The 72,089-nt window shown below is 44.9% G+C and overlaps 2 protein-coding genes across 2 annotated transcripts; both read right to left on the bottom strand.

The window, feature by feature from the left end:
• Positions 1–10,632: 10,632 nt before the first annotated feature.
• Positions 10,633–11,578, bottom strand: LOC780571 (CBFIa-A11). Its single transcript, XM_044597643.1, has one exon. The coding sequence runs from the start codon at positions 11,530–11,532 to the stop codon at positions 10,876–10,878; it is 657 nt and encodes a 218-aa protein (XP_044453578.1). The 5' UTR covers positions 11,533–11,578; the 3' UTR covers positions 10,633–10,875.
• Positions 11,579–34,204: 22,626 nt separating this feature from the next.
• LOC123185816 (ethylene-responsive transcription factor ERF025-like) lies at positions 34,205–36,073 on the bottom strand. The gene has a single exon (XM_044597644.1). It carries the CDS (start codon positions 35,301–35,303, stop codon positions 34,707–34,709), a length of 597 nt encoding a protein of 198 aa, XP_044453579.1. The 5' UTR covers positions 35,304–36,073; the 3' UTR covers positions 34,205–34,706.
• Positions 36,074–72,089: the final 36,016 nt, after the last annotated feature.

A 72,089-nucleotide genomic window follows, 5' to 3' on the forward strand; every position in this document is an offset into this window, starting at 1 on the left:
AAGTGCACGGCTGCTCTGAGGATGCTTGCACTTGGTACTGCTGCAGACGCCATTGGTGAGATGGTCAGGATGGGGTAGAGCACGTGCCTCAAGACTACTGTCAAATTTGCTCGCGTCGTGGTTGAGGTGTTTGGACCAGAGTATCACAGAGAACCAAATGCGCAGGACACAAAGAAGTTGTTGGCTATTGCAGAGGCAAGGGGGTTTCCAGGAATGTTCAGATCAATTGATTGCATGCATTGGCAATGGAAAAACTGCCCCAAAGGTCTGCAGGGAATGAATTAAGGTCACACTAGAGAGGCCACCATCATACTAGAAGCGATGGCATCACATGACTTATGGGTTTTGCATGCTTTCTTTGCAATGCTCGGTTCTCACAACGACATCAATGTGCTTCAACAATCTCCGGCATTGCAATGGGGAATCACAGTCGTGCAACTACACCGTCAATGGTCAGAACTACAACATGGGGCATTATGTTGCCAATGGTATTTATCCTCAGTAGACGGCGCTTGTGAAGACCATATCCGAGCCTCGTGGCAATAAACAGAGCCACTTTGCAACAATGCATGAAGTGGCTAGGAAGGACGTGGAGAGGGCATTTGGTGTGCTTCAAGCTTGTTGGGGTATTGTGCGAAGCGCTGCAATGATATGGGAATCGGAAACTTTATGGCAAGTGATGACATGTTGTGTTATTCTGCACAATATGATTGTCGGGGATGAGGGTGATGGTGTAGCCTAAACCCGTGATTTTGAAGCACCCGAAGAACAAGTTGAAATCCTGGAAGATCAAGATGCAGCTTAGCTTATGAACTTTCTGTAGATGCATTAGAATCTTCGAAATCAGCAAGTGCACACGCAACTACTCAATGATCTTGTGAAGCACATGTGGATCCACAATGGCAACCAATGAGGCAATGCTTGAGTTTGGCACTTTAAATAAATTTTATGTAAACGCTGTGTATGCTTGATACCAACAATTGCTATTACGTGTGAAATTGTGTTGCATGATCGACGTGCATGTATTTGCATGGATTTGAGAGTTCGAATTTAAGATATGTGGATGCACGGAAGAAAATATGAGGGTCCATCCAGATGCGCCCGCGGGCATGCCCGGACGCCTGATAACCCACAAGTATAGGGATCGCAACAATTTTCGAGGGTAGAGTATTCAACCCAAATTTATTGATTCGACACAAGGGGAGCCAAAGAATATTCGCATGTATTAGCAGCTGAGTTGTCAATTCAACCACACATGGAAACTTAATATCTGCAGCAAAGTGTTTAGTAGCAAAGTAATATGATAGTAGTGGTAACGATAACAAAGGGTAATGGTAGCAAAAGTAATGTTTTTGGTATTTTGTAGCAATGATAGCAATAGCAACGGAAAAGTAAATAAGCGAAGAACAATATATAGAAAGCTTGTAGGCAATGGATCAGTGATGGAGAATTATGCTGGATGCGGTTCATCATGTAACAATCATAACCTAGGGTGACACATAACTAGCTCCAATTTATCAATGTAATGTAGGCATGTATTCCGAATATAGTCATACGTGCTTATGGAAAAGAACTTGCATGCCATCTTTTGTCCTACCCTCCCGTGGCAGCGGGGTCCTAATGGAAACTAAGGGATATTAAGGCCTCCTTTTAATAGAGACCGGAATAAAGCATTAGCACATAGTGAATACATGAACTCCTCAAACTATGGTCATCACCGGTAAGTATCCCGATTATTGTCACTTCGGGGTTAACGGATCATAACACATAATAGGTGACTATAGACTTGCAAGATAGGATCAAGAACTCTTATATATTGATGAAAACATAATAGGTTCAGATCTGAAATCATGGCACTCGAGCCCTAGTGACAAGCATTAAGCATAGCAAAGTCATAGCAACATCAATCTCAGAACATAGTGGATACTAGGGATCAAACCCTAACAAAACTAACTCGATTACATGATAAATCTCATCCAACCCATCACTGTCCAGCAAGCCTACGATGGAATTACTCACGCACGGCGGTGAGCATCATGAAATTGGTGATGAAGAATGGTCGATGATGACGATGGCGACGAATTCCCCTCTCCGGAGCCCTGAACGGACTCGAGATCAGCCCTTCCGAGAGGTTTTAGGGCTTGGCGGCGGCTCCGTATCGTAAAACACGATGAATCCTTCTTCTTTATTTTTTCTCCCCAAAAGCAAATATATAGAGTTGGAGTCGAGGTCGGAGGAGCTCCTGGGGCCCCATGAGGTAGGGGGGCGCGCCCTAGGGGGGCAGGCGCGCCCCCCACCCTCGTGGCTAGGGTGTGGGCCCCCTGGTCTTCATCTTTTGCAAGGATTTTTTATTATTTCTGAAAAGATGTTTCGTGAAGTTTCAGGTCATTCCGAGAACTTTTGTTTCTGCACATAAATAACACCATGGCAATTCTGCTGAAAACAGCGTCAGTCCGGATTAGTTCCATTCAAATCATGCAAGTTAGAGTCAAAAATAAGGGCAAAAGTGTTTGGAAAAGTAGATACGACGGAGAAGTATCAACGCCTCCACGGACGTTTGAGGGGCCGGATTTGTCAAGTCCGGCTGTAGATGCTCTTATATGCCTTTGATTGCCACACACACAAAATGAAAGACATAAGTATTTTTTGAACAAAAGAAGGGTCCAAAAGGACCCTGATGCTTATATTAAACATAAAGTAGCAATGCACATCTTACAACAGGACCCTTAACAACCAGGAAATAACAAACTCATCCCTGTTTGTGACAAAGAGGACCTCCAAGAGCTAATGAAGATTGCAATCGAATCCCTAGCTGCTCCCGTACTAACCCATCCTTGTTGTCACCTGGGATGGCAGAACTAATGAAAGATTGCAATCAAATCCCTAGCTGCTCCTATACGAACCCTACCTCGTCGTCACCTGGGATGGCACCACTTGGGACGGGGAAACCTCCATGACACCTCGCCATGAACTTCGTATTGAAGCCGCATTGCCCCCCTTTAAACATCATGGCCGGGAGGAAGAAGTAAACCCGTCATTCGGCTAGAAGATTTGATGCGAGGAAGACAGTCGGCAATTAACCGCATCTGTAGGCGCTAAGGTCTCTCGTGGGAGCCACCGACGATGAGCGTGAACCTAGCTTGGATCTCCATCTCCCCGTAGCTCCTTCTCCACCACCATGGTGACCTTGCAACCATGGAACATGGAGGCCCTCCTCGAATCCAGTGAACTAAACGACCTTATTCTCGGAGTCGCCAGTGACGTGAATCCCACCAGCGGCTGGCAGCCAACCAGCATAGGCAGGACCACCATCACCGAGAGCCATCAGTCGTTCCGCCACAGCATAACGCCTTTCGCCATGGAGGCAAAACTCGTCCTAAAGTTAGACCAGAACCTAGTAGTATATACAGGACTAGTTCACGCATCTCTCCCACCTTGCTCCGGTCAGCATCGCCGTTGAAGGAGATTAGGGATCGGGCGGGATATTCATGGCTACGGCTGACTCTCGTGTTTGCCTAAGGGAATCGAGTCACACCTTTTGTGTGTACGTAATGTGAGGCACTAGTGTGCTGGCCTAAGGTGTGGCTTGAACAAAACACCCACTTAAGTTGGTCAAACTTATCCAACCTTAGATGTGGCAATCTTAGGCAAATTTAGTCTCAAACCAAACAACCCCCGTAACGAAGAAGGGACGGCGACAAGGCTCGTCGAGATTTGGAAGCAGCCTTTGTATTTTGCTGAAAAAAGCAGCCCCTGTATTTGGGAGTTTTCACGATCGCACTACACAATTTATTGTGTAGTAATATTAATTTGATTCAATGGTTGATATAATTCAATAATTCGGCCTGTAGTTGGGCTTGAGGTTAATTTGGGAATTTCCTTGTTAGCCCAGTATGGGCAGATCTGTACATTTTCATGTCATCGATCCTAATTAATCTATGATCTACGCTAAAAAAAATCTACGGTAGCATTCTAATAATTGCAGTCACTGATGCAATTAACTCTTCGGGCGCCGCGTTGCCAGCGACCGCACACCGGGGTGTCTTCTTCGTCATCCCCATGTTCTTGTGTACCTTTGCCGCCTGCCCGCCACGGCCAGCCATCCGGCTGCCGATTTGTATTATGGTGCTCCCTCCAATCCATAATAAGTATAATAGTTTTGAACTAAGATAGAACTAACCTTAGCTCAAAAACGCGATATCTATTTTGGATCGGTGGGAGACTTGATTTGTAGTATTGTCTCATGATTTGCCTAGGCTGGTTTTGGAAGTACTAGCAACGATGTGGTACGATTTTGCTAGCTTGATCTCTGATTGTCTCAGGACATTCACGATTAGCCGCCTTCGATTGGGATTTTATAATTACGGAAGCGAATCACGATGATAATATGAAATCCGTTATCTACTTTTAGTTCACTTTTGGTGTAACTTGGAATTTTTCTTTATGACTAGTCAATGTGTATGTGCAATGCACGTTAATTTGGAAGTATATTAAGTGGATGTAGATATTAAGTAGGATATTATTTATGTGTTATTATATGATTATCACTATTTTTAGTATGAAATTAACTGCACGCCAAACGTGTTGAGCGCTCGACATTGAAGCAGTCTAAGTCGTTGGATTGACATGATTTGATGACCGAGATTAATTGGATTTGCCAATTTAAGTCTTTTTATATTGCTATAGATATATAACAGTGAATTGCCTAAAGTGCCCTTGCTGTCTAAATATACTACAGTACAATACTAGAATTTTGTTGTGGTATTGTCTAATTTAGGCCTCTAGATTACAAAAATAAACAGTCCAAAATAATTTGACGTACTATAAAAGGACTCCTATATTTGGTTACGTTTATTTTGCCAGCACTGATTGTCATTAGTGGCAGAGAAAGGGGGGCCAATCAGGCCCTGGCGGCCCTAACAATGGAGATATAGTGCTAATTTGCTGATGAACAGTGCAAACACTAGTGATTATTTTCTGTTAAAAGCCTATTATTTAATGGCTTGGCCCTCCCAACCTGTTTTAACACTATCCGGCCCCACTATAATTTGTTGGCTCCGCCACTGCTTGTCAATACCAGTAGCCGTTAACCCCACAAATCAGAAGACATTTTTTTTCGCAACTGACAAAAGTACATCCACCACTAGAAAAAAAATACATCCTGATAATGTTAGAAGTTCCAAAAGTGTCTCATTCAGTCATTACCCTTTTTTCCAAGTTAGTCAGCAATTGTTGTTAGTTGTTGATATCTGTACTCGAGTACAGCGACTGAGGAGCCAGAGGACGGAGTTAGTGAAGCCAGATGTTATTATGATACTAGTTGAATGTCCGTGCGTTGCTACGGAGACACAATTATCTATCTGTTAACACCAAGGATATCAAGCCAATACCAAATCATCACCTTAATCTTGAATACCAGACACCGTGTCATGCATACATATTTCCCAAGGATATCAAACCAATATGAAATCATCGCCTTAGTTTTGAATACCAGACACCATGTCATGCATACATATTCTTACATATAAGCCTTTTTAGAGATTTCAATATTGACTACATATGTAACAAAATGAGTGAATCTATATTTTAAAATATGTCTATATACATCCGTATGTAGTTCGTATTGAAATCTCTAAAAGGGCTTATATTTAGAAACAGAGGGAGCATTTTCCAAGGATATCAAGCCAATATCAAATCATCACCCTAGTTTTGAATACCACACAGGGTGTTATGCATACATATTCCAGCTTGACTCGAATAATTACCCATATAAAACAGACAAGATAAATGGTTTTTATAGATAAACAATAATGGTTATGTCAGCATAAAGCAGATCCATACATGGAGTTATAAGAGAGAAAAATGATACATGTAGTAGCTACTTGTGAGCGAAGAGTAATTTGACTATTTTTTTGTTCAGCTTTGTATTTTGGTATTGTACTCCTTGACTACATAGGTTTGCCCTTGCTCCTTGGGATTCCAGCCATACCTTATCCTTTTGTGAACTAAAAAATAAAAATTATCAGAGATCATCCATACGAGTCTAACAACTATTACGAAAACCAGGCACTACATACATAGAACTAAATTATTCTCAAACAATGCCGAGCCATTAATTGCATGAGAGATTTTATATCCCTCCAAATAGTCCGTCCAACCTGCAATTTCCATTGACCATAGAGAAAATAGATGCAAAGAGCCAGCCTTTTTTCCTCCTCCATCCAGCACTGAGATGACAAAGTAAACACTATAAACTACAGGAAGGATCAGCTACTTTGATCCAAAATTCTGACTATCCATGTTAAAGAAATGGATTTATGAGCTTATTTGACAGAATATAGGTTAGGTGAATACAGCTATTGCCAAGAGTAAATCTTCCGGAATTAGATGTAGAAAATATGAACACCTTCCTGTCAATGAGGAGGAACCTAAACAAGCCTGCAGTTGTGTTCTTTTTAGGGCATCATCATATATATAACAGAACCTAAATCAAGTCAGATGTGTTCTTTTTAGGGCATCTACTTGCTAAATCAAGTTGTAGGATATATATAAGAGGAAGGGCCAGAATGATTTTGAATGCCTACAACTCACGTCTATAGCAAGACATTCCAAAGTGAAGCGTGGATCCAGCTCGTAATATATATATATATATATATATATATATATATATATATATATATATATATATATATATATATATATATATATATATATATATTACAAAGAAGAATGGATGGAAGACGAAATTGTGTATTATACTACTTTCATTAGTACTTTATACCAGAACACGGCAAAACAAAAAATTACTGCAGATTTCAGTGGCATAAAAAATCTTCTATTTTACTGCTTTCCTCGGAATTTTGCAGTGGTACACATTTCTGATCAGACTATCCATCACCTGGGTCTCCAAATAAAAAACTACTCCATCCGTCCCAAATTAAGTGTCTCAACTTTGTACTAATTTTAGTAGTAAGTTGTACTAAAGTTGAGACACTTACTTTGGGACGGGGAGAGTACCGTTTACTGCCGGTCTACAACCATACCACTTGTTAGAGTTAAAAACATGAACAAACAATGCAATTCTTATTCAAGCAAAACAGACAATAAAAGTTAGCACAATATGTATATCTCCATTCATGATGAAACAAATCAAAGAGAGGCAATATTGACCTTCCATTTGATGTATTAGATGGAGTGAAGCATGTCGATGTCGCAATAGCGTCGACTTAATTAGGCATATATCTACACATTCAGATGTTGGCAGAGAAGTTTTTAACCTCACTGAGTCGTTATTAGCATTGAGTAGGGCAGCCAGAACGCAATATGTAGAAAACTGCATCGAGTTAGTCATGAGAAAGAACTACAGGTTTAAGTGTTTTTCATCACATTCGCCTGAAAGGTAGCTAAAAGTTTCAAGTATATAGAACCATTGACTCATGTTTTAGATGTCTATAACGTTAAGCATGCAACCAAAAGTATATAGCAGCCTTTTGGAACTGTACTATAACATTCACGAATCAAGATTTAGTGGCTGAAGAGTGGGGCAGAAAAATGTTTAATACCTAGTTCTTGACAGCCTTGGCCATCTAGCAGAACTCCTTGTGCATGACAGTATTCTGGTGGAACGTGATAGACTTGTCCTTCTTCCGTGTCTTGGTTGTCAAGAGACGAAAGAAGGACAAGCGTGGAGCGTGGATTCGATTGGACCATGGATCCACTCAATGCCATCTCCTTATCAGTAGTTAGCTATGTGCCGTCAGTCTTCTTGTTTACCAGGACTGAAAAACACACCAACCACCAAACAGATCTGCCAATGGCGAGACATCCATAATTCAACTGATCAAGAGATAGCAACAACTACTAACCAGAGTGCTTGTCAGAGTGGACAATGTAAAACTTGTTAGGCTTCGTGACTGAACAGAACCTTGGCAGTACTCATGCTGAACTGCTACATTAGGAAACAAATGTTCCTCTTGACAAGTTCCCAGGCCAGATTGTCCGGAACCGTCACCATTTATCTGTTCCTAAAAAATCATATCAACCAATGAATATGAAACCCATCAGAAAAAAGTGTAAGGATTCTCAAGTTTCTATCTCACATAGCCGATAGCTTCTGCATAGTGGTAACGACTGGTGTTCCTGCTCGTGGCTGCCCTGAAGTGCGCGTTGAAGGCAGACGGTTCTGCTGACGCTCTTTGTTATGAGATAGCCGCAAGAGGCTGCAGACCATCATGGGCGACATCAGGTTGAGATGCATCAACGGCTGGAAGCATGCAAGGAAGTGGACGGGCCATACCTCTTTGGAAGGAAGCACCACAGTCCTAGCAGCAGCAGCGCGACCCCACCACGGCACCACGCGCAGGAACCATGGCCTTCTCTTTCCCTGTGGGCATTAGGCCAGCACCGCCCGCTGCGCTCTTCTGCCGCTTGCTAGATTTCCACCGGCGATTACATGTGTCCACCTGCTCCTCCCACGATCCCACCGCCTCCCACCGTCCGTTGCCACAAACTGATCTTCCGCCGGCTGTTTCACTGCCACTCAGACGGCCCCTGCCATGGGAGAGAAAACGTAGGGGTCAGACAGTACAGGCTACGGGGAGAAGATGGGTCGGAGGGAGGGTGAGATAGCGTAACCTGGGCCTCATTCATCGCGGCCATGGGCGCGGCGCTCTTGCTCGGCTCCCTCCCCACGTCAAGCTCCTCCTCAAGTCGGTGAAGAACAGATGAGATTGGAAGGGCTTGGATCCACCGTTCCAGTCTAATTCGGCTGCAGTGTGGAACCGCTCGAGGTCGCCATAAGCGTGAGGAGGTCGGCGGCGGTGATTCCTCTAGGGAGAGCAACGGGATTGAGAGGGAGGGATTTGGGGGAAGGGGAGTAGGAGGTGGGACGTGCGCTGCGCTGTTTTATTTGCCTTTTCTTTTCTTCCTTCGTGCGACGGGTGGAGAGGAGCGAGGAGGTCCGGTTTTTTCGCATGCTGGGAGAAGTTTACATGCGAGGGGAGGCCTGGTTGAACCATCACGACGACGGCAAATTTCCCTTTAACAGTAGAAATATACACATATATTGGTTGGTTCGTGGATGCACAAGATACGACGTCTTGGTCATAATAATATGTTACTCCGTCCGTAAAGAAATATAAGAGTGTTTTGATTACTAAAGTAATAATTTAAATACTTTTATATTTATTTACAGAGGAAGTATATCATAAGACAGAGATAGTACTTCCTCCGTCCAAAAATATTTGTCATCAAAATGGATAGAAAAAGATGTATTTAGAACTAAAATATATCTAGATACATCCTCTTTTATTCATTTTAATAACAAGTATTTTCAGACGGAAAGAGTAACATTTAAGCGTGATGCTGGTATATGCTGCCTGTATACTGAAAATATGAAAATGGAAGGTTCCGTAGTTAGTGCTTGCTACTGGGCAAAAACCTCCATTTCCGACGGACACACCATCAGACTCAAACAGACTCAGTAAAAATGCTTGCGTTTGACAAGCAATCAGACCATCCAATTTTGTTCCTGAAATTTGGTTCTCAAGTTGGAACAAGTCTTTTTTCCGCTGTTTTTCCATTGCCCCTGTCTTTTTCCGCTGGTTAATCTGCATCAGGGCATCCTTCTGGCGCTCCCTGTGGCTCGGACATGGAAGTCTCTCGCAACGCTTCCCCATGCTCTTCATCCACTCTCGACGAAAGCACAGATCAGTCCACGACGCACTCAGCAACGACACCTGGATCCGCGATCTCGCCCACGGACAAAACCAGCACCTCCTCGAGGACGTCATGGCTTTGCACCGCGAACTGCAGTGATCGGCGCCGCCCCTCCGGCAAGGTGTGCCGGACGATCTCACCTGGAAGCATTCGAGTTCGGGGACGTACTCGGCCAGGTCTGCATACCAGGCTCAGTTTCAGAGCAGGACGGCGACCGACTTCGATCAATTGATCTGGAAAGCCTGGGCACCGGGGAAGATCAAAATCTTTTTATGGCTGCTGCTGCGGGACAAGCTCTGGTGCAATGACAGATTGCAGAGGCGGGGTTGGCCGAACGGCTATTTCTGCCAACTCTGCGTCAGAAGCCTCGAGTCCTCGAGCCACCTGTTCTGGAACTGCCTGGAGTCTAGGCAAGTGTGGAGCGCGATCGGGCAATGGCACGGCTGCTCCACCCTCTCCCCTGCGGACTGCTGGAGCCACGGAAACTCCAGCATGATCATCCACTACATCTTGCCGCGCACTGATCCATCACGGCGACACGGTGCGCGGTCAATCCTGCTGCTGGCATGCTGGGAGATTTGGCAAGAAAGAAACAACTGCACCTTTCGACGCAGCCTTCCGAGCGTGCGAGAAATCATCAGGCGCATCCGAGACAGCATCGAGCTCTGGAGGATCACAGGAGCAACGTGCATCGAGAGCCCCTTCGGGGAACCAGCTTGAGAAAAAAAAAATCCTGTACTAGGGTTTTCGGCCGCATGTGGCCATCCCTACGCACTTGATCCTCGGATCTTCACTTCCCCTTTGTTTTCGCGCTGCTTCCTGCTATAATCAATGAAAAGCCAGCATTTGCTAGATCTTTCAAAAAAAAACTTCTGCGACAGCGCAAGAGCCTGTAAGTCTGACCAAGTTATCTCAAAGCAGGAAATATATGAATCGGACGAGTAAAGGCTTGAATTTTAGCGTGCCAAGATCGCCCGTGCGAGTGCTATCTCTGGCACTAATTGTTTGTTGACCCACATTGCCATGACATTTTCGTCAGAATAGCAGGGAAACATTACACACCACAAGTACAGGGCATCCTGGATGGCGATATTAAGCTGTATGTACAGTGACAGTGAGCCATGAAGGCCAGGCCCGAGCCGGCTCAGGTGCGCGGCATCAGTAGTTCCACAGGCTGACCTCGCAGTCGTAGTCCTCCTCGATCCACGTCGACGGCCCCGCCATTGGCGGTGGCTCGATCAGCATGCCGTGCGCCATGTCAAGATAGCCCTGCATTTCGAATTCTAAACCATCCATGAGGTGGTAAGGAGAGTTTGCAACGAGCTCCGCGTTCCCCGCGTCTGCCGGTGAAGCAGCCGGCGCCTCGGTAGTAGCTGCATTGCGCTGCCCAGGCTCCGGGCGGAACAGCTCGGCCGCCTCGACCGCGGCGCGGCGTATCTCCTCGTGGCCGGCCCCCTGCGGCGGCACCCGGAGCGTGCGCGGCGAGTCCGCGAAGTTGAGGCACGCGGCGCGGCCGCGGAGCGCGAGGGCGGCGACGTCGTGCGCGCGCGCCGCCATCTCGGCGGTGTCGAAGGTGCCGAGCCACAGCCGCTGCTTCCCGTGCGGCTCGCGCACCTCGCAGACCCACCGGCCGGGGTTCCTGCTGCGCACCCCCTTGTACACCGGGTGCCTCGTCTCCCTGACCTTGGTCCTCCCCGCCCGCCGCTTGGGCGGCGCCGACGACACCGTCATGTACGAGCCCTCCTCCCGGCCGCCGGCCGCCGGAGATTTCGTTCCCGACGACGAGTGGCCGCCGCCGCTGTACGCCCACTCCATCAGTGATCAGTCCGTTCGAGGTGGACTTGTGTGCCTGGCTTGGTTTGAGTTTGGGTTTGGGAGGGAAAGATCCGGCGGCGCTTTATATATAGCTAAGCATGTGATGGATGGATGGATGGATGGGATGGGAGGGAGCGCGTGCGGAGCGCTGCTGCAAACGCGGGGTGACACGAGGAGCCAGCCGGAGTGAAGTGAAGTTCGATGTGCCATGTGCGGGAGGGGATGGTGACATCAATGGTAGAGTGGTCAGGCAAGATAGAAGTTTCAATATAATCTGAAAACGAATTTGTGGAAGATGGCGGCGACGATACGCGAGTGCGTCTGACCAGATTATGCCCCAGACACGGTATGTGGCTTAGCTGAGGCTTCCGGCTTTTGATGTTAAGCTTAGGTGAGTGGTTTGGGTAGTGACCCAGCTAGCATCCCTTCATCATTTGGATAAGAATAGCGGTATATGTTGTCAAGATGGTGGATTCAGGTATATTGTTTGTAATATTTTATAAGGTCCTCAACAATAATCAATAAAGTAACCGTATGCATTTTCTAGATGTAGAGGCAGGGGCCATCCTCCTTTTTTGAAAAAAAAATGAATGGACCGGGAGTAGGCTCTCGCGGTGTTTTTGGTTAGGTGGGACGCTTCAGTTGGTTGTCAAACCAGCTGTAGGCTGCACGGAAGGCGATGGTGACGCCCGCGACGCGCTGCCATGGGCCACTTTGGGTCTCGACGGCGCGCGCGCGATCGAGCGTTGTGGGCTGCTGGGCTTTGCTTCCGTTCGTTTCGGGGGGTTTGGAGTTGCTACTATTTTTTGAGAGGTTGTGAAGTGGACGCGTCGCGTGTGCTGAAAGAAACCTCACGGTGAGGGGCTGCGGTTCTTTCTCAAAACCTGAGCTGGCCTTAAAGTGGGTTGATGCGGACTTGCGCAAGTTGGAGAGTGCGCGTGGCCCTCTGTCTGTGGAATTTGAGGTTTTCAGTTGAGGACGACAACGACGGTCGCCATGACGCCAATTTCAGCTGGTTACAAAATATCCTGGACAATCGTATGCCCCGCTTTATCGTGACAGAGCAGGTGGGCGTGGACTGGGTCGCACGCGCACGTACCTGCCAAGTGAAAATGGACACTGACCACAGTCCAGACACGGCTGAGCTTGCTGCTCGGGGAAATAGACGGTGGCTTTGGGGAGTTTCACGTCGCACCTCGCGACGCATGCTGGTTGCTCGGAGTATTTCGGGACATCACATGGGATGGGACCCGTATTAGTTGTAGTACTAGTACTGTACTAGTATCATTGGCCTCCTTCTGTTTTTCTCCAGACATGACGGCCTTTGATTACAGTGCTCCTACGTTTTCAGAGGCCTGAACCTGTCGGCCTCGATTTGGAATTGAGGCCATGCACCTCTTTGGCTTCTGCTTGGAACTGCGCATGTGAGTGTACGACGTGTCTGATCCACTCATCACCTGCGGTCCTCCTCTCCTCCTCCTTCGACCTCCAATACACAGGACCGATCGTAAGGACGCGTTTGCTTGTCTGCATAAGGACTAACCAGGTCCGCGCGGAAAGAGAACGGATTGTTTGGACGTCTGGTTTTACTATTGAACCTGCACAACACGAAACTTAAAGTACCTCTGGGCCTGGCTCGCTGGGAATGCACTAATCTGCAGTTTCTCCAGGGCCAGGCCTGAGCGGTGCACGTGGGCGGCGGCGGCTGCACGCGCGCGGCCACGCTCGAGAAGCCGCGTTGCTTCCCGAGACACCGGCAGTTATTAGCCTCACCGCCCCTCATCGCTCCCTCTCCCCACTCTCCCAACTCTCACCGGCGGCGGCGGATCGGAGCAGAGGAAGAAGACCACCAGACTCCATCGCCGGCGAGCGGATCAGCAGTTGGCCCACGGCAATTGCGGTAAGCGCTTCTCTCTCTTCGACATGCACGCTAGATTCGATCCACGACGATAGATTCGATCCACGGCGGAGGGGAATGGGGAATAGAGGTAGATAACCATAGGGGGTAGTTCATACTAGTTCATAGCAGTTCATGCGAGTTCATAGATGCAAGATCGAAATGCAGAAGGGGGATTGGGGGATAGGGGGTACACAAGGGACATCGGCTGACCGCGGCGGCCGTCATCGGCGTGCGGAGCGGCTGGTCGAGCCGCTGGCCTTCATCTTCTTTTTCATCGTCGTGCGGGCTGGCGGGTCGTCGTCGTCCTTGGCGGAGTCGAGGTCGATCTGCCAGGTACGACGGCCTGGCTCCGGCTCCCTCGCTGGCATCTGCACCTCTTCTTCTTCCTCCTCCTTAGGCTCCCCACTGATGACCGTCGGCGGCGCGATAGCCGTCTCCCAGTACACTGCGGCACGACGGTCATTAGGAGCCCAGTAGGTCTTGTACTTGCACCACTTCTTCCTCTGTTTAGCGTCGTCGTAGACGACCTGATTCATGGCCCAGCGAATGATGTCAACTGCCATCGCGCCCTTCGCTGGGTCAGGAATCATCGTCTTCAGCTCTTCTTTACTGGCCTTCATGAGCACTGCATTAGATTCGTTCCGCATGTCATGCATGGAGCCGAAGTTCGAGCACACCTCCATGGTGTTCTCGAACTTGGTGCGGTCACAAGCCGATCACCAGAGGAAGAAGGCCCTCCAGCCAATACCCCAAGGGAAGGGGTTGGCGTTGGAGCTGGAGCTAGAGCTCATGGCGATGGGGAGGAGGAAGGTTGACAGTGAGAGAAGAGAGGAGGTGGGTAAGTAGTGGTGGGCAGGGTGAGTAAATATAGGGGGGATGGAGAGGAGGAGAAGAGTGACAGTCATGCCGTTTTAACTACATGCTCTTCAATTAGCCATGAACTTTGTGATGTGCTTGACTCCATGAATTGTGTGCAGATCGAGGAGAGCAATGAGATGGGCACGGAGGTTGACAACAAGGGCAAGCATCCCCTTCATCCAATGCTCGACGAGGTTGTGCTGCCGCCCACCGCCGAGGAAGACCCGAAGACGCCTGAGGGTGGCGACGAGGGCATGGAGGAGCCCCCCAGCAACAAGCGCCACAACTACGGCCACTACCATCAAGAGGATGGCCCGACTCACTTCTGCAAGGTCATCCTTACACCGAAGCTTGAGTGCATCCCCATGCCCCTGGACTTCACCAAGCACTTCGTCACAGTGCCAACGGAGTTCAAGCTCAGGAACAACACCGGCTGCTCCTGGAAGGTTACAGTGAAGCTGATGAACGGCATGGTAACCCTGAATTAGGGTTGGGCCACCTACACAGCCGTTCATCAGATCAAGATCGGCTACATGGTGACGTTCAAGCTCCTCACTCCCGACACCCTCAAGGTCATCATCTTCGACGACGATGGCATTGAGGTCGTCAACAAGTGCGGGAAGCACAACGAAGCCTTCGCCGCCAAGGAGTAGGCCGGGGCCTCCCTAAGTACTATCGAGTCTGCTTTGAACTGTTTATGTTTATGGTTTATGCGTAGAACTGTTATGAAGTGTGGTACTGCTTATCTGAAATATGTTCTTAAGTAGTTGATCCTCTGTTTATACTCTGCTCTGCTTATGATGTGTGCTACTGGTTGTGCCGAAGTGTGCTGGTAACCTCACCAACTAGCCAAAGAGGTTACCACACACCACATGTTGCATACAAGCAAACACCATGCCTTGGGTTTGTCCACTAACATGCGGGGAACCATACACCAGGCAGTGTGGTTCTGCCCATGCAGGCAAGAGGGCATGCAGGCAACCACACAACATGCAGATGGTGCATTTGAGGCTGCATTTGCATAGCTAGGTTGGCTGGAGAAGTGTATGTAATGCGGGTACTGTAGCGCACGACAAGCAAACACGCCCTAAGATGCAAGCCGCATCCCGTTTCGTCCCACGAAACTCATCAAAACTTGTAATTAGTTCATTATAACTTGTCTGAATTGGCAATACATTGCCAAGTTTTTGTGGATTCTACGGATTGTAGTTGGGCGGTAGTTGTTACATGAAATTTATTCATGATATTCATTCTAGGAAAGAGCGAAGCTGTTATTCTTAAACTTGACTTCGAGAAAGCTTATGATTGTGTTTGGTGGTTCTTTCTTTGCAATGTGCTTTTGGCCGAAGGTTTTGATGGTGGGTACGTGCATCGTATCATGCAGTTAGTTTGTGGCATATATATTGCGGTGTCTGTCAATGGGGTGGTGGGTCCTTTCTTCTCCAATGGAAGAGATCCCAGGCAAGAAAATCCGATCTCTCCTCTTTTGTTAAAATTTCATTGTCGATTCTCTCTCCTGTATTTGGATTCGCGCTATCGTGGATGGTCATATCACTCCCGTCAGCTCTAATCATATATCATCTGTCCTTTCTCACCTCCAATATGCAGATGATACGATCATCCTTGTCAAAAACGATGGTTTGTGTATCGTCAATTTGAAGTTCCTACTCCTTTGCTTAGAAGCCTTATCCGGTCTTAAAACTAATTTGTCTAAAAGCGAAGTCCTCATTTCTGGTAGCTCGACCGTTGAGGCAGAGCGGGTTGCCAATCTCCTGAATTGTCAGCTTGGATCGTTCGCTTTTAAATACTTAGGGATTCTGATGTTCTCTCTCATGCTGCGTTGTAGAGATTTTGCTGCTATTATGTTAAAGGTTGGCAATAGGGTCATGCCCCGACGTAGCAGATATAATTCATCTGCTCGTAAGGTTTGTCTCATTAATGCTGGTCTTTCTTCCTGCCCCATGTTTTTGATATCTGGTCATAAAATGGTGGTAGAGGATTCTTAACTCTTCCCCTAGGGTGTTGTGGTTTGGTATTCTTAAAGCTAAATATTTTCCCTCTTCTAGCCCTATGCTTGCCTCTGCTGTTGGAGGCTCTCTGTGTTGGCGTGATTTGGCTAAAGTGTTGATGAATTTTGTGCTCACGTCAAGTTTGTCGTCCATGATGGCAAGTCTATTCGTTTTAGGCTTGATTGGTGGCACAATGATGCTCCGCTTTGTTCGTCTTTTCCTATTCTTTTTTCTTATTTGTTCTAATCCTGAGATTTCCATTATGGATTTCTCTTGCAATAACTGGGATTTGGGGTTTCATCAGGTATTGTCTCCTGTAGAGTTGGAGGAATGGCACAATCTCGGTGCTATCTTCCTTGTGCTTTTGGAGGCTAAGGACTCCGTGATCTGGTCCTGTTCTCCTTACAAGGTTTCTCGGCTAAGTCTCTTTATAATAGGCTGATTTCTGGTTTCGCTACTTCCGAGTTTCAGGACATTTGGTATGCTAGGCTTTTTTCTTTGGCAAGCAATCACATGAATATGCGCATACCAAATTCATTCTTCCTGAGATGGCTGGCTGCAGACCAAATTCGTAAACGTAAGCGGCTTTAGAATTTTGTGCCTTGCATGCTGGGTGTGAGGACTCTGATCATATTCTTTTCAGGTGTGACTTAGCTACTCTGCTCTGGAGTTGCACCCAGTCATGGTTGGGTGTTAACTGGGCTCCCAATTCTTTTGTTGAGCTGTTTGATCTTGCTAGGTCTTTGTCTGGTCAAAAATTGCAGATAACTTTATACTGAAATTGCACCTTTTGTTATATGCTAAAAATAAATATAAATAGTGAAATTTTTGCAGTCTAGTATAGCTTACACACATATTATATAGTACTTGTGTGTTTACTTACACATAAAAATTAAAAATGAAGTTTTCCAAGAAAGAATGGATTAGTGGCATTGATATTAACCTTTAAGATGAAAGAAAATAAATAAAATAGAATAAATAATGACAAAATTTGCACACAATTTACACATAAATTATGTTTTTAATAATATGCAAGATTAAGCATATAATGGTGGATTGCCAAAAAGAAGGTTTCTAAGAATGAATAGAATGAATAATTAGTGGCATTGGTATTGACCGTAAAGAAGAAAGAAATAGAAATAGAAATAAAACAATAAAAAAGAGTTTTCTAAGGAAGAATGAATTAGGGCATTTTCAACGCTGACCCGCAAACCGGACACCGCATCCGCCCGCGGACCAGGGGGCAGTCAGCGGACACTGATGTGGGAGCGAGCCATCCAAAGTTATCTGCATACATTTCAAACCGGGTTTCATCAAACACGACAAAATTCATCAAAGTTCAGATAGAAAATAGCATACTCATCCATACATAGCATGCAAACAAGTCTAGTACAAGAATAGCTCAATCAACAAGAAATAGTTCAAATCAATGACATTAATCGGATGTTCAACAAGTTTTTCATGGATGGATCATATTGTCCCACACATCTAATGATGTATGTGCATGAATGATCTGCCTCTACCCTATGGTACATCACGGCAATGCGTACATGATGCACAACTTGTAGAGCGGCATTGAGTGAATGAACGAATCAACTAGCAAATTGAGCAAGAAGAAGCAAAACTTACGTTGCTGCAAGAAATGGCCACATTGCCTCCAGCCGATCAACCGTGACAGAAAACTTTGAAACGGAGTTCTGGATGGTGTACCATCGATACGCTAATGACGTTATATTGTGTGCATGGATGATGTGCATGTCATAGGGCGCAGTGTGCTTTCGCGCATGAAACAAACCATGCACGCGCTGCCAAAACAACCCCTTTCTACTCCACCCTACAAAGTCTGCAGATACGGTCAATCACGCATCGCACAACAACTCATCGTCTCTTACTCTAAAAAAACGACATGAAGTTTAAAAATAAGTTCACCGGCGTTTTATCGGACACCTGCTGAGCGTGGTGTCCTCCATGGACCTTGTGGACAGGATGACGGAGGGTACTTGGCTACGGACGGGTCCTGGGTGGACAGCGCAATAGTACAAGGCGTGCGGGTGCGTGGGTAGTGGCTACGAATGTCTGACAATGTCTGGGTGGTGATACGTCTCCGTCGTATCTACTTTTCCAAACACTTTTGCCCTTGTTTTCGACTCTAACTTGCATGATTTGAATGGAACAAACCCGGACTGACGCTGTTTTCAGCAGAATTGCTATGGTGTTATTTATGTGCAGAAACAAAAGTTCTCGGAATGACCTGAAACTTCACGGAACATCTATTCGGAAATAAGAAAAAATCCTTGCAAAAGATGAAGACCAGGGTGCCCACCACCTGTCCACGAGGGTTGGGGGCGCGCTTGCCCCCCTAGGGTGTGCCCCCTACCTCATGGGCCCCCTGGAGCTCCTCCAACCTCAACTCCAACTCTATATATCTGGAGTCCGTTCGGGGCTCCGGAGAGGGGAATCCGTCGCCATCGTCATCATCAACCATCCCCCATCATCAATTTCATGATGTTCATCGCTGTGCGTGAGTAATTCCATCGTAGGCTTGCTGGACGGTGATGGGTTGGATGAGATCTATCATGTAATCGAGTTAGTTTTGTTAGGGTTTGATTTCTAGTATCCATTATGTTCTGAGATTGATGTTGCTATGACTTTGCTATTCTTAATGCTTGTCACTAGGGCCCGAGTGCCATGATTTCAGATCTGAATCTATTATGTTTTCATCAACATATGAGAGCTCTTGATCCTATCTTGCAAGTCTATAGTCACCTATTATGTGTTATGATCCGTTAACCCCGAAGTGACAATAATCGGGATACTTACCGGTGATGACCATAGTTTGAGGAGTTCATGTATTCACTATGTGCTAATGCTTTGTTCCGGTCTCTATTAAAAGGAGGCCTTAATATCCCTTAGTTTCCATTAGGACCCCGCTGCCACGGGAGGGTAGGACAAAAGATGGCATGCAAGTTCTTTTCCATAAGCATGTATGACTATATTCGGAATACATGCCTACATTACATTGATGAATTGGAGCTAGTTCTGTGTCACCCTAGGTTATGACTGTTACATGATGAACCGTATCCGGCATAATTCTCCATCACTGATCCATTGCCCATGAGCTTTCCATATACTGTTCTTCGCTTATTTACTTTTCTGTTGCTATTGCTATCATCATTACAAAATACCAAAAACATTACTTTTGCTACTGTTACCTTTTGCTACCATTACCACTACTATCATATTACATTGCTACTAAATACTTTGCTGTAGATATTAAGTTTCCAGGTGTGGTTGAATTGTCAACTCAGCAGCTAATACTTGAGAATATTCTTTGGCTCCCCTTGTGTCGAATCAATAAATTTGGGTTGAATACTCTATCCTCGAAAACTGTTGCGACCCCCTATACTTGTGGTTTATCAAGACTATTTTCTGGCGCCGTTGCCGAGGAGCATAACTCTATTCTTTGAGTCACTTGGGATTTATATCTGTTTATCATTATGAAGAACTTGAGAGATCCAAAAACCAAGATTTATCCCTCAACTACGAGGGGAGGTAAGGAACTGCCATCTAGCTCTGCACTTGATTCACCTTCTGTTTTGAGTAAGCTTGCGACACCTAAACCTGCTTCTGCTATTCGTTCTGATATGTCACATGTTATTGATGATGCCACTTCTGCTATGCATGATAATTATGATGAAACTACTTCTATGCTTGATACTACTGTGCCACTTGGTGAATTTCTTGATGAACAACTTGCTAGGGTTAGAGAGAATGAAAATATTGAATCTGATAATATTGATGAAAGTGATGATGAAGACTTGCCCGTTATTCCTAAGGGTTATGTTTTTGATAAAGAAGCTTCTTTAGCTATTTTAGCTTGCAAAGATAGTTATGAACTTAAGAGGTTATTAGCTAAATGGAATAAGCAATCTCTAAATGCTAGGATGAAACCTGACCCTGCTTTTGCTACTTCACCTATCTTTGTTACCGATAAGGATTATGAATTCTCTGTTGATCCTGATATAATTACTTTGGTTGAATCTGATCCTTTTCATGGCTATAAATCTAAAACTATTGTGGCACATCTTACTAAATTAAATGATATAGTCACCCTGTTCACTAATGATGAGATAACTCGCTACTTTTATATCCTTAAAATATTTCCGTTCTCATTAAAGGGTGATGCTAAGATATGGTTTAATTCTCTTGATCCTGGTTGTGTGCGTAGTCCCCAGGCTATGATTTATTACTTCTCTGCTAAATATTTCCCTGCTCATAAGAAACAAGCTGCTTTAAGGGATATATATAATTTTGTGCAAATTGAAGAAGAGAGTCTCCCACAAGCTTGGGGGGCTTCTCCAATTACTTAATGCTTTGCCTGATCATCCTCTTAAGAAAAATGAAATATTGGATATATTTTATAATGGATTAACTGATGCTTCCAGAGATTACCTGGATAGTTGTGCTGGTTCTGTTTTCAGGGAAAGAACACTGGATGAAGCTGAAATTCTATTGAATAATATGTTGACAAATGAAAATAATTGGACACTTCCTGAGCCAACTCTTGAGCCTATTCCTAAACCAACTCCGAAGAAAAGAGGTGTTCTATTTCTCAGTCCTGGAGATATGCAAGAGGCAAAGAAATACACTGGATAAAAGAAAAAGGTATTAAAGCTGAAGATGTTAATAATTTACCTCCTATTGAAGAAATACACGGTCTTAATTTACCGCCTGTTGAAGAAACATATGATCTTAATCCATTACCTATTGAAAAAGTACATGGTCTTGATAACCCGACACAGGTAGTAAAGGTAAATTCTCTCTATAGATATGATAAAGCTGAAATCCCATTTACTAAGTTTGCTAGCCCATGCTTAGATGAGTTTGATAAATTTATGGTTAAGCAAGAAGACTTCAATGCTTATTTTGGTAGACAATTGAAATACAATTCAAATATGCTTGAAAACTTGGGTGATTATATGGCTAATGTTAAAGGTGAACTTAAACTTATTAGTAAACATGCTTCTATGGTTACCACTCAAGTAGAACAAGTACTTAAAGCTCAAAATGATTTGCTCAATGAATTGAATAGTAAGAATAATGATAACGCTATTAGAGTTATGACTAGAGGTGGTAGAATGACTCAGGAACCTTTGTATCCTGAAGGCCACCCTAAGAGAATTGAGCAAGATTCTCAGAGAAATAATGTAGATGCACCTAGTCCTTCTAATAGGAAGAAAAAGAAAAATGATAGGACTTTGCATGCTTCTAGTGAACCTATTACTGAAACACGTGAGAATCCAAATGATATTTTTATATCTGATGCTGAAACACAATCTGGTAATGAATCTGAAACTAGTGATAATGTTAATGATAATGTTCATGATGATGCTCAACCTAGTAATGATAATGATATAGAAATTGAACCTGCAGTTGATCTTGATAACCTACAATCAAAGAATCAACGTTATGATAAGAAAGACTTTGTTGCTAGGAAACACGGTAAGGAAAGAGAGCCTTGGGTTCAGAAACCCATGCCTTTTCCTCCAAACCATCCAAGAGAAAGGATGATGAGGATTTTGAGCGCTTTGTTGAAATGATTAGACCTATCTTTTTGCGTATGCGATTAACTGATATGCTCAAAATGAATCCTTATGCTAAGTATATGAAAGATATTGTTACAAATAAAAGAAAGATACCAGAAGCTGAAATTTCCACCATACTTGCTAATTATACTTTTAAGGGTGGAATACCAATGAAACTTGGAGATCTGGGAGTACCCACTATACCATGCTCCATGAAAAGAAATTATTTTAAAACTGCTTTATGTGATCTTGGAGCCGGTGTTAGTGTTATGCCTCTCTCTTTATATCATAGACTTGATTTGAATAAGTTGACACCTACTGAAATATCTTTGCAAATGGCTGATAAATCAACTGCTATACCTGTCGGTATTTGTGAGGATGTGCCTGTTGTGGTTGCAAACGTTACTATTTTAACAGACTTTGTTATTCTTGATATTCCCGAGGACGATAGTATGTCTATTATTCTTGGAAGACCTTTTTTGAACATTGCAGGGGCTGTTATTGATTACACTAAAGGAAATGTCACTTTTCATGTTAATGATAATGAGTATACGATACACTTTCCGAGGAAACAACCTCAAGTTCATAGTGTCAACTCTACTGGAAAAATTCCATCGATTATATTTGGAGGTTTTGAATTTCCTCTTCCTACTGTCAAGGAGAAATATGATAGTCTTATTATTGGGGATGTGCATATCCCCGTTGAGGTAACATAGTGTTATTCGAAATTTCTCCGGTTCCATGTTATTTGGAATGAGTTCGTTAACAAGACTTGATCAACCTTATTAGTGGATTCCTTTTGATGAGCATGAGATGGATGAAACTAGAAGCCACAACCTTTTGTACCCTACTTTTACTTTCTGTTATTTATTTTAAATAAAATAAAAATAGTATTTTTTTGTCTGTTATCTGATTTATCCGTGCAATATAAAAATATCCCGAAAATAAAAGTTCTCCAAATGCCCTAAAATTTAAATATAATTTTTTCTGAAATATTTGAGAATATTTGGCACTGAGAACACAGCAGGAGGAGCTGGCACCTGGCCACGAGGGTTAGGGGCGCGCCCTACCCCTTGGGCACGCCCCCTGCCTCGTGGGCCCATGGTGGTCCTCCTCCACTTATTCCTGCACCCACACACTCATTCTTCCTCCCACAAACACGAATATCCAGTTCATACCCGAGTCCTAGCTCATTTTGCTGCTATTTTCGATCTTCTTGCTCAAAGCATCTCTCACAAAACTGCTTGGGGGATTGCTCCTTGGTATGTGACTCCTCCATTGGTCCAATTAGTTTTTGTTCTAGTACTTTATTCATTGCAAATTTATGCTGCCTAGGTGACCATGTTCTTGAGCTTGCATGTCAAATTTATATGGTTTCAAGTAGTTTTGATGCATGATATAGGCTCTAGGCACCTGTAGGAGTAGTTGCTATCAATATTATTGAGCTTTGTTCACTTTTATTTTGAAGTTACTAAAAATTTCAGAATTTTTTAGAAAATAATGAAGAGATTTTTGAGGGGCTCATCGAGCCAAAGCTCGAAGGAAATGGCACAGAAGCCCAAATATAATCTGCCTCGCACCGCGAAGGTTCGGACGTGTGAATGGCCTTCCGATGATTTCTTGAGAGCAGCCGGGATTTATGAAGATTTTTATGAATTGGCTGAGAATGCAGGCCTCACCGCTTTCCTCCTCGACCAACGCGACCAGTATCTCTTACTCACAAATATCTTTGTGCAAAGCTTTTATTTCCATTCTAGGAGCTCACCACCTACGGTGGAGTTTTATTTATATGATGAGCATAAAGAGATGTCGCTTTATGATTTTTGTCGGGTTTGTTTGGTCCCTTTCGAGGGCACGACAAAGGAACCACATCGCGGCGATGTGGATGGGTTTATTGATACCATCACTATAGGGGAAACAAGGAAGGTTTCCGATGCACGAATCACTAGCATACATTTTCTTGTTTTACGCTACTTTGCAATATTTGCTAGTTGTTGCTTAGTTGGTCGCAAAAACTATGGAAACCTTAGTGTTCCTGATATTATTATTTTGTTTCATGGTTTATTCAGTGATAACTCTGTTAGTATGGGCGGTATTATTGCTAAACGGTTAAGTCTGAACCGTACAAAGGGCCCCATCTTTGGAGGCATCTATGCTTCATGCCTAGCTGCACATTTTAACATACCTATTAGGCATTATGAGAAGGAAGAAAAATTGCTGCCTCGTGTTTATTTAGATTATAAGAGTATGGTGGCACATGATTTTATTGTTAAAAATAGGGAAGGGGGGCTTAAATACAAATTGTTCTTTCATAAACATCATCCTGAGACTATTACCCTGCCTGCTCCTTCCTTATTTGATTTATCTTCAGGCTAGTACCTTGTTCCGTTAGAGGCTATTCACGCCTACCGGAACCCTACATCAGCCACAGAGCCAGAGTCGGAACCACAAGTTGATCCTCCACGACAGTCTAATTACTATTGGGATCCAGAGATGATTGCCAACCAGTGGCAACCAGAGTCTTCTTCATCGCAGTACGACCCCAACTATTATTATGGATATCCGCCAGACCAACCGTGGCCATAGACCAACTTAGGCCAAAAGCCTAAGCTTGGGGGAGTACGTATTTCTCACCGATATTATATTCATGTTCACACACTCATTGCTAGATGTCGATGCTCATACTTTTTCATTGTATCATCCATGCTAGTTTATTTTCCTTTTTATGCTTTCTTCTTGTGTGTTTAATAAAACCTTAAGAAAAACCAAAAAATTAGTTGTAGTTTTTAATTAGTTTACTTTCCACGCTTGTAGTAGTAATTAAAAAGAAAACCCAAAAATATTTCTTGTTCTTCTTTTACTTGTTGGGAGCTTTCCCGTGTAAATAGTTTTATTTCTTTTCTTTTCTTTGGGGGTTGATAGGAGAAGACCATGATTAAATTGTTGAAGTGGCTCTTATATGCATTATTGTTGAACTGACAAAAGAGCCTATATCACCTTGTCTTCTCTCTTGAATTGAATGCTTGCAGATTCCAGCTTAGTCTAATGCACGTGCACTATTATTATTATTCACACTATTCGGTCGTGCAAGTGAAAGGCAATTATGACGATATATGATGGACTGACTAAGATGAGAAAAACTGGTATGAACTTGACCTCTCTTGTTTTTGTAAATATGATTAGTTCATCATTCCTGATTCACCCTATTATGAATAAACATGTTTGCAATGACAACTAGAGATCATAGTTTTTTGTGCCATGCTTGATTAGCTAGGAGCTTATAATGGTTTACCTTGCGTGCCAACATGCTATTAAAATGGTTGTGATGTGGTATGATAGGGTGGCATCCTCCTCTGAATGATTTAAGTGACTTGACTTGGCGCATGTTCACGCATGTAGTTGAAACAAAATCAACATAGCCTTCACGATATTTATATTCATGGTGGATTACATCCTACTCATGATTGCATTTGGTGCTGATTAATTTTAATGCATGTTCATGACTGTTGTCGCTCTCTAGATGGTCGCTTCCCAGTCTTTTGCTAGCCTTCACCTGTACTAAGCGGGAATACTGCTTATGCATCCAATCCCATAAACCCCAATGTTATTCCACATGAGTCCACTATACCTTCCTATATGCGGTATCTACCTGCCGTTCCAAGTAAATTTGTATGTGCCAAACTCTAAACCTTCAAATAAATATCATGTTTTGTATGCTCGAATAGCTCATGTATCAACTAGGGCTGTCCGTATCTTCCATGTTAGGCGGGTTATTCTCAAGAGGAGTGGACTCCGCTCCTCACTCACGAGAAAGTGGCTGGTCACCGGGATGCCCAGTCCCATGCTTTATGCAAATCAAATCAAAATAATTGCAAACAAAACTCCCCCTAGGACTCTTGTTAGTTGGAGGCACTCGTTGTTTCGAGCAAGCCATGGATTGATGCTTGTTGGTGGAGGGGGAGTATAAACTTTACCATTCTGTTTGGGAACCACCTATAATGTGTGTAGCATGGAAGATATTGCCATCTCTTGGTTGCTATGTTGACAATGAAAGTATATCGCTCAAAATATTATTCATCTCTATTTCAAAACCGAGCTCTGGCACCTCTACAAATCCCTGCTTCCCTCTGCGAAGGGCCTATCTATTTACTTTCATGTTGAGTCATCATCTTCTTATTAAAAAGCACTAGTTGGAGAGCACCACTGTCAGAAAGGGCTAACGAGATACCATCTTGTTATATCATATTATGATTATTTTGAGAAAGTGCTGTCATCCGAGATTTATTATTATTGCTCGCTAGTTGATTATGCCATCGATATGAGTAAACTTGAGACCTAAGCATTATTATGAATGTGGTTAGTCATAATCTTTGCTGAAAACTTGAATGTTGGCTTTACATATTTACAACAACAAGAGCAAATAGAGTTTGTAAAAGTTTTTCTTTATCACTTTCAGTTTATCAACTGAATTGCATGAGGACAAGCAAAGGTTTAAGCTTGGGGGAAGTTGATACGTCTCCGTTGTATCTACTTTCTCAAACACTTTTGCCCTTGTTTTGGACTCTAACTTGCATGATTTAAATGGAACTAACCCGGACTGACGTTGTTTTCAGCAGAATTGCTATGGTGTTATTTATGTGCAGAAACAAAAGTTCTCGGAATGACCTGAAACTTCACGGAACATCTATTCGGAAATAATAAAAAATCCTTGCAAAAGATGAAGACCAGGGGGCCCACCACTGTCCACGAGGGTGGGGGCGCGCCTGCCCCCCTAGGGCACACCCCCTACCTCATGGGCCACATGGAGCTCCTCCGACCTCAACTCCAACTCTATATATTTGCTTTCGAGGAGAAAAAACCAGAGATAAGGATTCATCGCGTTTTATGATACGGAGCCGCCGCCAAGCCCTAAAACCTCTCGGGAGGGCTGATCTGGAGTCCGTTCGGGGCTCCGGAGAGGGGAATCCATCGCCATCGTCATCATCAACCATCCTTCATCACCAATTTTATGATGCTCACCACCGCGCGTGAATAATTCCATCGTAGGCTTGCTGGATGATGATGGGTTGGATGAGATCTATCATGTAATCGAGTTAGTTTTGTTAGGGTTTGATCTCTAGTATCCACTATGTTCTGAGATTGATGTTGCTATGACTTTGCTATGCTTAATGCTTGTCACTAGGGCCCGAGTGCCATGATTTCAGATCTGAACCTATTATGTTTTCATCAATATATGAGAGTTCTTGATCCTATCTTGCAAGTCTATAGTCACCTATTATGTGTTATGATCTGTTAACCCCGAAGTGATAATAATCGGGATACTTACCGGTGATGACCATAGTTTGAGGAGTTCATGTATTCACTATGTGCTAATGCTTTGTTTCGGTACTCTATTAAAAGGAGGCCTTAATATCCCTTAGTTTTTATTAGGACCCCGCTGCCACGGGAGGGTAGGACAAAAGATGTCATGTAAGTTCTTTTCCATAAGCACGTATGACTATATTCGGAATACATGCCTACATTACATTGATGAATTTGAGCTAGTTATGTGTCACCCTAGGTTATGACTGTTACAAGATGAACCGCATCCGGCATAATTCTCCATCACTGATCCATTGCCTACGAGCTTTCCATATACTGTTCTTCGCTTATTTACTTTTCCGTTGCTATTGCTATCATCATTACAAAATACCAAAAACATTACTTTTGCTACTGTTACCTTTTGCTGCCGTTACCACTACTATCATATTACTTTGCTACTAAATACTTTGCTGCAGATATTAAGTTTCCAGGTGTGGTTGAATTGACAACTCAGCTGCTAATACTTGAGAATATTCTTTGGCTCCCCCTGTGTCGAATCAATAAATTTGGATTGAATACTCTACCCTTGAAAACTATTGTGATCCCCTATACTTGTGGCTTATCAGGTGGCGGCCAAAGAGGTACAACAACGGTGTCGGAGGAGAAGAGTGCGAATGAAAAGAATGGGGAGCAGTGATGGAGTGGAAGAGAATGGGACCGTGAAGGGGATTTGAGTGGGCCGGGGGTGTCGGAGTCCTATGTGGTGGCGGTCCAGACTCTCGCAAAGCCCCCATCCCTAGTTTTCTTTCAATTTGCATGAAAAACACGTCTAGACCGGCCAGCGGATCGATAGAGAACCGCGTTGGATGAAGAAACATGTCTAGAGCGTGTAGTCCAGATGGTTACAGGTGATTTCAGGGTCGGTGTTGAAGATTTCTTAGAGGCATTGGCATTATCTTTAAGAAGAAAGAATATGAAAAAACTGGCACACAACTTTGCACAAAATTTATAATATACAAAAGAATAATTATATAATAGTGTAATTTTCGCAGTCTAGTATGATATACAAACATGTGTATATTACTTGCGTGTATACATTTACCTCGCCCAACATTTCAAAAATACAGCCATAGAAGAAATAGAAACATAGAAAAGCGACTAAAAATGATAAAAACAAAAGCAAAAACTCAGAAAAATAACAACAAAATGTCCGTCTATACTGCTTGAATTGGACACCGTGGAGATATTTGTCACAGTTGCATGGCAGTTTTTGCTGGAGATGTTGAATGTTTTTGGCTTTGGGTCTGCTTGCTGCAATTGGATCTCCACACTTCTTAGAACGGCTTCCTCTCGAATCCTTCTAAATAGCATACCAGGTTGCGGTTTTGCACATGGTCATGGTATAGGCATGGTGATGCTCTCTGGCCCATACTCTTCATACTCACCACAGACGCTATGTGTAAGCTTTTCGAAAAGGCCGAGGAGAGTGGGATTTTGGACCCATTTAGAAACAAGCACTCCATTCTGCAACGCTTGTCAGTTTATGCAGATGATGTGATTATCTTCCTAAAGGCCACACATTAAGATGTTGTTGCTGCTTAAACTTATATTGGGGACTTTTTTGTTGTTCCTCGGACTTGAGGTGCAACCTAGATAAAAGCTCTATTTCACCAATTTTTTAGAGGAGGATCTAATAAGAGAGTTTGGTAGTATGTTGAACTGTAAAACTATTCATCTCCCAATAAAATACTCATTCAAAGCCATAGACAAGATTAGAAGGGCTTTTCTTCGGAGAGGTACATATGCGGTTAGTGGCGGACATTGCTTAGTAAGTTGGAAACAAGTGTGCAGACCAAGAGAAAGTGGAGGGCTAGGAATTTTAAAATCTTGAGATCATGAACACCGCCCTTCATTTGCGTTGGGAATGGAAAGTGCGATCCTCTAAAAACATGGCTTGGGATATACTTATGATCCCTTTGGAGTTTTATGAGAGGAAGTTATTTAACGCCGCAACACGAGTTGAATTGGGAAACAGGCAAAGAACATTATTGTCGACAGATAGATGGTTGCAAGGGAAGCGGTGTATGATATTGCATCGATGTGGTGGGTGTTGTTCCTCAAATCATGAAGGCTAGGAGAGCAGCGTAGGCTTTGTCAAATGGAGTTTGGATCAAGGACATGAAGTGACACATCAATATTCGAATTTTCCACCAAGTTTTGCTGCTGTGGGAGGCTATCACTGGGGCTCACATTGAACCCAATGTGTAGGACAAGTAATCATGGGCTTGGGGCCCCAAAAGTGAGTTCAATGCCAAATCTGTCTAATGCACATTTCGTCGCCACGACTATCCCTGTGAGCCCTAACCCGCACCGAGCTCCGGTCACTCATCAAACTATTGCGGCTCAACTGCCAACCTGGAAGGCCTCACTTCTTTGCCGAGCCGGACGGCTGCCCCTAGTGAATTGCAAGCTCACGGCCATGCTGATCTTCCACATGATAGCGCTTGATTTACCACTGTGGTTCTTCAAATGCATTGACAAGTTAAGGAGGTGTTTCTTCTAGAAAGGGGTTGACAAGGCCAAGGGCGGATGTTGTCTAGTTGTGTGGAACATTGTCTGCACCCCCAAACCATATGGTTGATTGGGCGTCCTAAAGCTCCCCCTATTGAACTAGGCCCTTCGCCTTCGCTGGCTATGGCTCGAGAAGATAGTGCTAGACAAGCCATGACAGGGACTGAAGGTGGCTCCCACAACCAAGAGCGACGGACTTGGTCTCGCGGCCCTTCATTGCCATATTGGAGACGTCCTCAGGACCAATTTCTTGCTTGACACATGGCTTGGTGGACGCAACATCGCCCAAAGGGCGCCTAATCTTCTCACTTTCATCTACCCTGCTAGCAAGCACTTGTTGGTGGTCGACGCCTTGCCGGGACACACATGGGTGGATGGAATCTATCGAACCCCATCGGTTCTGGCCATCACGGAGTTCCTCACGATTTGGGATGAGCTGCGTCATGTCTCTCTTTCCAATGTGCCCGATTCCTTCTTCTGGCGGCTTGGAGCGGCAGGCAAGTACTTTTCACAGGACACCTACGCGCGCGTTCTTCCTTGGTCGCGAGTTCACCCCATGCACCGTTAATATTTGGAGGTCATTGGCTCCCCTTGAGATAAAAATCTTCACCTGGTTGGCGGTGCGTGCAAGACTATGGACGGCGGATAGGCTGGTGCGCCGGAACCTACCACATACTCGACAATGCTATAGCTCTGCAGCTAGGTCGGCGAGAACACCACACATTTGTTCCTCGGCTGCCCCTTTAAGCGCGAGGTGTGGTACCATATGCTGTTGTCGCTGAGACTTCATAGATTCACATTGGATGGAACGTTGGTCCTTACGGTGCGGTGGCCCAATCTATCGGCTGCGGCGCCATCGGAAGACGATGAATACCATCATTCCCGCCACGCTGCGATACATCTGGTTGGAGCGTCGCTACCTTAGCTGTCGACTTCGTTTCCTTAATCCGAGTAGAGCTTCGCTTGTGGAATGCTGCTAGGGTAGATGGTGGGCACTCGTTTCAAATTCACTAAGCGGCGCCTCGGGCATTGCGTATGAAAGGTGGCCTATGACCCTTGTAATGAACTATTGTCGAAATCTCATCTTCTTAATGGAAAAGACATGCAATGTGTTTTGAAAAATCGCCATGACAATCTGCAGCACGACCTGAACCATCTGGAGATACTGGCTCCTACGAAGCGCAATTTTTTCTTTGGTTGGTCGTTAGAGGAAGGATGTGCACGGCGGATAGACTTACCAAGTGTGGTCTTCCACATAACACTATTTGTAGTTTTTGTAACTTGACCCAAGAATCGGCACACCAAATCTTTATGGACTGCAGCGTTGTTTCAACTCTTTGGAACTCGGTGCTCCATTGAGCAGGGCTGAGTGAGGCCGCTCATCATAAGGGGTCGTCTCTCAGTGACCAGTGAAAGGAGGCTAGGTCGAATATATAATGCTCTAGGAGGAACGCTGTGAATACATTGGTTCCTCCCATCATTTGGAGCATTTGGCGCAAGAGAAATGCAAGGGTGTTTTTTTGCGGGGTTAAAGGAAGTTTTATTTCATTATTATAGGGTTACAATCACGAGACAACTGCTCCTCACAACACGGCGGGCATGAGTTCAACCATACCGCAGTACAAGCTTCGATACGACTATAGTTTGCCAATTGACATGCTACCCTATTTTGATCTCTGCTAATTTTTAGAGGAACAAACTCTCTAACTACCATATGATCCTTAATCTCATAAGCGAGATGGCCATAGGACGACCTAGAAAGAGTATCGCCCGAGAGGATGGCCAAAGCATTTGAAGAATCTGATTGTACAATCACAGGCCTATTCGAGTGTTGAATGACGAGTGCAATGCCTTGCATAAGTGCATGAATTTTCGTTTCCAAGGCATCATTACAGTGGAAGATATATCTGTATGCCGCAGATATCAACGAACCGTTCTCCCTGCGCAATACCATGCCAGCCGCGGCGCGACCACCCTGACTTGAAAACGATCCGTCGACCGACAGCGCCACCCATCCCACAGGCGGAGGAGGCCAGGGCATAGGGGACCGTGTTGTAACACATGTTGTCCGGTCATCATCATACATCGGCATCTTCCCTTTGATGATTTCCTCCATGCTATAGTTCCCAACCAGATTTAGCGACTTATAAAAACTATCAAGATAATCCATAGTTAGCTCTACCGGGGTCTCATTCTTCCCGTGCGTAATATCATTTCGGATCTGCCAAATACGCCAGATGGTCATTATTACTAAATCTCTGGCCTGGCCAGAAGCTAGTCAGTGGGAAGTTTGATAATACCTTCAAGCCACTTCAAGGAATCATCAAACTAATTAAAGGAGACGCTAGGCAGTGGGAAGTTACAAGCTAGGGTCGCTTCTCGTTGCACTAATTTGTTGTAGAACTTGTCTTTATGTTCGGACATTTTTGTTGTTTCCCTTGTTTTGCCGCAGGGGTCACTGGTCTTGTATTATACTCTGTCATATGGAGGGAGTACAAATTACATATGGTTAAAGTGTAAAGAAAAATATCCTTGTTCTTCACCTTCTGCACACCTTGTGATCCTGGCGCTTCAACCAAACAGTTCTTAACGTTCACTTAGTTATTTCTCTCTTTTTTCACGTAAAAAGAAAGTGGAAAACCGTAGATTTTCGCCGGATGACGGCTGCCTCGGGCCAGCGTGGGCAGGCAACGACTAGTCTCGCGGTGCTGGGAAGGAGACGAAGGATCCCAGATTGGTAAAAAAAAATCAGATTCGCAGCTCAGCAAAGGCAATGGCAAATGCAGGGTGGGGGCACGCGAATCGTACGGCCGGTCCAGATGCGCCCGTGACTCCATGATTTGGACGGGCTCCGCTCCGCTCCGCGTCCAACCAGCAGCGCCGCCGTGCGGTGGCGCGCTCGCGTCCCTGTTCGATCGAAACCGACGCGCCAGGCGGTCCGTACGAGCCGAGGAGCCCCGCCGGTTGGGCTTTGTCGATCTGGCCGGAGTCGGGCCGGGCCCCAGCCTGAGCTGCCGCGTCGCCAACTGATGATACCCCGCTTTTGCTCGTTTTCGGCAGCGTGCGCGCAGAGGCAGAGGCTCCTCAGATGAGAGAGAGCTTGGACCACCGGCGAGCGCCCGTACCTGCCGAAGAACCCATGCTGCCGCCGGGCCGCGCGCAGCGTAGAGGTGGGGCGCGCCGGAGGCCTTGGTCTGTCGTCCCGTTAGTGTTCCACTCATGTTTGCCTCAGGTGGAGGTGGACACGTGTTGCTCGCGGAGGTGGGCAGCTCGGTGTTTGCTAGCCCGTATGTGATTGATTGAATGTTCATCACTTCTTCTTCTTCTTCTTCTTCTTCTTCTGCTTCTGATGAAATTTCACTCATTTCTGTAAGCATTTGAATTGACTTCCAATCCTCCTCCTCACCACCTCAGTTTCTATGTAACTCACAACCTGAAAGATTATGTAGAGTAATAATTTTTCCACAATCCCATACCCACAAACTAAAAGTTGTGGTAACATGTGTAATTTTATATGCCTGTGACTTGAAAACGTTTCAAGCAACCAATAATGAGCATCAAATAGAAAAAAGGTAGCCAATGAAATTTCCATCCACGTGCTTATAAATAAAAGAAGGTGGTTTTGTCATGAATAGTAGCCAAAGAACTGTTCCCTAAAAATGCTACTATTCACTTCTTTTTGATATTTTTACTAGTCAGTTTTTCTATGTAATATGTCAACTGAAACTGAATATAAAGTTTGTTTAGTAGTACATCTTTGGTCCCACTTCTTAGGCAAACTATAGTAAAATCAACTGATTTTCCTGTTATACACACAGGAGGATAGTTGCCAAAGTGGTGATGTTGTCATAGTTGTGGGTCAGCGGTTTTGTCTCCAAGAAAGCCTATTTTTTAGCTTGCTCTCCATGAAATTCTTGAATCTTGAAGATAATTTTATTTTGTAGGAAAATCTTATAGATAGCCGGGTTTTGAAATATTACCTACCAGTACAAGTTTATGATCGTCTCTTGTTACGCCTTTTACCACCTTAATGATAGCCTTAACAAAGGTACCGTTTCCGCTAAGACGTACTCCCTTTGTAAACAAATATAAGATGTTTTAGAGACTTGAGATGGAGCATTTTATGTCCCAAAGAGCTTGTAGTAAGAATTCTCCAACTCATTTACAGGCAGGAGACAAGCAACACGTTTTTATATATAGCAACCGGCAAGCTAAATTACATGCAGGAGACAAGCTGATCGCGAAAACACCAAAAGGCCACATGTACCAAACCGTGGTTGGCTCTTTTGATCCTTTTCAACGGCCAACTACCCCGAGTCAAAAGGCTCACACACCGGCACACACTTGACCACAAACTGGAAATCAGCAACAAGGGTTTCAAAAAGGGGGAAAGGTGGAGCTAGCGATGTGCTGTGCGCACATCTTATAGCCAATCCGCACCCACAGAATAGTTACAGTACAAACTTGATTCCACGACTAAGTACTTACGTGGTACATCCACATAAACAGTGCGTACAGGCCTCCTCGTGACCCGCTCGACATTTTAGCGAAGTATCTCGCTGCTGCAGCTTTATATACTGCCAAGCTCGGATGCTTCAAACAGAGCCAGAGCTGGTGAAACGGGAGACCTTCTCCCCCTCTGGCTTTCATCAAACCAGAAGGTCCAAAACACTTCAAACAGCAAGGGGAAAAATAGTCTAGATAGATAGGGAGAAGAAGGAGAGAAGAGGTAGAAGGAGATCAGGCGGACGATAAACCCAACCCACATCTGCATGCGTTACCGGAGAGAAAAATGGGATCTCCAACACCGGTTCGCGCCTCCTTACCTATCCTCGTTATTTCAGGCTCCAAGTTCAGTAGTGGTGCTGTAGCTGCAATAGTAGTGGTACTAGTAGCAAGTCGCGACGCCATGGCATGTAGGCCATGGTCGATCGATCGATCGAGCTATGGCTACGGGTCGCGGTAGCTCCAGAGGCTCTCCCCGGCCTCGGAAGGGTCCGGCGATTCGTCGGAGGAGTCGGGGCTGAGCCTTGGGGGGCTCATCATCATCCCGGCGGCCATGCTGCGCAGGAACTGCGGCGTCTCGAAGAGCGCCTCCTCGTCCAGGAAGAACTGGTTGAACCCAATGCCGGCTTGATCCTGCTGGGCCGCGCCGCTCGCCGAGGCAGCGGCGGCACTGCCCCCGCTCAGCTGCTGCTGCAGCTGCAGTGCGGATCCAGCAGCCGCGGGGGCAATGCCGCCGCCGGCGCGATCGTGCTGGACGGAGACAGCTGCGGCGGCCGCCGCCGCGCGGATGTCGTCCGCGGAGGCGGACGCCGGGGCGCGGCGCGTGGCGGCCAAGGCGGGGAAGTTGAGCGCCGCGTCGGGCCCGCGCAGCGCCTGGGCGGCCACGTCGTAGGCCACGGCGGCCATCTCGGCCGTCGGGAAGGTACCGAGCCAGATGCGGCGGGCCTTCCGCGGCTCCCGGATCTCCGAGACCCACTTCCCGCACCGGCTCCGGATGCCGCGGTAGAAGGGGTGCTTGCCCGACGACCCATGCCCAGACATTGAGTGATCAGCTAGGGCAATGGCAGCACTACACTGCACTTCTAGTCTATGGCGTATGGAGTATCAGTCGATGAGTGCGTAGGTGAGAGTGGGAGCGTGCGCGTGCATGGAGTTCGCCGTCGGATAAATTAATGCACGCGGCGGAACTCGGTTTATATAAGGGGGCCGCCGGGCGAAGAAGCGCGCGGGCGGGAAGCGTGAGGGACGCCATGACGCTCGCTCTCGATGAGCTGTTGCCCCGGAAGCAAACAACTAAGGTAAGCATAATCGCAGCCACAGCCGCTAGCAGTTCCTTTCGGGCGTGTGGGGAAGAATCACGTCGCTTTCAGGCCTCTCTAATCATGGAGATTTAATTTGCTCGCCTTTTTTTTTCTATCAGGGCGTAATTATTTGGCCTTTCAGTTTTCTTCTGTTTTCTTCCATATTTTTCAACAACCAACGGTAATGTTTTTTTCCGTGGGCATACGGTAATGTTTTTGGACTACCTTTGTTTTTCTGAGGGAATGGGTTAGCTTTGTGGACCCACATCTTAAACAAAACTTTTAGATAAATTTCTTGCTTCTTATTGAGATGTGTGCAATAATTAACTTCTTATGAGATAGCCTCGGCAAGAGGCAGCTCATCAGTGACATGGCTTGTATTTTCTGCACTGGCATATTCTTTGATTGTGACATTGCTAAAGTACTCTTTGTCGGGGTTTATTAGGCCCTCTTGTATTTGGGATCAAATTTTGACTATAGATTTGACTAGCAAAATATAATTTACTACATGTCACATAAAATACATTTTGACTCGTATTCTATTTGCTATTTGAAAGAAGATTCCAATGATACTATTTTGCTAAATATAGATCATCACTACTGGAATTTTCATATACACCGGGTGCCAGACTCTTTGCTAAGATCCAAAACACGGGCACTCGGCCAAGAAGAGACGTCGAGAGGGCCTCTCAGCAAAAGAAGCATCTTGACAAACACAGGATATCGTCGAGAGTAGACCTCGGCAAAAAGGCAACACTTGGCGAAGGCGCTATTTGCCGAGAGACACGCAGTGCCGCACGGCAACATTTTGCCACGTGGCACATCCGGCGGCGGTTAACGGCATGACCACGGTTTGACTTCTTTACTAAAGCAGCTCTCGAAACAATAACAGTTGCCTATTTGGTTCCACGTCGCCTACCCGTTTAAATAGTTCGATAGTCCAACAATTGAATTAAACTTTGCTGTTCATAATTAAGAATATGTATTAACTTTATGATCCAACCGTACCTGTATCGAGACTGGCGCTCGAAACAACAACAGTTGCCGAGAATAGCTCTCGGTAAAGATAAGGCTCCCATCAAATTTTAGTCCCACCTCGCCCAGAGACAAGCAATAGAACATGTTTAAATAGTGGGATAGTTCAGATGTAGTAAGTTTCGGTCTTCATTACACTCTTGTTAAGGAGATGGCCCATCACTTTGAATGTTTACCTGTTTCGGGCAGAGAAGATTCTAAGTGATATGCCATCTTCTTAATGGTGGATGTCGTCGCTTTTTATTAATTCAACTATTATTATTTTTGAGTCATTTATTGCTCTACTAGGGTTTCATCGCCGGAAATTGCAGATCAGCAAGGCGGCACATGAAATCATGCCTGGTAGCGGCATGTGAAATCCTTTGTGATGTCCTTGCAGCATGCCTAGGTCCTGCATAGACGAGGGAGGGGCATGCCCTGCCACCGGGTTACCGAAAGTACCTCGATGGCATGCGTGATGCAACCGTTGAAATCCTCAGAAAATCGTACGATGCTGGAATTCCTCGAGAGCTGGCACAGTGCCATCACATGGCCCTTGTAAGGTGTGGTAGATTGGGCGCGTTTTAAATAAGCCTCCTCTGAGGCCGCTCGTAAACCGCATCGTCTCTGAGCTAGTCCCTGGCTATCGAGAAGGAACGTGTTCGGTTTGTGCAGGAAGTGTTGGTCCTGTTGCTCCGTTGGCCTCGAAACTTCTCGTCCTCTCAAAGGAGGCAATCACATGACATGAGCTTCTCTCCCATAGGAAGCAAGCTCTCCTACCAGGTAGCTGCTTTCTTCTCACATTTCTCCTCGGCAGGTTTTCAATCACTACTACTAAGTTTTTTGTAGTGCAGGTGCATACCTAGCAGGTAAGTAAAGGAAAGTTTCCAATTGCGCAAGTAAAGATCTGAGCATGATTCTTTTGTTTTATTTCCGCCTCACAAAAGCAATAAACTTCACTTAAAAATTAAGACTAGTCAAGTGCTAAAAAACACAACAAATGATGTCAAGATTCCTAGCTCCTTCCAAGTCACCTTCACCTTGCTTATGAGCCCTTCCTAAGACCTTTTCTGGTAGTAAAATAATTACCCAACATATCTTCAAAGCAATAGCCACTCTACCATCAACATACCTTTCATCTCTAACATAGAAATCATAAATTCCAAGTTAATTTTATCGTAAGCTTTCTCAAAATCGACTTTGAAAAGCACACCTGAGAGCTTGCTCTTATGAAGATAGTGTATGGTCTCATGCAACATTACTACATTATCCAGTAAATAGCGACCTTTAATAAAAGTTGCTTGGATCTTAGACACTAGCTTGTCAACAATTAGCATAGCTCTAGTGTTCAAAACCTTCATAAAAATCTTACAATGGACATTAAGCATGCAAATAGGTCTATATATTTGAATCTTATCACCCCTTGGCCTTTGGCAATCAAAGTAACTACAACATAGTTTAGCCTAGAGAGGTCCTCTTTGCCATCAAATAAGTCACTAAATAGCTGAAGTAGATAACAACAAATTGAATCCCAAAAGACTTTGTAAAACTCAACGGGATCTGAATTGATCTTCACTTTGTAAGTCCTAGTGTGATCTAAGGCTAGCTTGAAGGGCTTTGGATTTTGGACACTAGACAATTGCATGGAAGTTTGTTTCCTGAGCAGTATCATGATGAATAACAAATGTATCCATGTGTTATTGTTGTAAAAAGTGAAACTATAGTAGTTTTTTGATATATTCATGGACACAACAAGGAAAATGAGAGGCAATGGAGAGGAGCAAAGTGTGATGTACACGAAAGACATTTTGATGATGATCTCCACAAGAAAGTAGTTGGTGGTAGACATGATAGATCGACAAGGCATCAAGGTGGAATGAGCTCAAAGAGATTGAGGGGGAGAGGTTGAGAGTCAAGGCGAGCAATGAGGTGCATATGACAAATATTGAGGAACATAAGGAAAATATTGAAGAGAGCAGGCTTGCTCTTGAGAAGGACACACCGAGGGTTTAAACACATAAAGAAACAAACAAGAAGAAGCAAGTGGTAAGGCTCATATTCATGAACACTTGTGGGATGGATTAGCGCGGGGGGGGGGGGGGGGGGGGGGGGGTTAGTGTACCGTCGCAATGCACTTTGTCCTATATTCTTGCATTTGAATGATATATATATATATATATATATATATATATATATATATATATGTGTGTGTGTGTGTGTGTATGTGTGTGTGTGTGTGTGTGTGTGTGTGTGGTGTGTGTGTGTGTGTGAAGGAAATATGCCCTAGAGGCAATAATAAAGTTGTTATTTATATTTCCTTATATCATGATAAATGTTTATTATTCATGCTAGAATTGTATTAACGGGAAACTTAGTACATGTGTGAATACATAGACAAACAGAGTGTCACTAGTTTGCCTCTAAGCTCGTTGAATCAATGATGGTTATGTTTCTTAACCATAGACATGAGTTTTCATTTGATTAACGAGATCACATCATTAGAGAATGATGTGATTGACTTGACCCATCCGTTAGCTTAGCACGATGATCGTTTAGTTTGTTGCTATTGATTTCTCCATAACTTATACATATTCCTATGACTATGAGATCATGCAACTCCTGAATACCGGAGGAACACTTTGTGTGCTACCAAATGTCACAATGTATCTGTGTGATTATAAAGGTGCTCTACAGGTATCTCCGATGGTGTTTGTTGAGTTGGCATATATAGATCGAGATTAGGATTTGTCACTTCGATTGTCGGAGAGGTATCTCTGGGCCCTATCGGTAATGCACATCACTATAAGCCTTGCAAGCAATGTGACTAATGAGTTAGTTGCGGGATGATGCATTACGGAACGAGTAAATAGACTTGCCGGTAACGAGATGGAACTAGGTATTGAGATACCGACGATCGAATCTCGGGCAAGTAACATACCGATGACAAAGGGAACAACGTATATCGTTATGCGGTTTGACCGATAAAGATCTTCGTATAATATGTGGGAGCCAATATGAACATCCAGGTTCCGCTATTGGTTATTGACCGGACACGTGTCTTGGTCATGTCTACATAGTTCTCGAACCCGTAGGGTCCGCACGCTTAACGTTTGGTGACGATCGGTATTATGAGTTTATGTGTTTTGATGTACCGAAGGTAGTTCGGAGTCTCGGATATGATCACGGACATGACGAGGAGTCTCGAAATGGTCGAGACATAAAGATTGATATATTGGACGGCTATATTCGGACACCGAAAGCGTTCCGGTGATTTCGAAGAAAACAGAAGTGTCGGAGTGTTACCAGAACCCCCCCCCCCCCCCCAAGGAAACTAATGGGCCACATGGCCTTAGTGGAGAGAGAGATGGCCGGCCAGGGCAGGCCGCGCTCCCCCTCTCCCTCTAGTCCGAATTGGACTAGGGAAGGGGGGGGGCGCCCCCCTTTCCTTCTCCCTTCTCCTCCTTCCTTTCCCCCTCCTAGCAGGAGTAGGAAAGGGGAGTCCTACTCCTACTAGGAGGAGGACTCCTTCTCTCCTGGCGCGCCCCAAGGGCCGGATGCCCCCCCTTGCTCCTTTATATACGGGGGCAGGGGGCACCCTAGAACACACAAGTTGATTGTTTTCAACTGTGTGCGGTGCCCTCCTCCACCATAATCCACCTTGGACATATCGTAGCGGTGCTTAGGCGAAGCCCTGCTCCGGTAGTATCATCATCACCGTCATCACGCCGTCGTGCTGACGAAGCTCTCCCTCGACACTCTGCTGGATCGTGAGTTCGTGGGACGTCACCGAGCTGAACGTGTGCAGATCGCGGAGGTGCCGTACTTTCGGTACTAGGATCGGTCGATCGTGAAGACGTACGACTACATCAACCGCATTGTCATAACGCTTCCGCTTACGGTCTATGAGGGTACGTGGACAACACTCTTCCCTCTCGTCCTCTCGTTGCTATGCATCACCATGATCTTGCGTGTGCGTAGGATTTTTTTTAATATCACTACGTTCCCCAACAATATATATATATATATATATATATATATATATATATATATATATATATATATATATATATATATATATATATATACTACGATGATGAACTATTTCGGGTGATATAAGACATATGTTGCTCGATTTCTTATGCAAACATGGTATAGTTTTGAATTTCAAAATTATGGACTTGAAATGTTGTTGAAGTGTGTGTGAAAAAATGAAACTGAAATGGTGTCCATATAAAAAGCGGGTGGGAAATACAAAAGTAATTTTACTAGGGAGTTAAATGGGGCGATCTTCTTTTTGTCGAAAAAAAATCTGATATATTCATCAAATATCATGGCAGTACATAAAATACAAGAAGTAATAGAAATTACATCCACATTTGTGGAGCACCTAGCGACGACTGTAATCACTAGAGCGAGTTGAAGGTGCGCCGCTGTCACCGCCCCTCCCTCACCGAAACCGGGAAACTTTTTCACACTAGAACAATTGTCGCCGATGAAGAGAAGTATAGATCAAAAGGATCCAACATGTAGAGACACGGACACAGACAAACAATGATCGGATCCAAGCTGATCCACCAAAGATAAACATCGACTGAATCCTGCAAGATCTGCCGGAAACACACCTCCACACGCCCTCTGACGACGCTAGACGCACCGTTGTGACGACAACTACAAGAAAAGAATTTTTATTTAATCTTCAGAAAGACTCCGCCGGCTCATCTTCTCGAGTAGAACACAAACGCTAAACAAACTAAAAAAAAACTTAAAAACAAAGCACGAGCCCTCCCACCAAAAAGCCAAAAGATCCATCACGCCTCCATGGCCCCGAGGCCACATGAGACAAGGCAGGTTGGTAGAGGCGCCGACGGGAGGGAGGCAACCCGGGACTCGCTCTTGGATTGAGTAAGAGAAAAACGTTTCGTGGCAACTTGGGCGATCTACTAGGACACTGTCTCCCAATATCCAAATTATTTTTTAGAGTGCTCCTAATAAATACTTCCTCCATGACGAAATATAAGACGTTTTTATTGGTATAGTTTGCTAGAAAAGGTCATATATATTGTTACAGAGGGAGAGTGGCTTTCAAGGGGTGAGTACCGAGGATCTGCTAGAGTTGCTGCGAGGAAATAGTTGGAGCTCGTCTTTGTTTGGGTTTGCAAAAACACTGACATATAGTCTGAGTCTGCGTTGCTATCTTCAAAGCTGTTTGTAACTTGTGATGACGCTAGGTAGCACCTCCCAATGTGACAGCACCATTGCACGCATAGTAACTGGAGTACAAGAGCGCAGAGCCTCGTCCTTGTTTAGGGAATAAAACAGTGCGACTGCAATCACCCCAAGAAAAAAGGTGTCACACAGAAACACGCACCCAAGCCCTAGGCTACAGATGCTTGCAGTTGGCACGTGTGGGGGCGCCTCATGCACATCCCAGGGACCAGCTCGACCAGGACGGGAGTGTAGGGTTCAGGGTCGCGGCCTGACGACGCCGACGCGGAGGCAACGCCATCCGCAACGGTGTACCCTGCGGCTGTACTTTGCGTGGTCCAATTCTGGTACGAGTACATGTAAGGAGACTCGGCGTTGAGGCCTCCGGGGCGTCTGCAACGGCGTCCACGTACGTATTCGCGCAGTCGCGCTCCGGAATCGTGGGTGCGTCGTGCGCGCGTGAGGGGACAGGACAGCGAGAGCAGCCGCAGCTCGCGGTTTGTTTCAGCCGATCGATTGGTGCAGCCACCCAATTGTGCCACGCAGGAGTGGCGCGACTCTGCCTTTAAAGAGCCGACTAGTTTGCTACGCCGGTGTAATTTGCATGTTTTCGGTGTGCCATCGGTGGCTCTTGGCCTCTAGGGAGAGTATGATTCTAGAAGAACAATAAAATGCAAGAAATATTAAAATAGTAACATTATCCTGTATTTATAAGGCTGGTCGTAGTGGGGAGTATCATATACTAATATCATACATATGATATTACATCCATAATGCATAATATCACATACTAGTATCTTAGAGCATTTATAGCCAGGAGCCCTAAACCAGCCTCAAACGCCCAGGCGGCCCGTCCGGCCACTGACCCGTCACGTTTTTTCGACCCAGACACCCCCCTTAAACCGGCCTCAAATGCTCGGGCTGACCGGCGCCCCTCACATGGAGCCTAAATATGGGGCGGATATGGGGGTGCCCAGGCATGCACGCCACGTCGGACTAGCGGCGGGGTCCCACGCGGAAATGCCCGAAAACCCGAGTTCTGAAGCTTGTCTCATTCGTCGGTCCAGTGGCGCCGCTCCAGTGGACCGTGTAGTGCCTAGCCCAACTATTTAAGTCAATCGGCGGCACCGAAACCCTACCATCCACATTTCCCTCCGCCTGTCCGCCGCCGCCGTCACTTTTCACTTCACCCGTCCGCCTAGTAGCCATGCCCCCACGCCGCCAGATGAGGAGCGAGCCATTTCTGACGCTGGAGCACCGACTTGAGCTCCTTAAGCAAATCCGGGCAAGGCGCGAAGCCTGGATCGCTGCGGGGCTACAACCGTATGCAATGGAACCGGAGGAGGAGTTGGAGGACGAGGATGACGAGGATGAGGAGGAGCAGGTTGAGGAGGAGGAGGATGAACCGGTGGAGGAGGATGTGAGGGACGCTGACGACGCGGATCCACAGGCGTAGCAGCATGCCATTCTCAATTCCCCCCGGCCGGAGTCGGCTGCGGAGGCCAGACGCCGTCGCCGGCAAAAGACGGAGGCGCAGCAGGCCGCAGAGGAGGCGGAGATGCTCGTGCACATGGATGAGGTCGAGCAGGAGGAGGATGAGCCGGATCCCTCCTACCCGCCCGTCCAGCCGACACCCGGTACCGTCGTCATGGACATCTATGACGACGAAGAGTAGTTAGGGTAGTATGTAGTACTCCCTCCGTTCCATAATGTAGTGCCTATAGATTTTTGCAAAAATCAAACATTACAAACTTTGACCATATTTATAGAGAAAAATAGGTACATCTAGAATATCAAATGCACATTATTGGATACATCGTGAGTTATATTTTCAGAATGTACATGTTTGGTATTGTAGATGTAGACAGTTTTCTTTTTACACTTGGTCAGAGTTGGCAAAGTTTGACTTTCACAAAAAACTATAAGCACTACATTATGGAATAGAGGGAGTATGTAGGATTTCTTTTGCATGCTTTCTGTGGATCTAAGGGCTGAAATATGAGTGTCGGATGCAGAGTGACCAATTTGAGACATTGCCGGTCACTGTCCGTGGATGTGCCCGATCACCGTCCGCGGGCTTTTGAGTAGCCGGATTTGTAATGTCCGGTTGTAGATGCTCTTATGTGGTTTTATTTATTGCCAAGCATGATACTCAACCCTCATGTGCAATCCAACAATGTGGATTGCAAGGCAAATCGGTCGGCCAAGCAAGTTTCAATTACTAAAACATGATAGGAATGATGATACATTTAGCAAGTTACAAGAACTATGTGTCGCAACGACTTTTCGTTATTCTTAAAGCAAAGTACATGCACGCTCTCAAACACGGACGCACACTCACTCTATGAACGAATGCACATAGACACAACTTATTCAAATGAGCACCTTCAAAATACTGAGCCGTAGATTCCAAAATCGATGAAGTCGCTACACACATATTGTAGGTGACCGGCACACCATGCCACTAACAAAAAAAGAAACGAAAGTTTTGGAGTAAATCCATAAAAATGTGAGTACCCATGGCAAGTCCAAGACATGAAGCCGGATGAACATTTTTTTAGCATACATGTTTGTGTTCTCCATATATATGTAAAGTTTCTTGAATATTTTCTTTTAAGAAAAAGGAGCGAAATCCTGGTCTATGTACTGATTGATGCAAACAACTCACTTTAATAAATGACAAATGTTGTGCTTTTACAAAAACAATGCTCCAAAGAGCTTCAAGCACCGTTTTTTTGTTGCACATGGCACAATACTCATCTCTTTTATAAAAAGAGTACATGATTTATATATGGAACATGGACATGTATGTGTGTATATTTGTTCATATTTTATTGACATCAAGAACAACATTTGTTTCACTAGAGGACCGTATGTTATCGGTAGCCGACATGAATATCCAAACTCACTTCGAACTAAGCACAAATTCTGAAGGTGAAAGGTCCAATTGCAAGGTTAAGGCACGTGAACGGCAGGCATTTTCTCGGAATGTAGGACTGAAAGATCCAAGTCTTCCTCCTCGTAGTGGAAACAAACTTAGCCAAAACATCACTATAAATTATAGCTCAAGAAAATCAATATTAGCATGTGAAAGAAAATGATTGCCAATGATTCATGCGTAGAAGTTGATGGATATAAATGGACATGCATTACCTGGTTGACATGTACCACTTCCACGGATAGACTTCACAATCGCCCCTAGCCATGATTCTGTGTATATAGCCAATAATAGGAAGTGTGGAAACTTCTTACATAGTTATTTTCGGCCATTAGCCCCTTTTCATGCACTAAACTGCATAATTTGGAGCATCAAGCTAGTTCAGTCATAGTAACAATACATTATAGTGCTTCGTTATTAACTGTAACACATAAATTACTGTGAAAACTACTTAATAATGTGATTTACTGTACTACTAAATTCGACCCAACTATCTGCATTTAAGCCGGGTCCTAGCGACAGAGGATCACCCACGCCTTTCACCTGTGCTTGTGCTTGCACACCGGCGCAGTGCGCGCCAACAGTTGGGCGCTGAACAAACTCGAGATGCGATTGATATGTCAGGCGTGCAGAGCTGGCGGCCAGAAATTTGATACGCGACGCGAGGCTGAGATCGCTCCTTTCCCGATCGCAAAGCGGCGAAAGCGACGGCGGCGCGATGAGTGCCGCGTTGCTAGCGTCTTATCGCAAAGACGCGACGGGCGACAAGGGCGTCGCCGGTCGCCGATCGCCGGGCCCCTCGACTAGACCCCTCTCCGGCTCAAGAGCGACTCGCACGGAGTATCGGCCGATGCCTCGGCAGTTGACACGGTTACAACTGGATCTGCATCGTTGCCATGTGTAAGCCGCCACTGTGACCGCTGTGAACCGCGAAGCTCACCTCACCTCAAGGCCGCCACAGCTTCCTGTGCCTGCAGACGTTGCGCGCGATCGCATCGCATAGCGCGGGAAAAGCCAAGAAAGGCTGAGGGCGATGGCTGATCGTGAATGGCACCACGGCAGGTCAAATCGAGAAGTTGGTGCAGCGTTTTTGGAGTCATTGGTGGGTAATCATCCTTCTTCTGTCTGCGTCGGGAAAAGGACAAACTGTACATGGAAATATCTAGACGTTGCACGGTTACGTCTTGCTTCTCTGGAAACGTGTTGCTTTGCTTCTCACTTGTTACCTCAATTATTATTTTTGCTTCTTTTTAGGAATGTCTCTCGGTGCATTTTATTTGGGTCCTGATATTTATCACACTTGTGGCATATCAAACATTCGTTCACACATCGTGTGTGACGTAAGTAGGAGGTAACCCACACGGGTTATGTGTGGGCGAAAATTAGAACTGGCCACATGTATGGGCGCAATTTCTTCGTGTCACACGTCAAATAAATACTACTCACCTTCACCTCACATGTGTGCCACGAAGCAAATATGCCTACACGTCCTAGCACAGCTACGTTAGTTACCCGCGGGATAACGCTTTAGTTAATCGGGGATGATGACTTTAGTTACCCGGGATGACAAATGTAGTTGTAAAAACATGGCAACTCTCTTTGTTTTGGTTAACTATAGTTGCCATGTTTAATTTATGGAGTTGCCGCGTGTAATCAAACCATAGTTGTCGTGTGTGATTAACTACATGTCACATGTGGTCAAACGATAGTTGCCATGTATGTTTACCTAGTTGCCACGTGTGGTCCAACCACAGTTGCCATGTATGGTTAATCATAGTTGCCATGTGTGTTTACCTGGTTCCCATGTATGGTCCAACCATAGTTGCAATGTATGGTTAATCATAGTTACCATGTCTGTTTGACTGGTTGTCACGTACGCGCAACTGCAGTTGTCACGTGTGGTCCAACCATAGTTGCCATGTATAGTTCATTATAGTTGCCATGTGTGTTTACCTGGTTGCCGTGTATGCACAACTGCAGTTGCATCTAGCAACATACGAGTGTCGTGTGGGTGAAGAGCAGTTCACCCACACACGGACGGACTAGGTGATGCTGTGTGGGCGGGAACTGGTTCGCCCACATGGCACAACTGACAACCGCGCGCTATGTGTCGTGTGAGCGAGCGCTTTAACGCCCACACAACATGCTATGCCTATGTGGCACTGAGATTTCAACAAATTACTTTAGAATTCGTGCAAAACAGAATCAATATGGATCAAGGTGTGTGGACAAAGTACAAACATGCCACACATGTGGACGTTATCATTTGAGTTTATTTTGATGTTAATACATTTACATCATCCTCTATAGCACTATGTTTTCTAATTTTAAGGTTTCACAATCAAGATTTTCAATTTAGAATTGGATCATGTGATTTTTAATAGGCTCAATAGTTTATTAAGGAGCACCTAAATTTTTAAGGCCTCACAATTTACTGAGGTCTTCAATTTGGAATTGGGTCATTTATTTTTTATCGGATCAATAATTTTTTAAGAAGCCCTCTTATTCATTTATTTCAATTCATTATGCTCCTTAATTTTAAAGCTTTTCCGTCCGATTGAGGTATTCAATTTTATATTTGGTTCACGATTTTGATCAAGTCAATAATTTTTTGAATCAATTGGCAAGAACCGGCCTATAAAAATATATCAATAATGCGCACTCTCTCATCACCTATAAAAAATATGCGCCAACATGCGTGTAGCACCAACATAATATATGCAGCCACCGGTGCAGAAATTTCCCCCACTTAAGTATGGGTTGATTAGTAAACACCAAATCACACGGTAAAAGGCCCAAAGAAAACACACTCCATCACCCCCCACTCGCCAATCCAAATACTGACTCAGTTCCAAAATATAAGGTGTATTTGTTTTTCGAAAGTCAAATTCCTTTAATTTTGACCAAGTTAAGAGCAAAAAATATCAACATTCACAATACCAATTAAATAAAATATGAAAATTCATTTGATGATGAATCTAGTGATAGCAATTTGATAGTGTGAATATTGATATATTTCTCTAGAGGTTTCACTTTTCTATAAACTAATAAATTTTATATTTTGAAACACAGAGGGTAATTTTTTATGAAAATCCAATGACATTAACAGTGCAAAATGCACCCAACCCTTCTAGTATATTACAAATGACAGCAAAAAAACTTGGTGGATCACCATCTCACGAAATTTAAAACTGAGGAACATAATAATGTTTAGCTAGATGACACACCACTTGATTAGCATTCTTAGTGTTGTGTTGGAAGGAGTTTCATCATTATGCACGCGGAGAAAAGAAACTCATTATGATATCCTCATCCTCTTTTGATAGTAATGACATGCGTATGGACTAATGTGATCTTGCGTTACTAGAATGAAAATGAAGAGTCACCAACACTAGTCTTGGTGTAATTTTCTAGGGGTCACCCTCCATTCATTTATTGCACTCACAAGGAACTTCCCTAAAATATACTTGTAGGATGCATTAGTTCTTTGAGATATGTTCATATTAATTAAAAAATTCCACCAAGATGATTAGATGCACTTTGAAGGCCGCAAGTAGATTTGTCTTTACACATGGAGGTGGCGTTGTTTTATGGAAGTCTTGCAAGCAAACTATATTAATAAAGTCAACAATGAAACTAGAACTCGCAACATTAGATAAATCCTCTATAACACTAAGCTCCCTATTTTCTAAAAGCTAACATTTAATTGAGGTCTTCAATTAGGATTGGGTCACCCGATTTTGATCGGGTCAACAATTTCTCAAAGCTCTCTCATTTGATTCATTATACTATACACTATGCTTCCTAAATTTTAAGGCCTCACAATTTATTGAGGTATTAGCTTTAAAATTGGGTTAGCCGATTTTGACCGAGTCAATAATTTCTCAAAGATCCCTCATTCAATTATTTTAATTCACTATCTTCCCCAATTCTTAACCTCTTTCATTCAATTGAGGTATTCAATTTTGACCAGGCCAATGATTTTTCAAATAAATTTGTAGCAACCGTCGAAATTCCCTCACATCAACCTATGTTGGTTAGTAGATAACACATAATCACACAACGAAAGACCCATCAAATCACGGCATTATGAATAAACATAAAACACACTCTATAATCTCACCCACCGCCAAATTAAATATTCCATCTGCTAGGACATTTCCCATCTTTTTGATTTGGGTGATGATGACAACTCTCCTTGTGGTCTAATCATGTGATAAGTTCTTCGAGTTCTCTATGCTTAGGTACACATCGATTAGACATTCTCCCTGGAAGGAAAAGATCGAAGGCAGAGTTTTCTGCGTGTTTATTTCTTTGGTCGTAGGAAACCCGTACTATTAAGAGGGAATCCACATCGGAAGGCGTTGTGTGAATCATTGCACGTGCACACTTCTCGTCACCCACCATTACCTTCCGTTCCTTGTAGAGAGAGGTCCCTTTGATTCATACTGTTGCAGTGGCTTCTCCTCCCCGGTTGTACCGCCCACTAAGAGGGTTGTACCGCTGACCTTATTGTACCGGCTCAACCACCACCCCAGGAGTGATACCCTGGGGTTGCACCTCCTAGGTTCTTGCCCAACGGTTGTACCGCTGCCTCCGGGCGGTGGTACCACCCATTCGTTGGAAGAACTCTGGAGTTGCATCATTGGCGGTTGTACCGGCCGGGTACCACCCGACCACCGGACTAGCTTCTGTGATAGGGCGGTACTTGGGCGGTGGTAGCCCGGTTGTCCCGGTTATGCTCTGCATATCGGTACTACTGTGTGTCCTGAGCAGTACTACCACTTGGAACTTAGCCATCCCTGGTACCAGGGCCAGTCCGTAGTTCCGGAGCACTACCACTCGACCACCGCCCATAGGGGTGACTCCCTTCGGGTACAAGGCGGTTGTTGAGCGGTAGGGGAGCGGTTGGTATGGTTACTCTTGTTAACCGGTGCTACCGCTCAAGCGTCCGGTTGTACCGCTTATCAGGGTTTCAGCAGCTTACCCATGATTCTCGGTTGTACCGGGGAGAGGAGCGGTTGTACCGCTATAGTGTAAAGACTGTTGTAACGGTTGGATTTTAGGGTTTCCTATATAAAGGGGGTTTCTTCCTCTTACCCCTCTCTCTCCACCATTAATTCCCTTCAAGCTTTCTTGCCCGATCTCTCTCTCTAGCCACTCAAACTTGTTGATTTGCTAGGGATTAAAGGAGGAGACCTAGATATACACTTCCACCAAAGGATATTTGATTCCCCCATACTTTCTTGTGTGGATTTTCTTACTCTTGGGTGTTTGAGCACCCTAGATGGTTGAGGTCACTTCAGAGCCATATTCCATTGTGGTGAAGCTTCATGGTATCATTGGGAGCCTCCAATTAAGTTGTGGAGATTGCCCTAACCTTGTTTGTAAAGGTTCTGTCGCCAACTTCAAGGGCACCACTAGTGGAATCACGGCATCTCGCATTGTGTAAGGGCGTGAGGAGAATATGGTGGCCCTAGTGGCTTCTTGGGGAGCATTGTGCCTCCACACCGCTCCAACGGAGACGTACTTCCCCAAAAGGGAAGGAACTTCGATAACACATCCCCGTCTCCACCGGCTCCACTTGTGGTTATCTCTTCCCTTTACTTGGTGCAAGCTATTATTGTGGTGTATCCTTTTCTTGCACTTGTTGATGTTGTTATTTGCATCATATATGTTGTTCACCTAGTTGCACGTGTACTCAACCTATTTGTTGCTAAACTTAATTTGTTAAGAAAAGTTAAAAATTGGTAGTTGCCTATTCACCCCCCTCTAGTCAACCATATCGATCCTTTCAATTGGTATCAAAGCCTCGTCTCTTTATTAAGGGTTTCACCACCCGAAGAGTATGGTTGACACCGAGGAGGAAGTGCCCGAGGCCGTGGAGTTGACTTCGATCACTCGAGATGACTTAAATAAAGCTATGGCTTCACTTAAGAAGTCTATGACGACCGTGTTGGGGAACGCAGTAATTTCAAAAATTTCCTACGCACACGCAAGATCTATCATGGTGATGCATAACAACGATAGGGGAAGAGTGTTGTCCATGTACCCTCGTAGACCATAAGCGGAAGCATTATGACAACGCGGTTGATGTAGTCATATGTCTTCACGATCCGACTGATCCTAGTACCAAAAGCATGGCACCTCCGCGATCTGCACACGTTCGTCTCAGTGACGTCCCACGAACTCTTGATCCAGCTGAGTGTCGAGGGAGAGCTTCGTCAGCACGATGGCGTGATGATGGTGATGATGAAGCTACCAGTGCAGGGCTTCGCCTAAGCACTACGACGATATGACCGAGGTGGATTATGGTGGAGGGGGCCACCACACACGGCTAAGAGATCAATGATCAACTTGGGTGTTCTAGGGTGCCCCCTGCCCCCGTATATAAAGGAGCAAGGGGGGAGGCCGGCCGGCCCTTGGAGCGCGCCAGGAGAGGAGGAGTCCTCCTCCTAGTAGGAGTAGGACTCCCCTTTCCTAGTCCAACTAGGAGGAGGAAGGGGGAAGGAAGGAGAGGAAGAGAAGAGAGGGAAAGGGGGGCGCTGACGAGGACATGTACTGGGGGTAGGGTAACAGGCCTGACCTAAAGGCCCTACCCATGGACACCGTATACTCTGTACTGGGCCCCTGGGCCAGATTGCCGTCCAGATGTACCACACCTTGAAAATCACTCGGACAGCGATAACCACTCGGAGCACGACACTTCACTCGACAAGCTCATTCCACTCGACCATGTAACTCACTCGGATATGCAAAGACCAATAGTCAGCATGATGGTTTGTAGTGGGCAGGCATTATGGCATTGATGCTCCACCGTGTAACATAAGGGGTGAGGGGGTGGCGCACTCTATATAAGCCACCCCCACCACTAGACTAGGGGGCTTCTTTTTTCTTCCATCTCTCTCTCTCCTTTTCACCATTAGTCTCAGGACTACGGGGATCCGTTCTCCTCTCATTGTAATCTCTGGATACATACTAAGATAAAACAAAGCCTCCCCGGAGCACGAGACGTAGGGTTGTTATCTCCACCGTGAGAGGCCCGAACTCGCTAAAACCACCGTGTCACCCATATGCATCTCGATAGATCATGCTCCTTTATCCTACCCCTCTCTTATTGTCGGAATCGTTACCATGACAGTTGGTGTCCACCTTGGGGCAGGGTGTCTATCGAGCCATGATGCATATGGTTCTTTCTTCAATCGCTGGCAATAGACTAATTTCTGCAGAGGGAAGAGCCACGACAATGGATGTCCTCGCAGACGCTCAGCCCTAGTGATTCCCCGTCGGCGCTGCGCTGCAGCAAGCCACCGTCGCCCTCCTCAAGATCTTCCTCGGCTCCGACGGTGATGGCAAGAAGTGGCCCGCGCTCGCCACAGCACGTCACCGCCGACCGCTCCGGCGGCTATGCCGTCGTCTCACTGTCCGGTGACCTGCGCCTGCCGCAGTGCGTCACCTCCGACCGCTCCGGCGGGTGCAGCGCGACCTGAAATGCCACGGTCAGATTCACCGTCACCGCCAGCGCCGCTGGGCCGGTTGACATGCTGCTCTACGCCTGCGAGGTACACATTCCGAACTTCTCTCCGGCACCGCCGATGACCCCGTTCCCAGGTACGCAAGTCAATTATAGCTGTTAATTACGTGATTACTTATTGCGATAATTAAGCTAGCCCATGCAAAAACTTCTCGCCCACGACCTCAAGTCCTCGGACTGTTAGCCAATCATTTAATGGTCCGCTGGGCATGCAGAGGAGTTAATGCGCCAGTTTTCTCTGCCATCGATTGATGACTAATGCACAGGGTAATTTGTGCATGCATGCTTGGTCATCCATCCGTGGTCTTTACGCCCTCCAAAATAGCATTCATGCGTGGACACTTTATTAGTTAAACACAAAATATTCGTGGAGGTACCTGTACTTGCTAACTTGCAGGCTTGCTAAAACAAACAAATTCGCCTGACCGACTCATCATTTATTCCACTCAGCGGATGGCGTTGCGACCAGATCACAACCCAGTTGTGGTTCACTCGGTCGATTCACCTTTTCGCTCGGCCGGCTAACGAACGGGTTCACTCGGCCGGCTAGCCCAGAGATGATTTTTTGCACTCTAGACAATTAACGTGCAGGCTAGCTACTAGGTTGGTTGGCTTCAACATGCGACCACCAGCGCCATCTGCCTCGTCATCGTCTGCGAGGCCATCGTCGAACCTCCACGCGTGACCACCGACGACGTCCGGCTTGTCGTAGTCTCTAGCCTCATCTGCAACGTCATCGACAAACCCCCATATACGGCCCCTCCCTCCGAGGGCTGGCGGCACTCCGCTTTGATAACGATGAACCCGGCAGACCAAGTCTCCAGCCACTCAGCAGAGGATTAAGGACCTTATCCTCTCCGATCATTTTACAAATTAGCTCACAAATTACTCGACACTCGCTTAATAGTTCCTTTTTTGTTCGAACCCAGGTTCACTCGGACGGGACTTAAGCTCACTGAAACGCATATTCGGATGAATTTGCTCGGATGGATAACAGACCACTTCGGCAGTCGAACACAGACGTTTCAGTCCAGCAACCACTCGGTTGGTCACCAAATAACCACTCGGCCGCCCCGCGCGTCACCACTCGGTTGGTCACATCATCACCACTCGGCCGCCCCGCGCGTCGCCATCGGTTGGTCACCTCATAACCACTCAGCCGCCCCGCGCGTCGCCATCGGTTGGTCACCTCATAACCATTCGGCCGCCCTGTGCGTCGCCATCGGTTGGTCACCTCATAACCATTCGACCGCCCTGTGCGTCGCCATCGGTTGGTCACCTCATCACCACTCGGCCGCTCCCCGCGTCGCTGCTTGGTTGGTCACCTCATAACCATTTGGCGGCTCCGCGCGTCGCTGCTTGGTTGGTCACCTCATAACCATTCGGCCGCTCCGTGCTTCGCCATCGGTTGGTCACCTCATCACCACTCGGCCGCCCCACGCGTGGCCATCGGTTGGTCACCTCATCACCACTCGGTCGCCCCGCGCGTCGCCACTCGGTTGGTCACCTCATCACCACTCGGCATCCCCCAGTGGGTGACTTAGCTGCGAATCTTTTTCGCCTAAGTTCAAGAAATCCTACCGAGTGGAGAGCAAACCTCCCACTCGGGGGCTTAGCTGCAGTCCAGTACTCGCCTAAGTTTGAAAAAATCCTACCGAGTGGAGAGAAAACCTCCCACTCGGGGGCTTAGCTGCAGTCCAGTACTCGCCTAAGTTTGAAAAAATCCTACCGAGTGGAGAGCAAACCTCCCACTCGGGGGCTTAGCTGCAGTCCAGTACTCGCCTAAGTTTGAAAAAATCCTACCGAGTGGAGAGCAAACCTCCCACTCGGGGGCTTAGCTGCAGTCCAGTACTCGCCTAAGTTTGAAAAAAATCCTACCGAGTGGAGAGCAAACCTCCCACTGGGGGGCTTAGCTGTAGTCCAGTACTCGCCTAAGTTTGAAAAAAATCCTACCGAGTGGAGAGCAAACCTCCCACTCGGGGGCTTAGCTGCAGTCCAGTACTCGCCTAAGTTTGAAAAAATCCTACCGAGTGAAGAGCAAACCTCCCACTCGGAGGCTTAGCTGCAGTCTAGTGCTCGCTTAAGTGATTGAAATCCTACCGAGTGGAGAGCAAGCCTCCCACTCGGAGACTTAGCTGCAGTCCAAGGACTCGCCTAAGTAGCCAAAATCCGACTGAGACAAGAGCAAACCTCTAACTCAAGGAGCTGCATCACAAGTATAATGTGCGCTTCATCCCTATCCGCAAGGACACCAAGACGAAGGTTGACTGCCACCATCGCCTCGTCACCACTCGACCACTCGCGCACCTTCAGACAGCTAAGTCATTTTACATCCTGTTATTTCCGTCTTCCCAAGTGTCCCGTAATTCACACGTCATGTTCACTCGGAGGCCACGCCACCGAGTGTACCTTTACGCTCGGCTGCTTATTTTCACATACTTGCTTAGTACTGGTTATGAGACTCACGAGTCCATCTTTCATTTTTTTTCGCATACATCATTCACGAACACCATGTGTCGTTCTTCATTTCGAGTTTGCATCGGTCCTCTGGGGCTGCAACTTAGTCGAAACACTACACTTCCACTTTATTTGAGCCAGTATTCTAATGAGTTCAGTCGGATCCGTCGCTTTGACAAGTTCGAACGGATCCTTTGCTCTTTTAGACTCTTGCTGGTTAACCAGCAAGCCCCTTGCACTCCCAGCGGGTGTCTATGGGGGTTATAAACACAAATCATTTCAGCACACATCAAATTTCTTAGAGAAATTATTCCGTTGGCTTGTGCCATTTTTTACACAAGTTACGCGATAACCCGACGGCCTTATGCGCCAACTTCATGCTGCTCGGACTCGGTCACCGTACCGATCCTAGCGCACCACAACACCGACCTTGTCGCTCTGTTGACTTCAAACACATCCAGCCAACCCCTCTGTGGAATCCTCTTCATCGTATCAATGATATAGACCTCATTAGGCATGAGACAGATATTTCCCTTTTATAATTAAACTTCACACACTTCACTCTTTTGCGAGTTTGCCTCTTCCGAGCATCACTCGTAAGCTTCTCCTCATCTTTACCCGAGTTCGACTCGATGAATTGCAAATCATCCATTCAAAACTATATTTCTCGTATTCCGACATGTCCGTTGTCGAAGCCTGTAGTACGCTCGGGGGCTATGCTGCACTCGGAGGATGCATCTCATTTGGAATGACACTCTCCTGAGTAGTCGAGTACTTCATCACCAGTCAGATCCTTCACTTCAACAAGTACATTTGATCCGCCACTTTGACAAGTTTTATAACCACCCAGATGCTCTGCACGCCATCTTCATTCCTACTTAGACTCAGTTGTCACGCCAGTCTTGTTGTGTCGCAACCACACTACACCGACCTCATCGCTACATTAGCTTCGAAAGCATCCGATCAAGTCCTTCGAAGACCATTTCAGCCACTTGGCTGGACACGTAGTCCTTCACTCGGCCACCTCGCGCATCCTCACTTGACCGCCCCGCGCGTCGCCACTCGGTTGTGCACGTCTTCACCACTCGGCCGCCCCGTGCGTTGCCACTCGGTTGTGCACGTCTTCACCACTCGGCCGCTTCGCGCGTCGCCACTCAATTGTGCACGTCTTCATCATTCGACCACCTCACACATCACGACTCGACTGCTCCGCGCGTCACCACTCGGTTGTGCACCTCTTCACCACTCGACTGCCCCGCACATCGTCACTCGGTTGTACACATCATCGCCCCTCGGCCACCTCGCGCGTCGCCACTCGGTTGGTCACCTCATCACCACTCGGCCACCCCACGCGCGCTACTCGGTTGGTCACCTCATCACCACTCGGCCGCTCCGCACGTCACCTCTCGGTTGGTCACCTCATCACCACTCGGTCGTCTCGCACGTCGCCTATCGATTGGTCACCTCATCACCACTCGGCCACCCCGCGCATCGCTACTCGGTTGGTCACCTCATCACCACTCGGTCGCCCCGCGCGTCGCCATCGGTTGGTCACCTCATCACCACTCGGCCGCTCCGCACGTTGCCTCTCGGTTGATCACCTCATCACCACTCGGCCGCTCCGCGCGTCGCCTCTCGGTTGGTCACCTCATCACCACTCGGCCGTCTCGCATGTCGCCTATCGGTTGGTCACATCCTCGCCACTTGACTGCCCCGTGCGTCACCACTTGGTTGAACACATCTTCACCACTCATCCACTCGCGCGCCTTCAGACAGATAAGTTGTTTTATAGCTAAGTCGTTTACACCCCCAGCACAGGAACGACTAAGTTACTCATATGATCAAACCTCATATCACACTCTGTAGCAAACTTACCTCTTTCAAGCATAACTCGGGGGCTACGCGCAGCCATTGGCCATGATGCCCTCAGGGGTTATGCCCATTCGATCAACCCATTGATCGCATCAGGAACATATTTCTGACCATACATGCTCGTTCCGCTGAAAATCTATAATGGTAGTACTGTCCACTCGGACGATCGCCCAAATCATTTCTTGAAGTCATCTTTAGACTGCAAAAGGGTGAAAACGACGCTCCTCTACGGATACACTTGGCCCTTATCCTAGGCCCCAAGGCGTCAGTTTCACAAACTTGGACTCAGAGATGGCATGTGCTGGTGTTCCCCCGGGATAATGAGTGGCATCTCTCCAGAGAGTCAGCCCACACACTAGCCTCGCCACTCAGGTTTCATGGCACGTCCATGTCAGACCACTAGTCTATCTCCTCCGGGAGACATACGAGTGCCACCAAGTTTTTCCTTGCAGTCAACATACCCCGATCAGTTGGGAAGCACGTCCACTCGGACAAATACCTCTTTCACGCAAAATTTAATGGTCAATATAAGAAGTACTACTAGAATGATTACTCCCTGGAGTGTCCACCTTTTTTCTACAGTCGTCAGTTTCAAAACCGATTTCATTCACCGTGTTGAGAGCACGAAGATTCAGCTGCTTGACCAAGTTCCAAGCTGAATTTATACCATATCGAGTGCACGAAGATCGGTCTGACTGACTCAGCTCCAGGCTGAGCTTACTTACCATGTCAACCGCCTGAAGATGCATCCGATTGATTCAATTTCAGACTAAAAAGACATTTACCGTGTCGACTGCGTGGAGGTTTACCAGGACACTTAAACCCTCTGCCAGGCTCATCTAGTCCAACAGAGGCTCGGGAACTACACCCAGTGGGTGCACTCAGCGTGCCCCCACTGGAAGAGAACTCGGAAAGAAACACTTTGCTCGATGCAAAACCAACTCCAGAATTACTCGACCTCCGAGTCAGAGAAGAACAAGTTCAATCAATATCAGCTAAGAAGATTTTTAGTTCTCTCAGACCCCCGCCGACTTCCCGCAGTCGACGGCGGTCTCAGGGACTACACCAGTGGGTGCACTCAGCTTGCCCCCACTGGAGTAATCTCCACTCGGTACGGCCTGACCAGTCCGAGTGATAAACAACAACAAAAAGGACAGGCTCTAAGACTCCCGCCGACTGCCCGCAGTCGACGGCAGTCTCGGGGACTACACCCAGTGGGTGCACTCAGCGTGCCCCCACTGGAATGGTATCCACTCGGAATGGTCCGCCCGGTCCGAGTGACGGCCAAACAACAAAAAAATACACGTTCCAGGCGTGAAGAAATTCTGAGTAATTAGTTACTCAATGCAGGACCAGCTCCAAATCACTCCAAAAAAATTGCTATAAGGTGAGTTTAACGCTCCTCCGCGGACCCGTTTGAGCTCATTTCACTCGGACACCATACAGTCTGGAATCCGACAAGGCAACATGCGGAGATAAGATCGCCGGGTGACCAGAGGGAGTTCATAAGTGCCTCCGTAGCACTCGACTCATCTGGGAATTCACCTCGACTTGACTCGCTCAACCTCGACCGATTCGGGGGCTAATGACGAGGACATGTCCTGGGGGTAGGGTAACAGGCCTGACCTAAAGGCCCTACCCATGGACACCATATACTGTATTGGGCCCCTGGGCCAGATCACCGTCCAGATGTACCACAACTTGAAAATCACTTGGACGGCGATAACCACTCGGAGCACAACACTTCACTCGACGAGCTCATTCCACTCGACCGTGTAACTCACTCGGATATGCAAAGACCATTAGTCAACATGATGGCTTGTCGTGGGCAGGCATTATGGCATTGATGCTCCACCGTGTAACATAAGGGGTGAGGGGGTGGCGCACTCTATATAAGCCACCCCCACCACTAGACCAGGGGGCTTCTTTTTTCTTCCATCTCTCTCTCTTTTTCACCATTAGTCTCAGGACTACGGGGATCCGTTCTCCTCTCATTGTAATCTCTGGATACATACTAAGATAAAACAAAGCCTCTCCGGAGCACGAGACGTAGGGTTGTTATCTCCACCGTGAGAGGCCCGAACTCGCTAAAACCACCGTGTCACCCATATGCATCTTGATAGATCATGCTCCTTTATCCTACCCCTCTCTTATTGTTGGAATCGTTACCACGACAGGCGCCGCCCCCTTCCCTAGTCCAATTCAGACTAGAGGGAAGGGGGCGCGCAGCCCTGCCTTGGCCGACCCTCTCTCTCTCCTCTAAGGCCCATCTGGCCCATTAGTTCCCCCTCGGGTTTCGATAACCCCCTGGCACTCCCATAATTATCCGGTGACCTCCGAAACTCATTCGTTGTCCGAACATAGTCATCCAATATATCAATATTTATGTCTCGAGCATTTCGAGACTCCTCTTCATGTCTGCGATCACATCCGGGACTCCAAACTATATTCGGTACATCAAAACACATAAACTCATAATACTGATCGTCACCGAACGTTAAGCGTGCGGACTCTACGGGTTCGAGAACTATGTAGACATGACCAAGACACATCTCCGGTCAATAACCAATAGCAGAACCTAGATGTTCATATTGGCTCCCACATATTCTACGAAGATCTTTATCGGTCAAACCGCATAACGATATATGCTGTTCCCTTTGTCATCGGTATGTTACTTGCTCAAGATTCGATTGTCGGTATCTCAATACCTAGTTCAATCTCGTTACCGGTGATACGTCCATTTAGCATCATGCTTTGATATCAATATTTATTGCATTATGGGCTGTTATTACACATTATATCACAATACTTATGCCTATTCTCTCTTATTTTACAAGGTTTACATGAAGAGGGAGGATGCCGGCAGCTGGAATTCTAGGCTGGAAGAGGAGCAAATATTAGAGACCTACTCTGCACAACTCCAAAAGTCCTAAAACTTCATAGGAGCACGTTTTAGAATATATAAAAAATATTGGGCGAAAGAAGTACCAGAGGGGGCCACCCACCGTCCACGAGGGTGGGGGCGCGCCCTACCCCCTGGGCGCGCCCCCTGCCTCGTGGGCCCCTAGCAGCCCTCTGATGCCCATCTTTGGCTATATGGAGTCTTTTGTCGAGGAAAAAAATCATAAGCAAGCTTTCGGGAAGAAACTCCGCCTTCACGAGGAGGAGCCTTGGCGGAACCAATCTAGGGCTCCAGCAAAGCTGTTCGGCTGGGGAAACTTCCCTCCGGGAGGGGGAAATCATCACCATCGTCATCACCAACGATCTTCTCATCGGGAGGGGGTCAATCTCCATCAACATCTTCACCCGCACCATCTCATCTCAAACCCTAGTTCATCTCTTGTATCCAATCTTTGTCTCAAAACCTCAGATTGGTACATGTGGGTTGCTAGTAGTGTTGATTACTCCTTGTAGTTGATGCTAGTTGGTTTACTTGGTGGAAGATCATAAGTTCATATCCATTATGCATAATAATACCCCTCCGATTATGCACATGAATATGATTTGTGACTAGTTACGTTTGTTCCTGAGGACATGGGAGAAGTCTTGCTATAAGTAGTCATGTGAATTTGGTATTCGTTCGATATTTTGGTGAGATGTATGTTGTCTCTCCTCTAGTGGTGTCATGTGAACATCGACTACATGATAGTTCACCATTGTTTGGTCCCATAGGAAGGCATTGGGAATTAATAAGTAGATGATGGGTTGCTAGAGTGACAGAAGGTTAAATCCTAGTTTATGCGTTGCTTCATAAGGGGCTGATTTGGATCCATATGTTTCATGCTATGGTTAGGTTTACCTTAATACTTCTGTTGTAGTTTAGGATGCTTGCAATAGGGGTTAATCATAAGTGGGATGCTTGTACAAGGAAGGACAGTACCCAAGCACCGGTCCACCCACATATCAAATTATCAAAGTACCGAACGCGAATCATATGAACGTGATGAAAACTAGCTTGACGATAATTCCCATGTGTCGCCGGGAGCGCTTTCCTTTATATAAGAGTTTGTCCAGGCTTGTCCTTTGCTACAAAAAGGATTGGTCCATCTTGCTGCACCTTATTTACTTTTATTACTTGTTACTTGTTACAAATTACCTTACCACAAAACTATCTGTTACCGATAATTTCAGTGCTTGCAGAGAATACCTTGCTGAAAACTGCTTATCATTTCCTTCTGCTCCTCGTTGGGTTCGACACTCTTACTTATCGAAAAGGCTACGATAGATCCCCTACACTTGTGGGTCATCAAGACTCTTTTCTGGCACCGTTGCTAGGGAGTGAAGCGCCTTTGGTAAGGAAAAAATTTATATAGTGTGCTAAAATTTACTGTCACTTGTTACTATGGAACATAATCCTTTGAGGGGCTTGTTCGGGGTATCTTCACCCCGACCAGTAGAGCAAAGAGTTGCTCCTCAACCTACTGAACCTACTGAAAATGTTTACTTTGAAATGCCTTCGGGTATGATAGAGAAACTGCTAGCTAATCCTTTCACGGGTGATGGAACATTACATCTCGATTTGCACCTAATCTATGCGGATGAAGTTTGTGGATTATTTAAGCTTGCAGGTATGCCCAAGGATGTTATCAAGAAGAAGGTCTTCCCTTTATCTTTGAAGGGAGAGGCATGGACATGGTTTAGGCTATGTGATGATATGGGATCATGGAACTACAACCGATTGAAATTGGAATTTCATCAGAAGTTTTATCCTATGCATCTTGTTCATCGTGATCGTAATTATATATACAATTTTTGGCCTCGCGAAGGAGAAAGCATCGCTCAAGCTTGGGGGAGGCTTAACTCAATGTTATATTCATGCCCCAATCATGAGCTCTCAAAAGAAATGATTATTCAAAAAATTTATGCTCGGCTTTCTCTCAGTAATCGCTCATGCTCGATACTTCTTGTACTAGATCTTTTATGATGAAGACTATTGAATTCAAATGGGATTTATTGGAAATAATTAAACACAACTCTGAAGATTGGGATCTCGACGAAGGTAAGTAGTCAGGTATAACACCTAAGTTTTATTGTGTTAAATCTTTTATGGATACTGATGCTTTCCGTGAATTTAGCACTAAATATGGACTTGACTCTGAGATAGTAGCTTCTTTCTGTGAATCCTTTTCTACTCATGTTGATCTCCCTAAGAAGAAGTGGTTTAAATATAATCCTCTCATTTAAGTAAAAGTAGTTGAACCTATTAAAGTTGAAGAAAAGACTATCACTTATAATGATCCTGTTGTTCCCACTGCTTATATTGAGAAATCACCTTTCCCTGTTAGAATAAAGGATCATGCTAAAGCTTCAACTGTGGTTCGTAAGAGTAATACTAGAACACCTACTCCCTCTGAGCAAATTAAAGTTGAACCTAGTGTTGCTATGGTAAAGATCTCTTGGCCGATAATATTGATGGGCATGTTATTTACTTCTATGATGAAGCTGCTAGAATTGCTAGACCCGATACTAAAAATAAACGTATACCTGTTGTAGGCATGCCTGTTATTTCTGCTAAAATAGGAGATCATTGCTATCAGGGCTTATGTGATATGGGTGCTAGTGCATGTGCAATACCTCATTCCTTATACAAAGAAATTATGCATGATATTGCACCTGCTGAATTAGAAGAAATTGATGTTACAATTAAGCTTGCCAATAGAGACACTATTTCATCAGTTGGGATTGATAGAGATGTTGAAGTCTTGTGTGGGAAAGTTAAATATCCTGCTGATTTTCTTGTTCTTGGTTCCCCACAAGATAACTTTTGTCCCATTATATTTGGTAGACCCTTCTTGAATACTGTTAATGCCCAGATAGACTGCAAAAAAGATGTTGTTACTATTGGTCTAGGGGATATGTCTCATGAGTTTAATTTTGCTAAATTTCGTAGACAACCCCATGATAAAGAATTTCCTAGTAAAGATGAAATTATTGGTCTTGCTTCTATTGCCGTGCCTCCTAGTGATCCTTTAGAACAATAGTTGCTAGACCATGAAAATGATATGTTTATGAATGAAAGAAGGGAAATAGATGAAGTATTCTTTAAATAGGGACCTATTTTGAAACACAAATTGCCTGTTGAAATCCTAGGGGATCCTCCCCCACCCAAGGGTGATCACGTGTTTGAGCTTAAACCTTTACCTGATACTCTTAAATATGCTTATCTTGATGAGAAAGAGATATATCCTGATATTATTAGTGCTAACCTTTCAGAGCATGAATAGAAGAAATTATTGAAAACTCTGAAGAAGCACCGTGCTGCTATTGGATATACTCTTGATGATCTTAAGGGCATTAGTCCTACTCTCTGCCAGCACAAATTAAAATTGGAGAAAGACGCGAAACCGGTTTTTGATCACCAACGACGGTTAAATCCTAAGATGAAAGAAGTGGTAAGAAAAGAAATACTAAAGCTTTTGGAGGCAGGTATAATTTGTCCCGTTGCTGATAGCCAGTGGGTAAGTCATGTCCATTGTATCCCTAAGAAGGGAGGTATTACCGTTGTTCCTAATGATAAAGATGAGTTGATCCCACAACGAATTGTTACAGGTTATAGAATGGTAATTGATTTCCGCAAATTAAATAAAGCTACTAAAAAGGATCATTACCCTTTACCTTTTATTGATCAAATTCTACAAAGATTATCCAAACATACACATTTTTGCTTTCTAGATGGTTATTCTGGTTTCTCTCAAATACCTGTGTCAAAAGAGGATCAAGAAAAGACAAATTCCACTTGCCCTTTCGGTACCTTTGCTTATAGACGTATGCCTTTTGGTTTATGTAATGCACCTGCTACCTTTCAAAGATGTATGACTGCTATATTCTCTGACTTTTGTGAAAAGATTGTTGAGGTTTTCATGGATGATTTCTCCGTTTACGGAACTTATTTTGATGATTTCTTAAGCAACCTTGATCGAGTTTTGTAGAGATGTGAAGAAACTAATCTTGTCTTGAATTGGGAGAAGTGCCACTTTAGGGTTAATGAAGGTATTGTCTTGGGGCATAAAATTTCTGAAAGAGGTATTGAAGTTGATAAAGCTAAAGTTGATGCTATTGAAAAGATGCCATGTCCTAAGGACATTAAAGGTATAAGAAGTTTCCTTGGTCATGCCAGTTCTTATAGGAGGTTCATTAAGGACTCCTCTAAAATTTCTAGGCCTCTTACTAATCTCTTACAAAAAGATATTCCTTTTGTTTTTGATGATGACTGTGTAGAAGCATTTGAAATACTTAAGAAAGCTTTGATTTATGCATCTATTATTCAGCCTCCTGATTGGAATTTACCATTTGAAATCATGTGTGATGCTAGTGATTATGCTGTAGGGGCTGTTCTAGGATAAAGAGTTGATAAGAAATTAAATGTTATTCAATATTCTAGTAAAACTCTAGACAGTGCTCAAAGAAATTATGCTACTACTGAAAAAGAATGTTTAGCAGTTGTGTTTGCTTGTGATAAGTTCAGACCTTATATTGTTGATTCTAAAGTAACTGTTCACACTGATCATGCTGCTATTGAATATCTTATGAAAAAGAAAGATGCTAAACCTAGACTTATTAGATGGGTTCTCTTGCTACAAGAATTTGATTTGCATATTATTGATAGAAAGGGAGCTGAGAACCCCGTTAAAGACAACTTGTCTAGGTTAGAGAATGTTCTTGATGACCAACTACCTATTGATGATAGCTTTCCTGATGAACAATTAGCTGTGATAAATGCTTCTCATACTGCTCCATGGTATGCTGATTATGCTAATTATATTGTTGCTAAGTTTATACCACCTAGTTTCACATACCAACAAAAGAAAAAGTTCTTCTATGATTTAAGACATTACTTCTGGGATGACCCACATCTTTATAAAGAAGGAGTAGATGGTGTTATTAGACGTTGTGTACCTGAGCATGAACAGGAACAGATCCTACGCAAGTGTCACTCCGAGGCTTATGGAGGACACAATGCTGGAGATAGAACTGCACATAAGGTATTGCAATCCGGTTTTTATTGGCCTACTCTCTTCAAGGATGCCCGTAAGTTTTTCTTCTCTTGTGATGAATGTCAAAGAATTGGTAATATTAGTAGACGTTAAGAAATGCCTATGAATTATCCACTTGTTATTGAACCATTTAATGTTTGGGCCTTTGATTATATGGGTCCATTTCCTTCCTCTAATGGGTATACACATATTTTAGTTGCTGTTGATTACGTTACTAAGTGGGTAGAAGCTATTCCAACTAGTAGTGTTGATCATAACACCTCTATTCGGATGCTTAAAGAAGTTATTTTTCCGAGGTTTGGAGTCCCTAGATACTTAATGACTGATGGTGGTTCACATTTTATTCATGGCGCCTTTCGTAAAATGCTTGCTAAGTATGATGTTAATCATAGAATTGCATCTCCTTATCACCCACAGTCTAGTGGTCAAGTAGAACTGAGAAATAGAGAGCTTAAATTAATTTTGCAAAAGTCTGTTAATAGATCTAGAAAGAATTGGTCCAAGAAACTTGATGATGCATTATGGGCTTATAGAACCGCATATAAAAATCCTATGGGTATGTCTCCATATAAAATGGTTTATGGTAAAGCATGTCACTTACACTACAAAAAATACACTTCCGTGATGATACGTGTTTGTCACAGTAGGTCGCGTTTTCTGTCATGCATGTACATCCATGAAAAATTTATGACAGAATCAAGATAGTCATACCTGTGCTGTCGTAGAAGTGTTCCATGACATTGCCAAAATTATCATCACGGAAGTGTCCACTTCCATGACGATAAATCGCGCGTCACAGAAGTGCTTTCGTCAAGGGTGACCGACACGTGCCATCCACCGTAACGGAACACCGTTAAGCTATCGGGTCAGATTTTGGATCCGATAACCCGTTAACAGCCACGACCAATGCCGATTTTCCACGTGTAAAATTCTCATTGGCTGACTGATCCACGCGTCAGCTCCGCGTTGGCACAGGTGTCACTCATCCAACGGTCGAGATGGGCCTATGATATGTTGACATGTGGATCGGCCCAAAAGTGGCCCACAAAGTTTAAATGGACCGGCCCAACCGAAGGCCCATAAGATTTAGCGGACCATAATGGGCCGGCCCAGCTAAAGGCCCACAAAATTTAGCGGACCATAATGGGCCGGCCCAGCTAAAGGCCCACACGATTTTGCAGACCATAATGGGCCAGCCCAATTAAAGGCCAACAACATTTTGCGGACCACAATGGGTTGGCCCAGCTAAAGGCCCACAAGATTCTACAGACCATAATGGGCTGGCCCAGCTAAAGGCCCAACATTCTCTGTCAAATCGACCCGTCAACGGGCTGTCCTAAACTTGTCATCAACACGGCCCATGGTCACTTCTAGCCCGTTAACAGTCCGCTAAGTAATTGGGCCGAATTACGGCCCGGTGTATTTCCGGCCTGTTAAAGGTCCGGCTTCATTTGGGCCCATTTACAGGCCATCAAAACTTTCGTCCCATAAACGACCGTGAAGGATTTGGGTCATATTCGGCCATGTCTGACATTCGGCCTGTTAGAGGCCCACTATAGCTTTGGGCCACTTTCGGCCTGTTGTCATTTTCAGCCTGTTAACGCCGGACGTAAACCATGGGCCATATGTGGCCCAACGTCATATCGGGCCCATTAACGACCCATATAAAAATGTCGATAATCTAGCCCGACCGAAGTTCTGGCCTGTTAAAGGCCCGTGTATTAGGTCGGCGCATTTACTGCCCGCCCGAATTTCGGCTTGTCAAAGATCCGCATCGTAAATGGGCCACCATTTCGGCCTGCTAAGTCCAGTGGGTTATTTGGCACAATCAGGGCCCAATCTCACTTTCGGTCTATTAAAGGCCCATGTTTTTTATGGGCTCGAGATATTTACACCTGTAAACGGCCTATTTTTACTGAGGGCCCAAATTATGTTTAGGCCTGTTAAAGGCTCACTATGGGCAAATGCCTACCAGAAAAATATGAAAGCTTATGCTGATTTAGGCCCATATATTTTTAGTGGGCTACATGCCAATTTCGGCCCGTAATCATTTTTAGCCCAATTGGAATGGACCCGACGAATGTTGGCATGTTGGGCTACTACGAAGCTTTCGGCCGAATACATTACTAAGATAAACCTACACTATACAAAAATAGCATCGTAATTACTGCAGCCTGAGGCAGCATCATAAATGTTTTATCACAACAAAATAAATTCCAACCATACAACAAAAGGCCTGTTGGCATAAAGTTTACAGTCCTTCCAGATAAAAGCACCATCAGATGTATAGAAGCACATATCATTTGACCTGAGTGCTAATGTTTCAGGCTGTAGAATCTGATGGATCGGCACGATCTCCACCTTTTTTCCGCCATTGCTCTTGAACAACAAAGTGAATGTTTGATAGTCTGGTTTCAAAACCATTCATATCTTGATGACATTTCTCAACCACTATTCTTGTTTCTGAAACAATGTCCATTAGGGATTGGACTTGTGTCTGGAGCACAGATATATCACTCTGTCTAGTAGGAAGATTTTGTTCAGTAGGCGATTTGGACGAGGTTACCTTGACAACCAACCCAGAATTATGCAGGAAGGTGCTTTTTGCACTGTTAGTGGAGAGATACTGACGCACTGCAGCAAGAGGTGACATTGTGCCTGTAGTAGCCTCGTCACCTTCAGGTGGTTGTGGCTGTTCAATCATTTGTTCCATAGCTTCCTGAAAGTTTGAAGTTGTAGATTAGTGTACCAGATAAGTTACTAATGAGACAAAAACAAACAAAGTAGGTTAAACGTTTATACATAACTTATTTTGGTGAACTACTGTAATACATTAGCATGTATTGTAGTGCCAACTACATAATAAAATCACTTTCGGAACATATGTCCATGTAGCATGCCTACTGTATTGTCTATTTCCTCACATTCGTTGACATCTAAGGATAAAGAGACATGGTTTAAAGTAGGATGAACATAGTATGACATCATTCATATCATGGGCAAACAGATATAAAACAAACATGCTATTTTATCATTGTGTGCGCACGTGAACATAACAACTAGATTACAGATCAAGACCAAAAGAATGTCCTTCATCTCTTTTAAACCATGTAACGTGAAATGATACGTTAAGACAACTGTGAATAAAAGTGAACAGAGTAACTGACATTGGCTGCAAACCAAGTAGTTAAATGAACACATCAAAGTACCAATCAGTTCAAGGCAGGAGGAGTAAGGACTTACAACAGCGGCTTGAACTGGTGTGCTCGTGCCCTTCATCTTGCTGGTGTGGCAATCCTTGAAGATTCGCACTGCATTCGGTTCAGGTTCTTTTTGGTCCGCACGGGCTTTCCTTTGTATTTGGAACAAGTCAATATAGATACAATAATATGGCACAAAAAGAAGAAGGAAGTAGCAGCTATTTACAAGAGCCTCGCAGTGTGCAATATAGCTACGAGATCCTGTTGTCTGTTGGAATTTCACTTTAGAACGGCTGGTTTTGTTCTTCAAACAGTTAGCCTAGAAGAAGATACACTTGTAAGGCACATATATAAATACAAGTTCAATATGTGGTCTGATCAAATACATATAGCCTACCTGATACTTTGGATCAGACCAGTGTTTAACGAGTGCCGTCCAGTCTTCATCTGTAATATATTCCACTAGAGATGTTTGGGCGATTTCATTGTTAGCCTTTCCTTCAAAGTGAGATTTTCTAAGGTGGTACCGATACTATCGCAGAGCAAACTGAAAAACATGAGTGCATGCTTGTTTAGTTGCATCATCTTTCGGATCCAACTTGAACCTCATCTGTTGAAAAAAGAATGTGAGTGTTATTAGGAGGAAGCTAGAAAGTATGGGACAGAGCAAGACAATATTACTAATTGCGATGAATAACATTACTTACGGATAAATGGTCAAGGAAGGTGTTAAACTGGGTATTGTCTTTCTCATTCCTGTACTGGATCCATGTTGGGAGGATACGTGCATGACACCTAACGACAACTACTGCCTCTGATACTAACTTGGCTGACTCTGTAGCATCACATGGCCTTTTTTAACCTGCCTCAAAATGGATCTCCATTCTTCCTCCTTTAGATTTTGTTAATCTATCAAGCATTATCCCTGATGTCTATTTCCGCTTGCGCCGTGGTGCTAGGTCAACAATGAATATGGAAAGTGTTAGTGTACATCAAACTATGAGAGTACATATAAAGGAGCATGCAATTGCAACTTGACTCGGTCAGGTACCGTCTTGGTGTTGATGCTCATGAGGTTCATCTGATCTTGCCAAGTCCTGTTGTGTCAGCAGTGCTTCGGAAGTAGTGTTAGGTGTGAAGGCAGCTTGGAACTGGCCAGTTCCGAAGCAAACGAACGAGTAACTGGTTGAGATATTGGTATAGTTGAAGCGGATGCTGCAGCTGGTGGAGCAGGTGATATTGTGTTTGTAGATTTAGCCGGTGGACTTGGACCTTCTACTGCACTATAAGTACCAGCAGAATCTCGACGGCAGAACCTTTTCCGTTTCACCCGACGAGTAACAACACTCCCTACTATATTATTTTCCTTGCTCTTTTTAACTTTGCCATGTCAAGTTGTACCCACAACACAAAAGAATAAAATAACTCTTCAGAACTCATTGATGCATGATACAGACAAGCAATACTTTGATGTAAGACAACCGTATGAGGATGGAATATGTAAGAAAAACAAGACGACATGACATATTCACAGCTACAATGTGCAAACTAAGCAGAAGGATTTTCAAGAAAATAGAAGTAATGCAAGCTAGACACCATATGAAAGATGCAACCAATATTACTCTGCCAAGTTAAAAGTGTCTTGTCATAAGTAGCAATTCGAAAAATTAGAAGCAGTACAACATAGAAATCAATGCAAGATGCAACCACTATCAAACTGCCATGTTCAAAGCATCCAATCATGAGTGACTGATGCGGGATACACAACAGCAGTACTTTGATGTAAGAACATGGTATGATAGATAGATGCAGTGTATTATAGACACAGAAAGCCATGTCATATGCACATGTATAACGTATAAACTTAGTAGGTGCAATTTAATCAAAATAGAAGAAATACATGCTAGACAACATATGCAACATGAAACTAATTATCACACTGTCAACTTAGAGCAAGCACCTGCAATGGTGGAGTACGAGAGATGAACTCATCATGTAGACTTGGGACTTCAACTTCATTAGCAGTAGCAGTGGCAAATCTAGAGAGTCTCTGTTTGCGTCGGTGCGGAGGACCACCAACATCCCCTAACTTACTCTTTTCCTTCCTATTTTATGATATTGCCTTATGAAGTCAAAACCACAAGAAGATGAATCAAATTAGCTCTGCATAACTGGTTGATGCATGATACAGACGAACACTACTTTGATGTAAGGCAAGCGCAGGATAGGAGGATGGAATATATACAAAAAAGACAACGTTTCATATTCACACGTACGATAGGAGGATGGAATATGTATGAAAAAACAGTAAGCGGAAGGCATTTCAACAAAATTAGAAGAAATGAAAGCTAGGCACCATATGAACATGCAACCAATATCACTCTATCAGGTAAAAAGTGTCTCGTCGTAAGTGCCATTTCAAGAAATTAGAAGCAGTACAAGCTAGAAGACAATGCAAGATGCAACCTACATCACAGTCCCAAGTTAAATGTGTCTTATGGGAACTGATCATTGCAGGTATAAGTTGTAAGCTACGCAGATGCAATTCAACATAATCAGAAGCAATACAAACTAGACATCATACAGAAAACGCAACCACGTATAACAGTTCCAAGTAAGAGCAAGCACCTGTGATGGTGGAGTAGGGGAGATGTGCTCATCATGTACACGTATGTTCTAGAAACAGGAACACGTGTCATATTCACAGGCATTATGTGTAAAGTAAGCAGATGCAATTCAAGTTAGAAGCAATACAAGCTAAACATCATACGCAACATGCAACCACATATAATAGTATCAAGTTAGAGCAAGCACTTGTGATGGTGGAGTAGGGGAGATGTGCTCATCATCTACACAACTACGTTGACTGTCCAGCCTTGTGTTGTCTTGCGAATCTTGTTGGGAGGATGACGGAGTAGAATCTGTAGAGACCCCCTGTTTGAGTTGCTCCGAAGGACCACCATCATCCACTGTCGGACTAATTTCCTTCAGCTGTAATGATTTTGCATTGTGAAGTCAAACCGATAAGAAAAAGGAATAAAATCCGCTCTTCAGAACTCATTCATGCATGATCCTGACGAACACTACTCGGATGAAAGGCAAACACATGATGCGAGGATGGAATATGTATGAAAAGCATGATGGTGTGACATATTCACACCTATGATGTGGTAACTAAGAAGAAGGCATTTCAACAAATTAGAAGCACTACAAGCTAGACACCATATGAAAGATGCAACCAATATCACTCTGCTAAGTTCAAACTGTATGGCGTTTCAACAAATTAGAAGCAATACATGCTAGAAATCATATGCAAGACACAACCAATATCAAAGTGGTGACTTAAAGGTGCCTTATCATAAGTGACTGATGCGGGATATGCAAGAATAGTAGTCTGATGTAGAAATAGGAACACATGTCATATTCACGGGCATTATGTGTAAAGTAAGCAGATGCAATTCAACAAAGTTAGAAGCAATACAAGCTAGACATCATACGCAACATGCAACCACATATAATAGTGCCAAGTTAGAGCAAGCACCTGTGATGGTGGAGTAGGGGAGATGTGCTTATCATCTACACAGCTACGTTGACTGTCTAGCCTTGCATTGTGTTACGAATCTTGTTGGGAGGATGGAGGAGTAGAATCTGTAGAGAACCTCCATTTCAGTTGCTCGGAAGGACCACCATCATCCAATGCCTTGCCAATTTCCTTCAGCTTTATTGATTTTGCATTGTGAGGTCATACCGACAAGAAAAAGGAATATCATTCGCTCTTCAGAACTCATTCGTGCATGATACTGACAAACACTACTCTGATGAAAGGCAAAGTCATGATACGAGGATGGAATATGTACGAAAAAATGGACGGCTTGACATATTCACACCTATGATGTGGTAACTAAGCAGAAGGCACTTCAACAAATTAGAAACACTGCAAGACACCATATGGAAGGTGCAATCAGTATCACTCTGCCAAGTTAAAATTGTCTCGTCATAGGTGGCGTTCATCAAACTAGAAGCAAATACATGCTAGAAATCATATTCAAGACGCAAACCAATATCACACTGCCAACTTAAAGGTGTCCCATCATAAGTGACTGATGCAGGATACACAAGAAGAGTAGTTTCATGTAAGAACATGGTGTGATAGACAGATATAGTATGTACCAAAAATAGGAAAGCATGTCATATTCACATGTATCATGTGTAAGCTAAGCAGATGCAGTTTACACTAATTAGGAGCAATACGAGCTAGACACCATATGCAACATGCAACCAGATATCACACTGCCAAGTTAGAGCAAGCACC

The sequence above is a fragment of the Triticum aestivum genome, chromosome 2A (genome assembly GCF_018294505.1).
Source record: "Triticum aestivum cultivar Chinese Spring chromosome 2A, IWGSC CS RefSeq v2.1, whole genome shotgun sequence".
Classification (NCBI taxonomy): domain Eukaryota; kingdom Viridiplantae; phylum Streptophyta; class Magnoliopsida; order Poales; family Poaceae; genus Triticum; species Triticum aestivum.

What these genes read in the sequence shown, in the direction of transcription:
- LOC780571 (XM_044597643.1), bottom strand. Translation starts at nt 11,532, where the DNA reads ATGGAGTGGGCGTACAGCGGCGGCGGCCACTCGTCGTCGGGAACGAAA.
- LOC123185816 (XM_044597644.1), bottom strand. Translation starts at nt 35,303, where the DNA reads ATGTCTGGGCATGGGTCGTCGGGCAAGCACCCCTTCTACCGCGGCATC.